At 39.7% G+C, this 72,089-nt stretch overlaps 1 protein-coding gene across 5 annotated transcripts; it reads left to right on the forward strand.

Moving 5' to 3' along the window:
- Nucleotides 1–9,761: 9,761 nt before the first annotated feature.
- Nucleotides 9,762–57,877, forward strand: GUCY1A1 (guanylate cyclase 1 soluble subunit alpha 1). 5 transcript variants are annotated; one of them, XM_045017472.1, is made up of 11 exons: nt 9,807–9,861; nt 14,926–14,994; nt 39,408–39,823; nt 44,583–44,644; nt 46,620–46,678; nt 48,297–49,006; nt 50,686–50,977; nt 51,065–51,171; nt 51,741–51,884; nt 54,228–54,382; nt 56,928–57,877. In XM_045017472.1, exons 3-11 carry the CDS (start codon nt 39,569–39,571, stop codon nt 57,127–57,129), a joined length of 1,986 nt encoding a protein of 661 aa, XP_044873407.1. In that variant the 5' UTR covers nt 9,807–9,861; nt 14,926–14,994; nt 39,408–39,568; the 3' UTR covers nt 57,130–57,877. The 5 variants fall into 5 exon arrangements, with proteins under 5 accessions (XP_044873405.1, XP_044873407.1, XP_044873403.1 ...); XM_045017468.1 differs by having other exon boundaries at nt 50,686–51,171; XM_045017470.1 differs by lacking the exon at nt 14,926–14,994 and having other exon boundaries at nt 9,762–9,861; nt 50,686–51,171.
- The last annotated feature ends 14,212 nt before the right edge of the window (nt 57,878–72,089 follow it).

Raw genomic sequence — 72,089 nt, forward strand, 5'->3', positions numbered from 1 at the left:
CAAGTGGGCATTGATGGGCATTGGTGGGCATCCCTGGGTCACAATGGTGCAGCTAAGTAGGCACAGAGGGGGAAGTAATCTGCAGCAGCAAAAGGACTGGCATAGATTACTTCCCCTCTGGAGCACAGAAAAGCAGAGCCCAGTCTGTGATCCTCGGTCCAGGGAATTATTACCCAATTAGCTTGTTGGACGTTGTCTTAAAAATTATACGAGATATCTTTTGGGGAGATTAGAGGATTGGGCAGAAAATAGAAAATTATTTACTAACGGACAAGCTGGTTTTCAAAATGGCTGCTCCACTACAGAGAATTTTTATTCTTTCTTATTTGATCTACAAATTTACCCCTCTGATGCAGTCTTTATTAGTCTAATATTGGCATTTGATTCCACTGATAGAAAGCATCTGTGGGGCCAAGTGGAGACCTCTGGAATAGATGCCTCCTGGTTACCTTTTCTTTTAAGAGCTCTTCACAGGCAGAGACCAAGATTAGGATAGGCTTGGATGGGGAACTAATTGATTCCACCCCAATTACAAAGGACTGGGCTGCCTTTTAGCCCTTTTCTTTTTAACTTTTATATTAATTATGTTGTTTTAGTATTAAAAGGGGATCAGTATTTTCCACCTAAAAAGTCTGTTTTACTATATGCAGACAATATGGTTCTATGACAAACATCATGGGACTGAAACATTTATTACATGCATTTGGTTCATACTGTCTGCGGGAGGGCCTTTCGATACATTACTCCAAAATCAAAGTAATTGTTTTTAGTTGAAGACAGAGCTTGCATAAATGGAGGATTGATGAGCAATATATTGAATAAGTTAGTTGTCTCTCCTACCCAGGCATTCGATTCCCACAAAATGAGTTGTGGGATAAACACATTCAGATGACAAAAGAAAAGACCTCAGATTCAATGCAAGCTGTGTTACATTTCACCTCGACTCATGGAGGCAACAACAGCCCTTACACTGATTGAGGCCCCGGGATGCCAAATTGTATATGGCACAGAAATATGGGGATGGAATGATGCCATGGGATTGGAAGTGATTCAAAACAAGTTTCTTAGGAAGATTCTTGATCTCCCAGATAATATCTTAGTTGCTCTTCTTAGAGCTGAGGCAGGCAAGAATTCTATTTTATCTAAAGTGCAATACTGTAATATCAAAATTTGGCTTCACATTCATAGTATGTGTCCACAACACTTCCCAAGGGTATGCTTAAAGGAACCGGTCAGTTGGGTTTTTGTATGTAAATGTCCATAGTTAGAGTATATTCAGAATTCTTTGCATTTTCTAGGCCTCTTAGAATAGGAAATGATTAGATTTAAGTTTAAAATGTGAAATCCCGAATCAAGTTTAGTTTAGACAATATTAATAAGCAAGTAGACATGGCAGTTGTTTCCATTACAAATGTGTCTCCTTGGTTCCCCCTGGTTATTTAGACATCTTGTCCAATAACGGGTTCAGAAGGGCCTTTATTGTTCTCTATTTTCAGTCTATGTAGTCAGCTCACTTAGAAGGCTGATATAGTGGCATTGAGAAATCTAACTGCCTCTGTTCATGTGGCTCTGAGTAGATGGAAGACCTACCATATTATTATTTGTATTGCTACTTGTGGTCAAAATGACGTTCCATGTTTCTGTTTTGGATGCCTTTTTCTATGACTTCTCAGAAAATAGAATATTTATTAGGAATTGACAATGTATCTGTGATCCAAGTGCTTGCATTATTTGCGTGGTCAGCTGCTAAAATAAAGAAAAGACAAGTGTCATGGTGATTATACAGGATTTAATTGGTTTTATGTTCTTTTAAATTTGTATTTATATATATTTTAATATTCTAAAATTTTAGATTTTGTTTAAAAAAAAATGTAAATAAAATTTAATTTTTGGCACATTAGCCTATGGCTAAGTCCCTGTTAATAAACTTGACTTGACTAGGCATAGAAGGATGGGTGTTATGCAAATCTGGTCTGGGGTCTCACACAGACCTCTACCTCCTCATTTGACAGGCCATCCTAACTACATTTTACATGTTGTCACTAGCCCGGGGACAAGCATCAAGTTCAAAGAGATGAGTCACCAATTTCAGCATACAATTTACAGTACAATAATTATTTCTTAATTTCAGTGCTTATTGAACAACACACTTTTCTTAAAAAAAGAGGCAGGTAAACATTCTTTTGGAACCATTTCTTCAGGATTCTGAAACATTTTTTCCATATTTGGTTATGTGCTGGAAAAGCCTATTAATAAGCCTGTGGACCAAGAGATCAAATCTAAGGAGACCAGAATAGACTATAATAATAAAATATTATAAGTGATTTTTTCCAATATAGAAGGATGAACTAAATGGTGAAATGGTTAATGAAAGGCATTCCTGATGTTAGGAAAGCATTTATAAATAAGAATACCACCTCAAAACAATACAAATTAAGCTAAAATTGTAACTATATAGAATTCCACCCACTTGAAAATTCATAGTGTTCAGCGTTGTTCAAACTGCTGAAAATGTCACCTACATGGTTGTGCAGCAGATGGCTTTCTTCAGTAGCAAGATTAGCCTGCTAAGTGACACCCAACTCCTCCTTACCCACCCAAAAACCTCACCAGAAGATCAACTCCAACACCCATTATGGATTGAACAGATCTGTATATGATAGCCAATGCTCAGGCCCCTGTATCCTCAACACCTACTTCCCTGTATAGCTTGAACAAAGGAGTCTTGAAAAGCAATTTCCAGGAAAGATTATTAATTAGTATTTGATGTAAGGGGTCTGTGGTTCTGTTACAAGCTGCTCCTGTGTGTCTAGTGGCCACATTTATATATTTTACTGTACTGGAGGGAAATATAAAATAGCATATGCTCCTTTGTTTCACTGTGTTCATGCTTCTAACTTTTTCTGGTTGACAATTTCCAGTGTGTTGCGTGTAATCAAAAAAGAAATAGAAAAGAAAATGTAACACAAACTGTCACGTACCTTACACTGCACCTACTTGTGATGTGTTTAGCCTGGAAATCTGCTTCTCTGGGATGCTTCCTAGGAAACCAAATTAAGCCTAATGGCATGTAATAGCAAGGACTGCTGTTAACAGTAAATCACTGAGGTGACTCAAATTACTGAGGGTTACCTGCAGGTGATTAAGTGCTATTCAGATAGGAATATCTTCTCTTTGTGATATTTAGAGGTTGAAGATGCTTTTCTTACCTTTAAAGATGCATGGCCAATGATGCAAAATTGCTGTAATAGCTTTCTCAGAACCTTCTCAGGACCTTTCTTCTCAAAGTTAATGCTCATCGGGTCGATAATGCAACATTGGGAGATTTCACCCCCTTTCCCTCCCCGAAAAAAAAGCGCCAGTGTATAGACAAGGCCTCAGTGGTGAAATACAGTATAATAGTAATGATTACTGTGTACTAATTTCATAGAAAGAATATGATCATAGGCATACTTGGGTAGTAGAATGGAAAGGTCTATAGAACAAAGGGGATGTCAGACTCATTATAGGACAACACATAATGCTAAAATGAGTTCTTTGTGATTAAATGAAATTGTAGAGAAAAGAGAAAAGACAAATGTTCCTGCTTAAAATGACAAAAGATGAAGTATTCTGGCAGTGGTATGATGTTTTAAAAACCACTTTAGATGTTTTTAGAATAGCTGCAATAAGTACAAATAACTATCCACATACATTAAAGCAAGCCACAGGTTAATGCATTAAATCCACAAAAGCCAAAAAACTTACAGATGATGTTCCCTCAGCCATCATCAGTCTTAGGCCAATTAAACATGTGGTTCTTTAGGGATCCACCTTACACATACACACTATCAATTACTGCTCAGGTGGGGCTCTGATCTGATGCGTAGGGATTCAAATAGCAGACTATAGTGGCTATTCCCCACTGCCACATTGCAAGGGTTGCTCTGTTGTTGCAGAGCACTCAGAGCTGGTACATTTGTTTGTGATTTCCTGGCTCCTCCACTTCTATACTGTATGTAATGTGTGTCAGGGGAAGAGAGGTTCTAGGAGGCAGTGCATAAAGAAAAGGATTCAGTTGACATTAATATTGCAAGAAAAGCAAGGAGGGAAAAAAAGAGAGATGAGTGAATCCAAGCAAATGAAAAAGGAGATGAGAGAGAAAAAGGCAGAGGGACTAACAAGGAGGAAAGGGAGAGAGAAAGGAAAGAAAAATAGGGTCTATGATGAAGAAAAGAAAAGCAGAAATAGATGAGAGCTTCTATCTAAAAATAAGTACTGAGTGGGGCTGATGCTGCAAACGGTTACTTATGAGAGTAGCCATCACTCACACGAGGAGTCCCACTGAAGAAAATTAGACTTCTTGCATATATAGGAGCTAGTCATGTGAGGAAAGGTTTTCAGGTTTGAGACTCTTGTATTTTTTTCTCTTAAGAATAATATAAAAGAATTTCAGTAACAACTAGTCACTAACTTTTCCACAACTGTGGACACTGAGCTGGGTTTTCAGTATTTGATGATAACTTTTCTGACTAAAAATGTGAGATTAATGAGGTTAATATAGCTCAAATGATTGTTACTAAGTGTGATGGGTTCGGTCACAGAGACCCCCTTGGGACTGTCACCTGACGTGCTGAAATTACCTCTGAGACTGTTTTCCCTGCCAGCTTGGGACTTCCAGAACCCTGTTTTGTTGAGCCAGACACACTAGCCTGCTGCAACACAGACCCAGGGTCCAGGCCACGCACCCGAAGCTGCAGGTTTTAAGTGAAAACAGCTCTGCAGGTTACCTGACTCCAGCATCTAGACACCCAGCTCCCAATGGGATCCAAACTCCAAATAAATCCATTTTACTCTGTATAAAACTTATATAGGATAAACTCATAAATTGTCCACCCTATATAACACTGATAGAGAGAGATGCACAGCTGTTTGCTCCCCCAGGTATTAATCAATTACTCTGGGTTCATTAATAAATAAAAGTGATTTTATTAAGTATAAAAAGTAGGATTTAAGTGGTTTCAAGTAATAACAGACAAAGTAAGTCACCAAGCAAAATAAAGCAAAAACAGGCAAGTCTAAGCCTAATATATTAAGAAACTGATTACAGGTAATATCTCACCCTCAGAGATGTTCCAATAAGCTTCTTTCATGGACTAGACTCCTTCCTAGTCTGGGCCCAATCCTTGTTAGTTCCAGCAGCCATCTCAGGTGGTAACTAGGGGTTTTCTCATGACTGGCAGCCCCCTTTGTCCTGTTCCACCCCCTTTTATAGCTTTGGCACAAGACAGGAATCTTTTGTCTCTCTGGGTCCCCACCCCCTATTCTAAATGGAAACGTACCAGATTTAAGATGGATTCCAGTATCATGTGACATGGTCACATGTCCTGTGAGGCCCCAGCCTCCATTCTTGCTGGTCTGGGCCACATGTACACAGGAAGGTTTGCAAGTAAACAGAGCCATTTACAGTTCATTGATTCTGAAGGACCCTCAATGGCTTCCACTTAATATGTTTACATCAGTAATACAAGATTATATTTTATTCTCCTAATTTCAGATATGGAAATAATACATGCAAACAAATAGGATGAACACACTCAGTAAATTATAAACTTTGTAATGATGCAAGAGACCTTTTGCATAAAGCATATTCCAGTTACATCATATTCACATTCATAAGCATATTTTCATAAAGAATATGGAAGGCAACATCACACAAGTACTTCTTAACATTGATTAAAACTAAACTACACACTTTGCTTGAGGGTTCTGCATGGTTTTTCTGCTCAGTTTCCAAGCAAAAAGCCTAATCAATTCCTTGCAGTCCTGCAGTATATATGAGAGTAGCTGCTGTACTCAGCCATTTCCAGCATTCACTAGTCTCTCTGAAGGGCCAGATTCTGTTAATGATCATGCCTTTGCTCACATTAAGAAGCATTTTACTCCACAAGCAGTCCCATTGGCTTTACCTCAGCATGAACCAGGATATCAGCACCCAGGCCTAAATGATCAGGCGATCTAGTCCAATAGCAAATGTTGAGAATACGAGATCCAATCCTCTTCACAGTGTTGTCAATGGGAATTTGCCATTGATTTTAATAGGGGTAGGACTGGAGCCTTTATTTGTATAAATCAGAGTGATTGCAAAGCTGAGGTCAATCTAATTTCATTCCAAATAATGCTGTAGTCCTCTGAATGGAAAAGGCTTAGTTCTGTGTTCCATTTTCTTTTGACGTGGAGAGATGTTTGGAATAGAGTCCATTTAACCACTCATAACATTTTCCCACACAATAAAGAGTGGATCCAGATGTTTGTAAAAGTGTCCAAAGGAGAATTTTCTTGACATTGTCCAAGAATGTTTTCATGAGTGGTTGTATTAGTAGGAAATTGAGAGATTGTGTATATAGGAAGTTGGATCTTATTATTACTATTTATTTGGCGTGAAACAAGATTACCTCCCCATTGTATTAGGCAGGGTACAAGCACTGAGTATCTGTGCCAAAGGGAAAATTAAATTGGTTACGTATAATTATGAGGTTTTATTTAAATTAGAAGATCAGAGAGCTGAGATATTCAATGAGACATCCAAAATTTGTTGTGCACAATCTTACCAGCGATCTCTAATTTTCAGTTATTCTAGACTGGCCTATAGATTGACCAACTAAGATACAAATGTCATATTGTGTGCAATTTCTTCATCCCAGATCAACAGATTTCATAACTGGATTCCATTAAAGTGATGTTGGGCATTTATATAGGAAGTGTATTAGTACAGTAGTGTGCTATTATACATCTGTCTCAATACTAAGGCATCTGGGAATAAATTAATTCTTCCTAAAATCAAATCCATTTTACAATATAAGTGAAAGGTCAAAAATGTAGAAATAACTATGGAAGGGTCATGCTGCCTAAATGCCAGCTTTCTCTCCAGTGTTTAATGTTATTTGTGTGTTTCCCTCTGAGTATAGGAAATATGTTAAAGGAATGAATGAATGATCTTGCATGTGTATAGCACCTTTCCTCCAAATAGATCCTTTACTATCTGACTGTACATATAGGAATCACTTTGTTCACCAGAGGGTGAAACACAGCAATGTTTAGAACAGGGTAACCAGATAGCAAGTGTGAAAAATCAGGACAATTTTTGGGGGTAGGAGAGGGGGCAGAAGATGTATAGTTGCATATATAATATAAAGCCCCCAATATTCGGATGGTCCAGATAATATCAGGACGTCTGGTCACCCTAGTTTAGAAACACAACAACATGACAAAGGTTTCTTAACAATTGGTTCGGGACAGGAAATAAAGAATGGCATAGCAACTGAAAAAACAGGATGAATTTTGATAAATAGCCAAACTTGCTCAGCAGTAGAAGCAGAGTGACAAAAAAGGCCCTAGGATTGGAAGAAACCACTGACTTGCTGGCTGAAAATGAGGGGGAAGAAAGAAATGTCTGGTAAAACCAGTGTGCTTCCTCCAATGCAAAAAGAAGGAATAGTCTTGCATATGTGCTGTTGCTGTTAGAGCTGCTGGAATATCATCCATGATTCATTGAGATATATTGCCATAAGACTTTTTCTTTACCAAAAAAAAAAAAAAGAGTATTCAACAGAGTATCTAGAGGTACCTTCAGATGGAACAAAGTAATTCTAGACAACCATACATAGACAATATTTTAACAAGGAACTCCTGCAAAAAAAATTCCCTTCAATTCTGATAAACCATGGGACCCAAGAATGTGCATGCTTGTAAATAAACTATATGAAGAATGGGGAGTTTATACATTTGTCTCCCATTTAAACAAAAATTCTCTTCAATAACCTTAACCAATGGGAAGGAAACTCACGTTGGAAAAATAATATTATAATGACAAGTTTAGGCTTTGTTCCTGAAAACTATACTAGGACTGATTTACTACTGCATTACTCCAGTACCAGCATAAAACTGGAGTAACACAGTGGTGAATCAGGCCCACTGACTAAACTGACAGTATAGACTTGTATAATTCAAAGATATCAACAGGGGTGAAAGCCTTAGAGAGGAATATGGAAAGGAAATACATTGCAGTGCATCCCCATGGTAATAAATGTGTTCTTCAGAAATATATTTTTGATCCTTAAGCTCTGGCAAATATGATTTAACAGTACTCAGAAAGGGGCAAATTCAACTGGAGGCATGTAAACCACCTAAACCTCTTTTGAATTTGATATAATTTTAATGACACATCAGGCACATCAGTATTTACCACAGTGCTTGCAGTTTCCTAGTTCAAAAACAAATGAAACAATAATAATATACCCAGGAGGCAAAGAAAGTTAATATGCATTTGTATGTATTTTAAAGTTAAATTACCCTCCACTTTGCAATACATCTTTTGGCTTTAAAGCTGGGCCGAAAGTGCTCTCCAAAAAACACAGGGTCTGCCATCACTTTTGTAGCCTCCTATATCTCCATCTCCCTCCATTTATTGTCACTCTTTGCTTAAAATTGTAATGCTTAATTTTAATTGTAAGCTCCTTGGTGCAGGCATCTGCCTTTTTCTTTCTCTATACAGTGCCATGAGCGCCTAGATGTCTAAATAATAATTAAATATATTAAAAGAATGTTAAGGTTGCAAAGCAAACCACTCAAAAGTAGGAAATGCAAGAATTAAGTTTGTCTGTGCATTGAGAAGAGACACATTCTTCCTGCTCACAGTTCTGGTGTCTGGTGCCATAAGCAGCTGGGAGCAATTGCAGGGAAAGTCCTGTTTAGTCCCTGCAACTCTGGACTGGAGCATGCTGGTTGCAGATGGAGTGTCTGGAGAATTTAGCCGCCAAACTTGAATGTCTTTAGTGAGAACTGTGAACCAAGATTTTTGTAACTTATAACTTGTCCAAATTCGGGTGGATTTTCATAGGAACAGGAAAAGGCACATCCTTGACACTAGGGTGACCCTGCCTGGAACCAAATAGTGTCAGGGTGACCCCTCCCATCAAATTCCAAGTCCCTGCTCCAAAACATTGGAGGTGCTAGAACATCTCAACAAGTTGTAAGACTTTATTTTTAACATGGGCAACACAATGTATTTTTTTTTCTAATTTCATTCTTGGGAATAGGTGAACCATTTTTTGTTGAAACTTTCCAGAAATGTTCAGCCTGAGGCACTCACTTGGTATGGGAAATTTCAGAGTTAAAGTTAGATGTTATTAGCAACTGAAAAGAGGGGTTTATAATGGAAGGTGTGGGCACCCTTAACTACAGATGGTCCTGTCAGCTCTGCCTATAATAAATGAATGTAAATACTAGTAACAAGACTCAAGGGATGGAATGTAATGAGTTGAAATCCGATTTTAGGACTCAGATTATTTGAATACATATAAGGCCTTTGAGCAGCACTGACCTAGCCTGGGCCCACAGATGCCAAGGCCAGAAGGGACCATTGTGATCATCTAGTAGGACCACTGCACAGAGGCCATAGAACATCCCCCAAAATAATTCCTGGAGCATCTCTGTAAGAAAAAAGATCCCATCCTGATTTAAAAATGACCAGAGACATATAGTCCACCGGGACCCTTGGTAAATTTAGACCTTCTTTCTATCTCAGCCTATTTCTCAGCTCTCTTCCCTCTCTCTTTGTCTCTGGTTCCCTCTCCCCCTCCCCGGCAGCCCTGCTTAGCACAGCCCTGATTGGGCCGGGGGGAGGCCCCACCTGCCGCGGAGTGGGTGGCTGGGGAGGGGACAGGAGGAGCGGTGCAGTCCGCTGGCCAAATACACGTTTCAAACATGAGTTTGCCGGAGCCAGAAGCTCTGGGAGCGGAGCGGCGCCTTCCCCAGCGGCTCTGAGCGGGCCGGGCCGCGGCACAGGGACAAAGCAGGGGGCAGCGCAGCGCTCGCGCTATGGTGAGCGAAGGCAATTTCGGGCAAGCGAGATGCGCGAGTCTCTCTCCTTTGGGGACAGACTCAAACTCCGGTCGCGCCCCAGAAGGGGGCGGGGGGTCAGCAGCGCTGTTTGGGGGGGGGGCGGTGCCCTGTTGTGCTGGGGAGAGTCCCGCCTGCAGAGCTGGGTTGCTCCCGTGCAGCGGCAGGTGAGGACGGGAAACAGGTGGCTCTGGGGTGTCTGTGTGTTACCCCCCATCCCCACCAGGAGCAGCGGGGACGCTGAGCAGCGCTGGGAAGGAGCTCAGCCCTCACCGCCCCCCGACTGTCCCTCACCGGGTTTCACCCCTTTCCCCTCCCCCTCGCTGTTCGCCCCTTGTCCGTAGTACGGATTCGTCAATCACGCCCTGGAGCTGCTGGTGATCCGGAATTACGGCCCGGAGGTTTGGGAGGACATCAAGTAAGTGCCGCCCCCGGCGCGCTGCGAGGGGCCCCGGCTCGCTCTGTCCGGGAGCCGCCTCCCCTCGGGGCAAGACGCCCCCCCGTTCCCCCCGCTGTTCGCCCCGATCCGCCCCTGGCCTGCCGCCGTGCGGATCGTGGCTCCCTTTCCCCGTAGGGATCCCCCCGCCCGGGCACTCTGCGCGGCAGCCGCGGCTGGTTCCCACGCTCCTGTCAGGGCGGGAGGGAGCGGAGGCAGCCGCAGCAGCCCGGGGGACACGGGTCAGGGCCGCGGGGCGAGAGGCAGCTCCCGGCTCGCTGGCGCTTGGTGAGCAGATCGCCCAGGTTCGTGGGAAGGAAGGAGCAAGGTCGGTTCCACCGACTCAGCCGCCTCCTGAATGGGCCGATCCGAGCTCAGTTGCTCGTGGGAATGTTGCAAACGCGCCAGCAGCCTCCAGCGCTGATCCCAGGCTGAGCTCCCGGGTGAGAGTCCAGGGGCTCCAGCGCATCCCCGCTCGCAGCCCGATCCCTTCTTCACACCGCGGCAGCTGAGCTAGGCTGAGTACAGTGAGGTACAGGATATTTATTAGTGCATATGGAGAAATGTATGTTGCGCGCATGCATTACGATTTAGGATTCCTCTCTCTGCATAGGAACGTGTAAGCAGTAACACTATGGCTTGAAATATGTACGGGACATGGGAAACTAGGTTAGCTGACAAAATAACGATTTGTAACGCTCACTTTGCTTAACCCAGGCCCATGACTGTCTACTGACAAATTTACAGTAAATCCAACAGGAGTCCACATATATGGTTTATGTATATTTCTATTTAATATTTGAAATAATCTCCAAACAAACTGGAATGTTAAGATAGGATGTGCACTTACTGGAGCTTTGTACATTGTGCTTTTATAAAAGACCTCACCAATTGATAGTAGATGTCAAGTTAGTGAAATCAGACTGGGTAGCTATCTCATTCTTTTTCTGGATGTTTTTCTGAATTTGTATATAAAATAAAATGTACAAACATGGATTTAGTCAACATAATTATTTTATACTGTATCTAATTTTACACTATTTCTTCAGTTTTATACTTTTTATTGCATATTTTCTGAGAAGAAATGGAACTCAAGAACTGTTTTATAAACATTTTTACTAAAAGTTTGCCTTTTTCTACTAATTTCCTCAGCCTCACTATTTTTAATTTAAAAAAGTTGTTTTTGTTTATGACTATATGCTTATAGTTTCTTTGTTGGGTTGATGGAGTTCTTTCTGCTTCAGTGGCACTAATTTAAGATTAACATATGGCTTAGTAGTTAACTTTTTAAAAATCAGATGAATGTATAAACACTTGAAAAAGCTTCTCTCCGATATAAAAGAGTAGTTTTATGCATCTTATGTACTCTGTCAAGCTGATCCAGTGCTGCTCCTAAAATGGCTGTATTTTCAGAAGTGTCTGTTTGGCCGAGTATGCACTGAGATGGTTTTCTTATGTTCTGTGGCTGAATTAACAGCAGGAAAACTCTTAACTAGAGATATAACATTAATAAAAAATGTATATTACGGTGCACATAGCTAGTCTCTGTCACAGTGTGGCGGCTTGTATTATACGCTTGTTGATATATGGGTTATTCTATACTGCATTAGTTAGTCTAGGCAAAATTAATAAGACTTCTGACAGACACTGTAATTTTTTGAGGAAAACAGCATATTTGCTCACTAAGACTTTCCATTCTGCAATTATAGAATAAGCTAACTGAGGAATTCTTCATCGGAAAATGTAAAGCAATAACAAAACAAAAGATGCTTGTGTTTGCTTATTCATTACATTAGTTAGGCAGTGAACAACGTGGGCTTTTAGTAACTCTGAATGGCCTAATCCAACAACCATTGCTCAGGCAAAACTCCCATAGACGTCATTAGGTGGTTTCCTTGAGTTAGGAATATGGGATCAGCCCCCAACTGCAGAAAATAGGGTGAGGGAACATGTAAATTAAACTAAGCAAGAGGTGATATTTCTAATTTTTCCAGCAATTATGATAGTACAAGACAAACATGGATTTCAGTTATGGAAATCTTCTCTGCTTGAAATTAACTGCAAAACGAGGTGAATATGCTGGGTTATGCCATTCAAATGTGATATAAATACACTTAATGGGAAATTCAGTTTACTTTATAATGGTACTTAAGACAGCTCGTGGCTCATCAGGGCTGTACGTATGGCTGTGGATTCTGTAGCTCTGATCAGTGTTCTCTTTACCAATCATAAGAGCATAAGATGAGCCACTAGATAAATGTGAGGTAGCATGTGGAGTATTGAGCAGCTGAACTGGTTATATGGAAGCCTTTACAGACAGCCAGGGAAGATGAGGAGGAATGAGAGAGGAAATATGTTTTTGATGTTTGTCTCATGGCATTATGTCAGTCTGCAGTGATTGTCATGAAGCAAATACCATCACAGAATGTCAGGATGTTGTGCAGTGAGTATCATCTTTTTGACTTTGCTGATAAAATGGCTCCCCATCTTTTCTACCATTGACTTAGCTATGTCTGCATATGCATTTAAAATAATGAAAAGTTTTCTGACAAAAAGAATAAAGGACATCACAGGATAATATTAATGGTTGTGTACAATTGGAAAAGAGGAAATACAAGAAGGAAAAAGTCCATAGATCTTTGTCTTACTCTGAGTAATGTTTGGTTAATTGTCTGTCCACATCCCAGAGAGATGTAGCGAGGCCAGCCTAACCGTGGTGTAGACGGTTCTAGGTCGATGGAACACATTGAAAGGCAATTGAAACCTTGTTATGTAATGGAGAGGAACATAAAATATCACAGACATTGTACATACATATGCTATTCACTTGAAATATTGTGATTAAAAACTGTAAAAACAAACCAACCAGAAACCAATAAAATGTTTCATTGTGTTACAAAAATTATATTTGTTTGTTTTGTTAAAAACTGGGCTGTGAAATGTTATAATTTTGGAAATTATTCTATAAAATATCAAGTATCTCAGAATTTTTGGAAATACTGGGAAACAAATAGAATGCTGTTCAAAATTAGGTACAAAGAAAGGTATTAAAGAAATGCATTTGTCTTCATAAGGCAGATATATTTTGACAGGATTTTGCAGCTTTTGTAGAGATTCAGAAAGACTGTATTCAGCATACACACAAACTTTTTATTTTTTTAAAACAGCTTCAGAATGGAAATTACAAGCCTTTAAAATATTTGTAAATGGTTTACTGGAAAGGTTTACTGGAAACTAAAGTAAGATATGTTTTATGTAATTTTGCAATGTTGACATCTAGAAATCTTTAGGTGCCATGTTGCATATTTTGTTAGCAATTCAAAACTGAGTTATGCAATGCTAACATTTTTTTGTTGCTAGTCATACATTCAGTTCTACAATCACTTTTCAAACCATTTTGTCCACATAGTTATGACAACATTACATTTATTCAATTGTTTAGCATTATATTGAAGTTTTGCACCAAATAAATTTTAAAGGACAAAAAAATTGAGCCATTTGATGTAACATTTGAAGATTCCTTCTAGCAGATATTCAATAACCTGACATGGTTTTAAAATGTAGAGTTCCAGTAGGTTTTAAATGGGCTATTTGTACCAATGGTACGGAATCATACTTATTAGATAAATGTGATACTTTAAAATAATATTTAGCGCTACAGCCTCAATTCAGGAAAGAATGCATCCTTTTGAATACAGAGCTTAAACACACACACAACTTTAAAATTCTATTGGAACTTAAGCACCTTCTTAAAATCAAGCGGGTGTGATGGATTTAAGCAGTTGCATCAGTGCTTTCCTGTACCAGGACCTAAACCCTGAAGTCAGTGGTTGTTTTCGTTTAATAAGGACTCCAGAATTTGCTGAATACAGCAGTTTGTAGTATTAATTTAAATTCTTGTTTATTGCTCTGCTGGTATGAAGCAATGGAAGAGACTGTTCTATCATCTCTAATGAAGCCTTTTATACATGTTGCACAGCTATTGATTACCACTGATTAAGTAATGTGCTGTTATCCAGTGTTGTTGTTTCTGCTAATGTCATTCCGAGATACACAGCTAATGTTCTTTAGACATTCTTGATTGCTCATTTATTTCACATAGTGTGTATCGTATACATCTTCATTCTTCCCTATGTGGAGTTTGGAGGAGCTTTTGTTTTGTTTTGAATTTTCTGGTAACAATTTCTAAATTGTAGACTGATCTGACATCCAGCCATGTGTGATGCAGTGGGATTTTTTCCCCTAGGGAAAACAAAGTGAAATGCTTTATTGCATGATAGTCTAAGTCAGAGCAGTACTATTCTCTAGGGGTAAATTTTAGCTTAGGGCATAGGGCCCACACAAGGTTCTGTGCACCATTTCAGCTCCATAAGATGACTTTTAGGCTTTAAAATGATTAGGGTCTTGCACAGGCCTTCTACCTTTAGATGAATTTCACGGTATAAAAATGTGTGGATTTTGAGGCAGGAGGGGATTATATTTAACAACTGAGCCTGCTGGCAGTTGCTCTAATAGGTTTTTCTTTAATAGTATGTTATGACCTTTATTTTATTTAAAGTAGCATCCATGCCACCTCTAAATTTTGTTTAATCTTTAACGTTTATCTTTAGGGCCTATCACAGGGTATGATGCCCCACACTCTGCCTCTCACTTTGCAAGCAGTCCTCACACACTCCTGGGTAAGTTCACCACAGTATGCTTTATTTACAAAGTCTTTATATAGTTTTGTGTCCCCACAGCATAAGACTTTCCTCAAGCTTCTACCTACTCCCTAAGTATGGGGAGAGGGGTAAAGAGATCTCACTTCTCTGAGATCATGGGCTTCTTTGCCTACTCTCCCTCCCAATCCCCTCTGTTTCCCTTCCTGTCTCTTATTTAACAGCCCTCAGCTGATGAGCTGAATCGCCTTATTAACTGGTTAATTACTCAGTCCTAATCAATTATCTCACAATTTGGCCTATGTGGAATGCTTACAAAGTGCACGGAATGTTCACCCAGCTCTGGGCTACTCCATTCTGTCAGAAGGCCTTTTTGACTGATCTCATTTTACTGGAAATCCCTCTTTCTAAAATTTACTGTTACTTTTTGGTACCTTACCTGACCATTGGATGTTGAACCTAATTATATTGTGATCCCTATTACTTAGTGACTCAGCTACTGTCACTTCTTGAATTAGCTTCTCTGTGTTACTTAAGACTTAGTCAAAAATAGCATCTCCTATTGTGTGTGCTCTAGATCTAGCTGTTTCAAGAAGCAATCACTTAAAATGTCATTAAATTGTTTCTCTGAACCTTGTCTTGTTGTGCCATTAGATCAGTTTATATGTGGGTTTTTTAATCATTATTATAATTTTGTTAGATTTTATTGCCCCTTTGATCTCTCTCTATGATGGTACTCAGTTGCTTTTACTTGATCTGAAGGTCAGTAGTATAGTCTTACTAATGTATTTACATTCTTACAGCTTGGGGAGTTGTCCATATAGGTTCATCTGTGTGGTCCCCTCCACTCACAAGTTTTGTCTTACTGGATTCTATGAAATTCTAGCCAATGTTGCTGGGCTGATTTCTTGTAGATGTCACAGCAGAGGTGAGCCTTGAGGATGAATGAAGAGCGGGTAGTGACTTTACATATTATTTCACAGAGGGCATTTCCTGTGTAAGGGACTTGGCTCCACCTCTCAGGCATTGTGCCTTGTCTGGGTGCATGGGGTGGCTATACTGTATCTTTTTAGGAGATGCAGCAACTTTCTCCCTCTCCAGCTGCAAAAAGGGAGCAACACCCTGAAGAATTGTTCCACAGAAGGTTATCTCTAAGGCACTGTGGTGCTTGGTGCTCTCCCTGGGGCTGTGTCATGTATGCATCAGTCTACTCACAGCTGTGTGTATTGGCACACTCTATTGAAAACTGGTCAATCCTATAGTGGAGGAACTTGGGGAGAGTGCATTAGCTGAGTACACAGTGATCCAGAAAGCAGGTGTATGTATGCCATCATGGCAGGTGTGAGCCAGTTCTAAAGACTTGATTAAAGGCGGCAGAGTCTGGCCTTTAGGGCTTCATTTGCACTGCTTATTCTCATGTAGAGCAACTCATGCGTGTAGTCTAGTAAGTTAGATGGGAGCAAAAACTAGTCAATGTGAGGAACAGGTTTGGAATCAGTACTCTAGTTATTTCCCCTCTGCAGTTGGTTCTATGTGTAAAGCTGAAATGAAAATTTAATTAAATGCACACTTATGAATGGAAATCTCCACCAACCAGAATATGGGAGATGGTCAGCACAAAAATAACTAATTATTTACAGTTTACTTTTTCCTCTCATAGAAATCCTCCTGGCTCTTTATTTCAGTGACATGCTGGGGTGTCACGGATTCCAGAGATTACAGCGAAACTTCTGGAATCTGTGATGTAATAACAAGAATAGGGGTTGCTACTAAAAAAAGCCAACATATAGCAATAGTTATAACATGGTGGTTATTGAGATACTAGGGTCAGGAAATAACTGCAGTATAGGGATATATTGTGTGATAGTGAGGGATATTTTAATTGTGACCTATTTAACTTAGTTAAATGTGACCTATTTAACTTAGTTTTCATTTTAGCCTTGTATTTCACTTTGGATTGATGCAGGTGGAAACGGTCACATCTTGTTCAGGGAAAGTTGATTTCTCTCTGCATCAAATGCAGAAACTATTTACACGTGGAAGAGCTTTATGATTGCAGAATATCTCAGCAAGATTTTCAGTTTATTACATGGAAAAATGGCTAGTTCTGCATTTTTGTGTAATTATTTCTGTGATTAAAAAACAAAACAATATACAATCATGTTCTCCTTTCTTGGCTATGGGAAGGGTTTTGTTGCATGCTCTCACTAACAGCTGTGCAGCTCCCTATTCATCATTGCATGGACTCCAAAGCCTAAAATATTTGTTGCAGGGCCAGTTTCTTTAACTCTCACTCCTGAAAATGGCCAGATTTCCATGTATTTGGAGAACATACATGTCAACGCAACTTTTGACTCCTCTCATTTTTCCTAAATTATTTTCCCATTGTCCGTTTAGTTTGCTGAAAGTACAAAATCACTCGATCTGTGTTCTGAAAGTGCTGCACTAATTGAAATGTGGTGGAATGAGACCCTGTTTGCTGTTTGGCACAGACATTCCTGTAAAACCCAGTCGGGAGAAATCACAAACATCATTGACATCTACAGTATGGTTTTCAAGATAGAATTTTGGTTTTCCCATACAGGAAGAATAGTCTGAAGGGAAGGACAGCCATGTGATAAAGCTACTCAGGAAATCTGGATTCAATTCCTGGCTCTGCCATAGATTTCTTGTGTAGGTTCCTCTGTGCTTCAGTTTCCCATCTGTAAAATGGGAAAAGTAGCACTTCCTTTTTCTTGATGTTTATCTGTTTTATTTATTTTAGACTGTAAGCTCTTCAGGGCAAGTATTGTCATTTACTATAATTATTTGTATAGAGCTGTAACCTCAGTCAGGGCTTCCTAAGTACTAATACCAAAAAAAAATAAAAAAAAATACAATCAGTGACAGATTTAGACAGAGCAGTTAAACTAACCATGTGCAAGGTAACATTGGTTCACTATCTCAATCAAAGAAGCACAGCTGAGGCTAGACAACAGGGTAATCAATAGCATTTCTTTCTAAGCAAAAGCTAGAAAAGAGTTTGCATTTGTTGACTAAATGCAAAACACATTGATTGCATGTAAGCCTAGCCAAAATTAAGAGAAAAGTAATTAAATCCAAGCCACAGACATTCTACTGACTAGAGCAGATTAACATAGTAGATCTTATTCCATTAGGAGAGCACAGACAGGCATTAGAAAATATGTCTGTGTTGCGTTAGCATTGGTCAGTACAATACAGCGGAACATGATTTTCCACAAACCTCTTCTGAGAACACTTTACAGTGTTAAGTAATACAATTATAATTGTAGATAAAAGATAAGAGAGGAATTAAAAAGTAAAGGGAAGCAATAAAAGGTGTCTTTTCAGATTGGACTTAAAGAGATGGTGAGTCACTGAGGCAGGCAGCGAGTTACGGGATTGCTGTTTCTAGGTGGCAGGAACCAGAAAGGAGAAGATTCCTCTTGTTCCAGTTGTGGCCAGAATTTGGTTATGAACAAAGTAAAGTGAAGCTGGATGAGATGAGGAACTGAGAAGAACAGTAAGCAGGAACAAAGCTCCATGTAGGAGGCTGGAGGAAGTCCATGGAGAGTTTTAATAGCAATGCAGGCAATTTTAACTGATTCTGAAGTGCCACTCATGTTCGATTCTGAAGTATGATGTGACTATTTGTATCTGTTAGGAAGCAGGTAGAAGTATTCTGCACATACTGGGAACTTACTTTTGGGGAAGTGAAAGAAAGCTGCATTAATAGTCTAGATGAGAGGAGATATATGCACTGAAGTAGATTTTATCTTTAGTAATTGGAGAAAGATATCTATCAAATGCCAGATTAAAAGACAAAACTGCACAATCTTCCAAAAGATAAAACGTAAAGGAATAAAAAGATATGCACATACTGATATAGGACATATCCCTTTACCATTTGCTTATTATAGTATACAGGGCTGCAGACTGGTACAGTTTGCATCATATACATGGGAAGTGAAGCTCTCCAGCACCTAAACCTGTCCAACGCCAAATCTGAAAACATTGCTCTCTCTGTTTGAAAGATGATGCTTAAAGTCAATACTTCTACCAATGTACAGGATTTACCACTTCTCCGAGCAGTCACTATGTGGCTCTTCCAGTATAGCAGGATGAGGCTGAAAATTCTTAACTGAGCAAGAACATTGAGATATATGCCTATTTTAATACTCTTGAACATGAGATTTATCTTTAAAAAATCAGTACCATTTTAAAATGGTGTATTCAGAATTTTATTGCTATTGCTGTAATTTATGTACTAGATGGCTAGTCTATCTGATGTTAGAAGAAAAATGTGATAGGCAAAGTTCTTATGCAAGTGTTTATATAACATATCACTACTATTTTATTTCAACAGTTACTGTACAACTAGTGGAAAACATTCATAATCTTAAGTCAAATATTAACAACTGCTTTCAGAGCTTCAATGCTAAACTTAGGTTTGGCTTTTAGCTACAGAGCTGCATTACTTTGGAATTCACTCCTGTTGTCAGTTTGATGTACTACTAGCAACGCAGGATTTAATCCTCTGTTATAAACAGAGTTGAAAACTCTGTGCAAAGATTTATAATATTAATGTGTTATAAAGATAGTTGTAATGCTGTGGCTATGCACCACTGTTTCATTTCTCTGTTGCCCTAAGACACTCTTGGAAATTAGATATTTTGTCTCGATAGAAATTTCCTGGTGCAAATATTTCAAATACATTACAAAAATTCCAGTCTAATCTGGGCTCAAAATAAAGAAATAGCCAGGTTGTGATTGTGGCTCCACCTGTGTGAGTGAACAAAGCTGGAGAGGATGCTGAAGACTTCTTTACTCCCTGTATTATGTACCTACATAGGGGACAGTCACAAATCCTAGAGCAAAAACACCACAAGATTCAGAATTCTGCCAGCAGAATTAGATACTCCAAAAGAGGTGGTGTTGGGCCCTCATCCTGCTCCACTTTGGTATCCATTGGGAATGGAGTGTGTGCCACCCTTCACATAAGAGATGTAAGAGTTGCTTCTTAGCATGCGTTTCCCCACAAGCACTCATGCAGTGCTCCTGCACACCAAGTTGCAGAGCTGCTTTGTCTTCTACAAGCATAGGTTGTCTCTAAGAGATTTTATAGAATCCCTGCTAGCAAGTATGTGTGTACAAGTCTGAATTTTGAATTTTTCATTGTGTCATTTCATATGTGTCTATAAACAGGTGGCTCCTTACACAACACACACAATAAGGTTTAACCATCCTTTATGGGGTTTCCAATGTAAACTTCCTCCCAGAGAAACTGGTTTAGTAAAACATTTCCTATTCGGTACAATACTCAATTACATGCTTAACTTTAAGTAGGTGCTGTCCTGAATAGGAATGGATTAAGCGGTTGTCTAAATGCTTTCCTGAAGCTGGGTCGGGGTTCTCTTGGGCTGTTTTTAGGGTTGCTCTCCTCAAGATTCCTCTATCCCTATTCCCTTCTGTCTCTGATTGAAATTCACATTGCTTTATATCATGGCTTGAAGCTAATTGTAAGAGTGCCAGTGTGAACCAGTAGAGGAGCTCTGCACCTACGCATAGATTCTTAAAACCGGTCATCCTGTCACAAGACCACCAAAGAGCCATCAGATTAAATCAGCTTTGATCATTTGGCTGGAATCTAACTGGTAACCTATGATGAGCATGGTAAAAAAATCTAGATAAATAGGTAGAAAGTTTGCATATCTCATTATGATTCCCAGAGCCATCTAGTCTCTTAATATCAGTGTCTTCAAGCAGTCATTATCTTATTACCCCAGTCTCCAGTGTAATGAGACTCCTGGAAATTCATTCTGTCTCTAAATGTAATGAAATAATAAGTGCCTCGGCAACAGATGACTTAACCAATTGATATGTTAAGAAAATAATGAGTAAGCACAGAAATTGCTCTTGCTTTTTTTTTTAAATGGTGAGTGGGAAATGGTGTTGAATGGCCTTAAGTCTGATAAAACTTACAATTATTTTTGATCTCTGTTCAGTACATCTATTATTACATTAGCTGTTGGGTCACTACAAAAAAAGGAGACTGCCAATTCTATGTCATGTCATAATACTCTTGTCACAGTCCCTGGGTATGCTGCCCCTTCTGGGACCCTCTTCCAGTCCTCCTTGCACTTCACTTCTCTTTGGGATGGGATCCCATAATCCAGCTGCTCTCTGAGGGGGTTTCCGGGTTACACCCCTGTTGTTGCCAACAGTGATACCTAGTGGGCCCAATGGATTTGGCACCTGCAAAATTTTCCTTTGGGAGCCTGTGGAAAGTAATAATATGCAGAGACACAGAAGCAGTTTCTTCAAAGCTAAGTGTGATTTACTTCCAAAATGTACATAATTGCTCAGAGAAATTGATTTAAAACAACAAAGAGACCTATATGCATGCTGTTTTACCTACACCTGACATTCTCCCCAAACTCTCTTATGTAGGTGGGATTTAGCTGTGGTGTTCCTCCCTGTTCCTCTTATGGATCAAGTGACAGCCATGCAGACCCTGACTCTACCTCAGTCTGTGTCAGCCTGCAGTGGCAGACAACTTCTGCCTCCATTTCTGCAGGCTAAAAGAATCAGGAGTACTTGTGGCACCTTAGAGACTAACAAATTTATTTGAGCATAAGCTTTCGTGGGCTACAGCCCACTTCATCAGACGCCACAGGCTAGTATCTTTGTAAGCTTTTAGTATCCTTTTTGACCTTAGATTTGGCCTGAGAAGAGGAGGCTTTGCCAGATTGGAGGGAGACAGGAACCCCCACTGTTTGCTTAAGGAGCCTTGGTATTCTCTATGACATTACTTTATCTTTGTAATTGTTTTGCCTTTCCTATTTGCTTCCTTTAACAACCTCTTTTTATCTCACCTATAACAAATAATCCATTGTACATAAACACACAGAACTATGCACAATATTAATAAGAAGTAATTCAGATACTTCTGAATCAATAGGACAACTCACAGAGTAAGGTATACACAATGTGAGTAATAGTGACAGAATCTGGCTCACATAGTATCCGGCAGAGCTGGGGTGTGAAATACAGAATACTACAGAATGTGTATTGCTGACTCTTGACTGCAGTACAGGAGTTTGCAAGTTTCACATGACTTCTTGGCAATGGAGGTTAGAATCTTTAAGGAAATCCCATATTCAGTGTTTCCTTCTCAGGATTTCAGATGCAGGAATAAATGTCATCCCAGTGCTAGTGGGAAAAGGAAATGTAGAGGAGGAAAAAGAGAGGATGAAGAAAGGAATGAAATTCTCTGTGGACATTTCATAAAGGTGAAATGAAATATTTAAAAAACTGAAATGCAAAGCTATACAATCTCAAATCAGTAACACTATATAGCCCTACGTTTAAATTGCAAATCAATGCAGTTTATAACAAAATAGTAGGAATTAATTTACTTCTTAACTTACCTGCCAAGACCAGAGTTCTGGGATTGCTGTTTTCCCTGCTACAACTAATGACCTCACTAATATTTACTGGAAGATAGTCTGTGAGACTGCAGCTCCCAGCTCCATGGTGTTGGTTAGTGAAACAACCATCTATTGAAGACAGAAGAAGAAACTTGAAGGCCTTGGCTCAGTTACCTTCACATTTTAACTTACTTGTATCTTGAAATAGATTAGTTAACAGAAGGAAACAAAACATTGCAGAGGTAGGAGAGCTGTTTGGTGTTTCACAGCTGTTTGGAGCTGTTTAAGCTTTGGTGTTTCACAGAATTCTCAGTAGAGAAAAATGTGAAATAACAAGAGTACCCCCACATTGTCTATGCCCTTTTGATTTTATTTTTCTCTGTTCCATATGTTTTCACCCTCTCCATTACCATATCTTTTTCTCCCTCTTTTTGCCATTTTGTCACTTTCTTCTCTCCTTTTTTCCATCCTTTCCCACCTGTTTCCCATTGTATCCTTTTCTGGCTGTTTTAATTTTTCTCCTTACTCTCCTTTATTTTTTCCCTTGTTTCCTCCCATTTTTTTCTCCCTTGTGAGGTAAGGAGCAGGAACTATTATCTAGCAGTAATAATTTACACTTGGCAAAAAGTTTAACTACATTAGAGAAACAACTAGGGCTCTGATCTGCATGTGGATTACACAATGCGAATAGTCCCATTGTACTTCAGTAGAACTACTCACAGTGTTGCATCAAGCCCCAGGACTGTGCAAGGACAATGCAGTTCTAGTAGATTTCCCCTTGCAGCTTGCTCCACGTGCCAAGTGCTTTTGGTCTTGAGTTCTGCTTTGGTTTCAGCTACTGACTGATTGTCTTAGACTTCTGGTGAGTTCCACGACAACACAGTGATATCAAAATGCCAATGATGTGTGGTGGGCCTGCCAAGCAGAAGCATTTCCGGAGTGGAGGCCCAGCAGGCTCTGTAGCTTAACTTCATTTATTTGAGCTACAAGACCGCACAATTATTTTAATAATTCATAATAAATATTGTTCCATCCTTTTGAAGGTTCAAAGCACCATGTAAACACTAGTGTATCAACATCACCTGCCTGAGTTATTGGAAATATCGTCCCCATTGTACACATGTAGAAACATACAGCAAAATTAAGAGGGCCAAGGTCACACAAGAAGTTTGTGGCAGTGCTAGAAATAGAACCCTGAGGAACTAATTTGATTTCAGTTGCCTTCCTATTCAAACTCGTACTTTGTGTCCAAATTTAGGGGTCCAACATTTTTGTACATCTAAATCTGTGATTCTCCAGTTTCTTGTCCTTCGGTCTTCCCTCATATTTCAATCCCACCAAATTCCTTAATCAGTTTTGTTCCACTTGTAGGCAAACTCTAGGGAGTGCTAATATTTGTCCAATTCAGGAAATCATCCCTGCTCAGGACAGTGCTTAATTACATACCTAAGTCCTGAATATGTGTTGCCCTGAAGCAAGGCCTTAAGATGCCCGGAACTGAATGTAGTAACTAAATTTTAAAGGCTGGATGATCAATTGTTCTGTGGGATACAGTATGCAAATTCAGTAGTTCTGTGAAATGCTGAATTTTTTACACTTACTTAAAGTGGTATTAGGTGTAGTTTGTAATATGCTAAATATTTTTAAACGTGTTAGTTGTTATAACTAGGACAGCAGCATAGATCAGTCATGTTAATCAGCATTTGACAGTATTTGGGGCAATGTTTGTGGGAATATTTGCAATGTTGAAGAGTTCTGAGGAGCTCAAAAGCTTGTCTCTTTCACCAACAGAATATGGTTCAATAAAATATACTACCTCACCCACTTTGTCTCTTAATTAATCTTTTGGCTATACTTTGGAAAATATGACAGTAATATATATGTCCCCTTTGACTGACTTTTTAGGGAACTGGTTTTCAGTGAAAGTGTTATTAAAACACTAAGCCATTTTTAGAAATGATTTAGCTATTTCTGATGTAATGGATCTCAGATTTTTAGACCTAGATAACTTGTATTTCTACTGCAGGCTGTTGCACAGGTTTTTTTTAAATACAGTTGTCACATAAGAATTACTATGATTATTTTCAGATTCTCACCTCAGTTTTTGCACAAAGCTCCTACTGATGTCAAAGAAAGTTGCAAATACAGAACAGGGGCAGAACATGGCAATTAGCACTGAGATGTTTGCCTGCCTGTTGCTGTTATTTGCATATGCTGACTTTTCCTGTGCAGAAGTCATTCTAGAAGCACACCGTGCCATTTGCCGATAACTCTTCCTTTCCACGGTGACGAGAAAGCAGAATATTTTTAATGGAAGGATCTCACAGAAGAGCAGATGAGATAACTGCAGAAGTCCCACTGAAAACAATGGCTGGCATAGCATAGATTAAATAGCCTAAGAAATACCAAGATTTCTGATTTATTTATTTTCCAATTTGTTGTATTCAACAAACAGGTTCAGTAAAGCCTGTTTTGCATACACCTTAGTACAAAGGCTGACAACAAAAGTGTTTGTTCATTCACTGCAGTCAACCAATCGTGCTGTTTCTCTTAACAATATGTGTGCAAGATAATAAGCTGGCGAGGTTCCAGAGTACTGGAGAAAGGCAAACATAATACCTATCTGTAAAAAGGTGAACAAAGAACACCTGAGGGATTATATATTGATACCTGGAAAGACATTAGAACAAATGATTAAACAATCAATTTTTAGCCCCCAGATGATAATAGGGGTATAAGTGATAGCCAGTATGAATTAATCAAGAAAAAATCATGCCAAACCAACCTAATTTCCTTCTTTGACAGTGCTACTGGCCTCGTGGTTGGGGGAAGCAGTAGAAATGATAAATTTTGATTTTAATAAGGTTTTTGACTCTCCCACATGATATTCTCATAAGCAAACTACAGAAATATGGTCTAGATGAAATTACTATAAGGTGGGTGCATAACTGGTTGAAAAACCTTAGTCAAAGAGTAGTTATCAATGGTTGGCAGTCAAACTCGGGGTGTCGGATGGACATATTGACTGGTGTCCCATAGGGGGTCCATTCTGAGTCTAGTACTATAAAATATTTTCATTAATTAGTCGAATAGTGGAATGGAGAGTATGCCTTTGTGCAACTGACACTAAGCTTGCGGGAGGGGGGCGATTGCCAGCTCTTTAGAGGACAGGATTAGAATTCAAAGCTACGTTGACAAATTGGAGAATTGGTCTGAAAACAAGATGAAGGTCAATAAAGACAAGTGCAAAGTACTACATGTAGAAAGGGAAAATCAAATACACAATTAAAAATGGGGAATAACTGGCTGAAAAGGATCTGGGGATGAAAATGGTTCACAAATTGAATACAAGTCAACAATGTGATGGAATTACAAAAAAGCTAATATCATCCAGGGAGGTATTAACAGGAGTGCCAGATAAAACCCTGGAGATAGCTGTCCTCTGCTTGGCACTGGTGAGAACTCAGATGGAGAACTGTGTCCAGTTCTGGGCACCACCACACTTTACAAAAGATGTGGACTAACTGAAGAGAGTACAGAGGAGAGCAACAAAAATAAAAGGTATAGAAAACCTGGCCGCCGAGAAAAGATTTAAAACAAACAAACAAAACCAGGCATGTTTAGTCTTGAGATAAGAAGATTGAGGGGGGACCTGATAACAGTTTTCAAATATGTTAAGGGCTCTTACAAAAAGGACTGTAATCAATTGTTCTCAATGTCCACTGAAGGAAGGACTAGACATAGTGTACTTAATCTGCAGCAAGGGAAAGTTGGGTTAGATAATAGAAAAAGAAACTTTCTAAGTATAAGGAAGCTAAGCAATGGAACAGGCTTCCAAGGGTGGTTGTGGAATCCCCATCATTGGAGGTTTTTAAAAATGTGATTTGACAAACACCTGCCAGAGATGGTCTAGAATACCTCTCGAGATCCCTTTCAGCCCTATGTTTCTGCGATAACTTTAATCCTGCCTCATCTGCACAAAAATGTTTCACTTTCTGTTTGCCCCATAAATTTGGGGAAAGAATAAAAACCATCCTGGTCTTTTTACATATTGTAGACATACATTTAATTATTAAGCTCTGTGAGAAGCATTGTCTGCTTAAAATAAGTGTCCCCTTGATTTTTCCAGGAGAGCATTAAAAACGCAATAAGATGAAAACGCAAACTATGAAATGTTATCTTAATGTATTCCTACCTGGTGCCATTTTGATGGCCTTTGTGTCTTTGGACTACAAATATAGGGCCTAATCCTGCAGTCCTTGCATACTCCAAATTCCTGTTGGTATGAATGGGAGTTTGAGGTGTGCAAGGACTGTAGGTCCTGCCCCAAATTGTCATATTATCAGTAATGTCAGGTTTGCATTATGGCGTATTATGTGAAAAGTCAGTCTGTCATTGAAACAAAAGACAAAAGTCACTGGTTTATAATATAAACTGCTGATTTTAAACAACATTGTACTACAAAAACAATTCAGAACTATGTAATAACAATGAAAAAGTCCCATTCTGGGGTCTGGCTCCCTCCTCTTCAGAGCTGCTTTCCTGCCTCAGGCTCTTCAAAAGCAGCAGCACAGCAGCTCTGAGAATACTTCTTAAACCAGCTACCGTAAAACCTCAGAGTTACGAACTGACTGGTCAACCACACACCTCATTTGGAACTGGAAGGATGCAATCAGGCAGCTGCATAGACAAAAGAAAAAGCAAATACAGTACAGAACTGTGTTAAACATAAACTACTAAAAAATAGGGGAAAAGTTTTAAAAAAGATTTGACAAGGTAAGGACACTGTTTCTGTGCTTGTTTCATTTAAGATGGTTAAAACAGCACTTTTCTTCTGCATAGTAAAGTTTCAATGCTGTATTAAGTCAATGTTCAGTTGTAAACTTTTGAAAGAACCACCATAACATTATGAATGTTTCAGAGTTTCAAACAACCTCCATTCCCGAGGTGTTTGTAATTCTGAGGTTCGAATGTATATAGCCTCAAATACCCCCAAACCAGAGAAATCATGGACCTCCCCACAGCGGCTTATTATCGGCTAGGCCTTGCACTCTCTGAAGTTTTTTAGTTGTTTTTTTTTTTTGCTTCAGCACTTCAGCCCTTCTCTGAGGTTTTTTTTTTGCTTCTGCACTACTCGGAGGTTTTTTTTTGTTTCGCTTAGGGACTTTCGATCTTGGGGCAGCAAAAAACTCTGGGCCTAGTGGTGGCAAAATCATGAATCCGCCACTGCCTCCCCACCCATATGACAAATCATCTTCCCTCATTAGGAAAGTTCCTACTCTTAAATAGCCTCCCATGCAGCCTACCTCTTAACTTATCAGCTCTCAAGGATCTCAGAAGATTTGGTTCAGTTGCTACTATCATGTCTACCACAACCACTTGCAAAAGTGCCAGAATGTCAAAAGTCATGGATGTGTTTTCTTTCAAATAGAAGAAAACATGCAAATCTCAGAATCTATTTCCATGACAACTGTGGCAAAACTCCTAGGATCTGATCCAACTACTGTTGGATCCTGAAAAACTGTTGTTGACTTCAATGGGAGTTGGCTTGGGCATTTAACTGCCTTTCATGTTTACTCATAGTTATTAGTGATTTTTCTGTGTGAAAGACACAGTAGTGCTACAGGTGGCAAACACTGAGTCAGAAAAATCTGTGGTTAGAATTTGTTTATAAAACACCGTTTGCCTCCAAAGGGCTTAGTTTTTGAACAAATACGTGGGATCTATAGATTTCAGGGAAACGTTTGGTAAACAATTGCTTTTTAAACTTTCTGTTCATTATAATTTAAAACAGTGAACACAACAGTAGGTACCAGGAAATATTTAGCCATTTAGTGTCTTAATATAATTGATGTTTTACACTGCCACGTAGCTAAAACAATGGCAATTACTGTACTTGTGCAAGTTTGTGTTTTAATATGGCAAATACATGTTTAACTTCACTGATATGAAAAAGAGTGGTTTTGTTTGTTTCAAGGGCTGTAGGATTTTGGAACCTCTTAATGGCTTGTTTTTAAATTCATCCACTGTTATAAAAAAGGAGCAACAAATCTGCTCGATCATGAATATCAAACAAAAATAATAGTTATAGCTACTGTCAGAAGAAGGCTATTAATTTTCATATTATAATAAATTATTCATGGTATGACTGCAAATCAAGGGTGTGATTTTGCAGACATGCACACAACTAACTTTATTCATGAGAGCAGTCCCATTGAAGTCATGGGACTACTTGGGTGAGTAAAGTTACTTGTGTGTGTATAAGCTTGTGGGATCAGGCTGTAAGTATGCAATTGGAGTGGAGGGAGCCAACAAGCTTGACTGTCACGGTTTTCTTTACAATAACTTCATGTTTTTGGACTTGCAATCTCTTTCTCATTTGTTGATTCTAACTTAAATTGTTTAAACTGTGGAAAAAATTCTGTTCTCAGTCATATCCGTATAACTCCCATTGATTACCTTGGGAGTTGTACCTGAGGACAGGATTTTGCACTATAAGATCAAGAAAAGATTGTGTTAAGGGACTATTCATAGATTTATTTCTTTGACTCCCCATTATTATTCATTACAGTTATTCAGTTAAAAGCTTTATTGCTTTTTGACAGATTGCAAATCCAGAGAATAAGAGGAAAATATTATATATAAGTCTATGTATTTCACTTAGAAGCATGAAAATACAATTTCCCTACCATTTTGGATATTTTCCATTAGACAAAAAAAAATTTTATTCTGTTTTCATTGCTGTAGCTTCTCTGTTTTGTTTACTTACTTATTTGTGCACCTGGGTCATTTACCATGTCATCAGTGATGTTAGCACAGCCCAAGAAGCAGGACTTCTCAGTAAAAAGTGAGCTGAAATGCCTCGTCAAATACATGAATCTGTTTAAGGTCCAAAATCGTTAAGGGGCTATCCTGTTCCTGCAGCTGCAAGCTCAGTGAACAGCCAAATGGTGAGATTTCACAGTGTCAGAGGGCTCAGGGTTCCATTCTACACATAGCTTGGCTCTGTGGTAGCTGACGGCACTGAGGAATGGGGATTGGACAAGGGTAGGCAAGAGGATTTGCCACCATGAGGTGCTGTAGAGCCTGCTCCAGATATTGGACTGCAATAACTTCACTGGAGTGGTTCCACAGCTATTTTGCCCTGGGAGAGAGAGGGTTCTTCCCATGCCACCGTCCCAGTATGGCAGTCTAACTACTTGGGCCAAGCTCTAGGAAAAGGATTTGCCCCTAAGAAAATACATGTGTAAATCTAAAATGACAAGTCTATTTTATACCAAACATTTGACAATCAGTCCTTCCTTTTAGCTACATGCTAAGAGCTGGGTGTGGAATTCTGGGCTCATGCTGTGCTTTTAATTACATCTAGGGATGGGTGTGTGTTGTAATGTTTAGAGCTAGAGTTTGGACCACCTCCACCATCCCTAAAAGTTTAGCAGTGTCGGATCCAGGGGTTTGTTTCAGCCCATTTTAGAGAGATGTGTCACTTATAAAATCAGAACTGACACCAATCACCCCCAAAGTTCAGTGGTGTTTTGAAACTTGGATTTGGGTTGGGTCGATCTCTGGGAATACTGACTGTTAAATCATGATATTCATTTTTTTCTCTTATATTAATAGATATAACTATTCACGCCGCAGAAACGTAAGTCACATGTTAGGTACTAAGCCTTTCACTTTATCTTTAAAATGTACACATCTGTGATCTTTAAAGTCTACTCATGTATTTTATGGAGCCCTCATTTTCCACTGATTGCAATGGAGCCATTGAGGACTAAGGTGCTACTCAGCATGAGGAACAGTGGAAGAATTTGATTTAGGAAACTCCCTATCCCCAAAGCCTCCCTCCACCTCCAATGTTTTTTCTTCCCCTTATGGTCTGTCTCTTGGCTGGACAGCTGGCTAATTTTGCAGTAGCAGAATTATTATTATTGGTCCTGTTTTCTCTGACATATTTTTAAAAAGAATAAAATATTAAGAATTAGGAGGAACTATCACACTAGACTGAGAGAAGGTCTTTCTTGTGGCTCAGGGTGAGATATCAAGCAGGGGAGTAACTGGGGTGATGTTTAGTATTTAATTTGGATTTCATAATATCCTTTCATCCTTTCAGGAAGTCATTAAGACTTTTAAAGTAATGGTGATCCCATGAATGTTAAATTTCACTAATGATGTTTTGAAATATTAGTCTGTAATCACTGCAATATTTCAATAATTATTATGACTGCTTAGTACTGTGGCACACCAACCTCTTAAGCTATTCAGTAGCACCAGATGTACCATGCCTTGGAGGCAAGCCTTGAAAGTGCTCCAGCTGTTAGGTCCTCTAGTCGCCAGCCCTGGTGGATCTCAATAACTACTCAGACGTGACTAAAATGAAGGGATATTTTATTAGGCAAGAAATGCCAAGGGATATTTTACTAGGACTTGCTAGGTTACAAATACCTTGCAGACCAATAGAAGATTTGGGAGGCTTGGGCTTAGTACCTGAGGTGCCGTCTCCAGTCCAGTGCTCTGCTAACAGCAGGTAGCAAACTTGCAGGTTTCCTGGATAAAATCAGTCCATCCGTCTCATTGGGGGCCCCTTTACATTGTTCACAGCTACTATGGCAGCATTTTCTGCACAGCTTCTAATAAGGGAATCTCCAACAACAATGGCAGCTACGTTATATACCTCCCATCCCCTCCCCGCACATACTCCGTGGCTGTACAAGGTCAGTAAGCCCTTCTTACGTATCCAACACCTGGTCACAAAACACTGACCACTTCACAGACCAATCCCCAGTGTCTAAGGCACTTTGTCTGCAATAGTCTTTTTCAGGAGCCTGTCCATTTAAGAGCCTGAGCTAGCCACCAGGCCCCCTCCTTGCTCAGTCATCTGGCTACAGGTCCCATACCTAGTCTCTGTTGTTACGCTGCAAATTCTGCAGAACCCTGAATCTGGTAGCAGAGTCTGCCCATCACAGTCTGCTCTGCACTTGGTTCTGCAGCTTCTGCTGTGGTCTGTTCCCTGCTTGCCATGTGGCTCCTCAGCAACTTCTTTCCTGTAGTCAGCATCTTTATTTTGCTCTTGGCTCATCATGCAGCAAGTTTCTTCCTCGAGAGAGAGGTTATTTCTTGGGTCAGAGTCTTTTATAGAGTTTCTGTCCCTTCCCATATTTGTCAAGACAGGAGGCCTGCATCCCTGTGTCCATTCTGGAGGGTCACAGGGCAGCAAGGAGAGAGATAGCAGTTTTCTGCTTAGCGGTTTCATCACATTTCTTTACATTTAATAAAACAATACAGTCCCAGTCCTTGTGCAGTATAGTGCCAGTATGGACGCTGGCCAGAATCTAGCCCTCTGTGTATTCACTTGTATTGAGTACTACACATGGAATAGAAGAGATATTATGCTTTTTAAAGGCTATATTCTGCCCTTCATCTATGAACCATCATTATGTTATATATACACATTAAAGGCCTGTATGCTAAACTCTTCTTGATGCTAATGAGAGTTCTGTGCAAGGAATGAGGACACTCAAGGATAGATTCTCAACTCTGTCCAAGTTCTGCACAAGCAAATTTAATTGTTTCATTTCCTAGCTTTTGAGTGCTTAACTGTGCAATCTTTTAATATTGTTTTCTTTTGTATGTTATAGACATATAAAAATAGGGTTATATAGTGTTGCCAGTGTTAAATTAGATATCCATTTTATAGTGTGAGTATGAAGAAGTATCTGGGCCAGATTCTTAGCTGATATAAACTTGTGTAGCTCCTTTGGGATCTGATGTTTATGAAGTATATTTTATTGGCCTATTTTTAATTTTTTTTATTGTTTTTCATGATTTCTAGGTACTAATGCAATTGCCTCCAGGCAGGTTGGCTGATGTGTTTGCTCTGCTAAAATTAGGACCAGATTATCAGCAGGAGGCAAGGTGTGGTGTCATCGAACACCTCAGTGGGAGAGTTAATCTCGTACTGAAAAGATGCAAAAAGGTTTCACAAACATGTCATTGAGGAGATGGGCAGGTTTGAGATCACATGAGTCACACTCTTCCCCAAGGTCTGCAGTACCTAATACAGCAACTGGCAGCTGTCCACCTGAAACCAACTGGTTTTACTAACACTGAGAATCCTGTATGCAGATGTGAATATGCAAAGCCCACAGGTAAGTTGAGAACATGGAGACCTGGGAGATGGATCGGAAATAGGAGGAAGCGTGGGCTATAATGGCAGAGAGAAAGAAGGATCAGGGAAAAACTGGGAGGCAAGATCAAATCAATATCTTAGATGCCTATATACAAATGCAAGAAGTATGGGTAATAAGCAGGAAGAACTTGAAGTGCTAATAAATAAATACAACTATGACATTTTTGGCATCACCGAAACTTGGTGGGATAATACACATGATTGGAATGTTGGTATAGATGGGTACAGCTTGCTCAGGAAGGATAGACAAGGGAAAAAGGGAGGAGGTGTTGCCTTATATATTAATAATGTACACACTTGGATGAGGTGGAGATGGACATAGGAGATGGAAATAGTGAGAGTCTTGGGTTAGGCTAAAAGGGGTAAAAAACAAGGGTGATGTCATGCTAGGAGTCTACCTACAGGCCACCTACCTAGGTGGAAGAGGTGAATGAGGCTTTTTTTAAACAACTAACAAAATCATCCAAAGCCCAAGATTTGGTGGTGATGGGGGACATCAACTATCCAGATATATGTTGGGAAAATAACACAGCAGGGCACAGATTATCCAGTAAGTTCTTGGACTGCATTGCAGACAACTTTTTATTTCAGAAGGTTGAAAAAGCTACTGGGGGGAAGCTGTTCTAGATTTGATTTTAATAAATTGGGAGGAACTGGTTGAGAATTTGAAAGTGGAAGGCAGCTTGGGTGAAAGTGATCATGAAATCATAGAGTTCACAATTCTAAGGAAGAGTAGAAGGGAGTACAGCAAAATAGAGACAGTAGATTTCAGGAAGGCGGATTTTGGTGAGCTCAGAGAGCTGATAGGTAAGGTCCCATGGGAATCAAGACTGAGGGGAAAAACAACTAGGAGAGTTGGCAGTTCTTCAAAGGGACACTATTAGGGGCCCAAAAGCAAGCTATTCTGCTGGGTAGGAAAGATAGAAAATGTGGCAAAAGACCAGCTTGGCTTAACAACGAGATCTTGCATGATCTAAAAAATAAAAAAGAATCATATAAAAATGGAAACTAGGACAGATTACAAAGGATGAATATAGGCAAACAACACAGGAATGCAGAGCCAAGATTAGAAAGGCAAAGGCACAAAATGAGCTCAAACTAGCTACAGGAATAAAGGGAAACAAGAAGACTTTTTATCAATAGATTAGAAGCAAGAGGAAGACCAAGGACAGGGTAGGCCCACTGCTTAGTGAAGAGGGAGAAACAGTAACAGGAAACTTGGAAATGGCAGAGATGCTCAATGACTTATTTGTTTCGGTCTTCACCAAGAACTCTGAAGGAATGCCTAACATAGTGAATGCTAATAGGAAGGTTTGGAAGATAAAATAAAAAAAGAACAAGTTAAAAATCACTTAGAAAACTTAGATGCCCGCAAGTCACCAGGGCCTAATGAAATGCATCCGAGAATACTCAAGGAGCTAATAGAGGAGGTATCTGAGCCTCTAGCTATTATCTTTGGAAAATCATGGGAGACAGGAGCGATTCCATAAGACTGGAAAAGGGCAAATATAGTGCCCATCTATAAAAAGGGAAATAAAAACAACCCAGGGAACTACAGACCAGTTAGTTTAACTTCTGTGCCAGGGAAGATAATGGAGCAAGTAATTAAGGAAATCATCTGCAAACACTTGGAAGGTGGTAAGGTGATAGGGAATAGCCAGCATTTGTAAAGAACAAATCATGTCAAACCTATCTGATAGCTTTCTTTGATAGGATAACGAGTCTTGTGGATAAGGGAGAAGCGGTGGATGTGGTCAACAATGTGATGCTGTTGCAAAAAAAGCAAACATGATTCTGGGATGCATTAACAGGTGTGTTGTGAGCAAGACATGATAAGTCATTCTTCCGCTCTACTCTGTGCTGGTTAGGCCTCAACTGGAATATTGTGTCCAGTTCTGGGCACCGCATTTCAAAAAAGATGTGGAGAAATTGGAGAGGGTCCAGAAAAGAGCAACAAGAATGATTAAAGGTCTAGAGAACATGACCTATGAAGGAAGGCTGAAAGAACTGGGCTTGTTTAGTTTGGAAAAGAGAAGCCTGAAAGGGGACTGATAGCAGTTTTCAGGTATCTAAAAGGATGTCATAAGGAGGAAGGAGAAAAATCTAAGGCTAGAACAAGAAGCAATGGGCTTAAACTGCAGGAAGGGAGTGTAACGATGTGGTTCTGGCGGGACCCAGCTGAGAGTGCCAATTCAGGACAAATTGCTTAAAACAGGGCAGTTACAGCCCAAGGATGGGGTTTTTCCACCTCTAAGGCAAACCAAACCAGCCAGACAAAGGAGACTTTGGTCTCACCCCACTGGCTAACCACAAGTCACACAAGCAATCCCCTTAGACACTCCAGTTTCCCAGTGTCACCACCAGTGCCACTCATCATGGGGATGAATGGTTATGAAAACCAACACCCCCGTAAAAGAAAAAAGGTTCTCTCAATCCCAAAGAACCAAGCCCCAGACCCAGGTCAATATACAGATCAGATCTTACCCACAAATCACACTGTTGCCAATCTTTTAGAATCTAAAATCGAAAGGTTTATTCATAAAAGGAAAAAGATATAGATGAGAGCTAGAATTGGTTAATGGAATCAAGTACATACAGTAATGGCAAAGTTCTTGGTTCAGGCTTGTAACAGTGATGAAATAAACTGCAGGTTTAAATCAAGTCTCTGGTGTACATACACAGCTGGGATGGGTCATTCAGTCCTTTGTTCAGAGCTTCTGTTTATAGCAAAGTCCCTCCAGAGGTAAGAAGCAGGATTGAAGACAAGATGGAGATGAGGCATCAGCCTTTTATAGTCTTTTCCAGGTGTAAGAACACCTCTTTACTGTGGAAAATTATAGCAAAATGGAGTCTGGAATCATATAGGCAAGTTCCTGCATACTTTGCTGAGTTATAAGGTGTATCTGCCTTCTCTCAATGGGTCAGTTGTATAGCTGATGGTCCTTAATGGGCCATCAAGCAGGCTAGGCAGAGCTAACACCAACTTGTCTGGGATGTCACCCAGAAGCAGAGCATAAGTTTGAAGTATGGACAGTACAGAGCCAATATTCATAACTTCAATTACAAAAATGATACATGCATACAGACAGCATAATCATAACCAGCAACCTATAACCTGGTCTTAGACACCTCATTTGACCCCTTTTATACAAGATTTGGTGCCACTACAGGACTTTGGTTGCAACCATGTACTATATGGTTCCAGATTATGTCAATAACATCACAGGGAGTTTTAGGTTGGACATTAGGAAAAAGTTCCTAACTGTCAGGGTGGTTAAACACGAATAAACTGCCTAGGGAGGTTGCAGAATTTCCATCTCTGGAGATATTTAAGAGTAGGTTAGATAAATGGCTATCAGGGTGGTCTAGACAGTATTTGGTCCTGCCATGAGGGCAGAGGACTGGACTCGATGACCTCTCGAGGTCCCTTCCAGCCCTACAGTGTATGAATCTATGAATATATCCTCCAATTGTTGAGCTGCTGTGCACTCCAAAGCAGCCACCACACCAAAACAAATGAATGTTTCCCTGGCATGTGAAGTCTGCATCTGTTTCATAAGGTAACTTATCAACAAAGCAGATGAAGAAAGACAATTAACCTTTTTATACATATGTGATTTAATGAGATTAAATGAGACTAAACAAATACTTTAAAGTTCTTAAAAGATGAACATGTTTTTTTCTTGTGGGTTTGGGGGATCTTCTCTGTGTGTATTTTAACAGAAGCCTTGTTAAGATGCTTGGTACTAGACAAAGTAGTCTCACTTAATTTCAAATCACTGAGGATAAGAGATGATATAAATCCCCATACTTCACTGTATGTCTGTACTCTACATAAGTATAAAATAAATCTTTTAGGTTTATAAACTAATTTGCTTATGATTTTTGTCCTATTTCCATGAAATAAAATTATTAAACAGTGCTTGTTAAATGCTAGTTAACAAGTAGTCATGCATCTGCTCTTCATGGAAATTTTAATATTAGCCTGTTTTTGAAAGGTATGATCCATTGCACTGTACTTAAAATTATTGTCATGGACATTTATTACTAGAGTAAAGAATTCACAGGTAAATAATATAGGTGACCATAGACGAAGGCACTTCACCTGTTATACAGGCAAGTATATATGGAAGTATACTGAAAAGTATTAAAAACAAAAGATTTTGAGCAATGCAGTAAATATCCTGTATAATTCATCAGCATTTTTTCTGATGGTATGGTATAATTTTGGACAGAGTCAAATGATCAACACATTTACTGTTCATTGTTTGATCCTGGGAGCTGTGATTTTTTTTTATTTTAAACTTCCTTTCAAAGGTAAATCTCATGACAATTAATATGAGACAGAGGGAGAACATGAATTAACACTAGAAGTTGTCCTGGGGTAGACTCTGTAAGAGCATGATTTGGGCAGCAAGGACAGGGCTAGAAACTTTCCAAGTTTCCTCATATCTCTTTAAATTATAATTTGTTGTCAGTGGGTGTGTTCAAGTGTTGTGAGCAACCATCAATCTTCAAACAAGTATTGGGACTGTCTGATTCAGGCTGTGATGTATTCCATGTCTCATATTTCTCATACTTTTTTAAGGCCCATTATAACTGATGATATTTCCCCAGTAAACAGTAGCATGATAATGCATTGTCTTGCTACTGTCAATATGTTTCTGTATATGACTCTGACAAGACACTGTAGAATTATGTTTCCTACTTTGTTTTCATTAAAGGTTTGATTCTGTGTAAGGCCATGTAAAGGTTCATGGTTTGACCCTACTTTGTTAGTTTATTGTTAGTATTTGTTAGTGAATTCAGTGCATTGTGGTTTTGAATGGAGATATCGTGTACCAAAGGGCCATCCAGTTTCTTTTTGTAAAAAAAATAATGTACTTAGTGATAGTAATAACAAATAGTTGTTAGGAAAACCTTTGTTAGGAGTAAGCTTCAGCCTTTTCTAAAACTGTGTTGAAATTTAAATATTAGTACAGTAATAATATTTTTATTAATATTATTGGAATCATCAAGGCCCTAATTCTTCTCACTTGAAAATGTATGCGGGTTTTGACATAGACTTCAATTGTAAGACGATCAAGCTTGTGTTTCGAATAACTAGACTTACTGGAGTCATAGGTTCAAATGCTACCAGGGTTAATGCAACCCTTCATTCTTCAAAAGCTGAGAATTTGAAATTTTCATACAGTTCATTTCTAATCAGAGGCAGTGTGTGTAAATGAAGAATTTCATTCATCGGGAGCCATTTTCCAGTGGTCACTGTATTTCAATGCTACATTGTTTTACAAAAGATCTTTTCAAAAAGAAACTTTTTTCTTAAATCCTAGTGTATTTGGTACAGTGTTTATACAAAGTGCTTCAGTAATGATATTAAACTGAATCAGCATTGTTCTTAAAAAGTAAGGTCCCGATTCAGCAAAGCACTGAAGCATTTGCTTAAGGATAATCAAAGACCTAAAGAACATTTTTAACAATGTAGCATATACATTATTATCACGCTGGAAGGATTAGATTTTTATGGATAAATGTTGGTAAATGTTGATTTCACCATACATATAGAATCTGATGAAAAAATGTTTCCATTGATGATAATCAGAGTTTACAGATAGGCAAAGAAAGAAGAATGCTGCTTGAGACCTTTTTAGAGTCAAAATCCTGTGATTTAGACTTTTGAATTAGGTTTATTAAAAATGGACTAAAACGCATAGTAAAAACTGGCAAATTTGTTGATTTCTGGATATTTACTTTCTATATTTTGACATGTGATGTTGAAAATTTGTGTTTTAATGGTTTATAAAGCTTTAACTTTTTGAATTTTGTCTATCGCATTCCATAATTGTCCCTGCCCCCAGTCTGGAGGTTAAATCAAGATATCGCAATTTAGGAGGTAACAGGTGTGGCATATACTTGTTACAAAGAGGATATAGTTGACTGAGGAAGTAGCTTTAAGGAAGCTGGGAAAAGGAGGGTTGGAGCTTCTAAAATCTGGTTCCATGGGAGACAAATCCACCCTTTTCCCACCCCCCTTAATCCTCAGATGAGGGGTGGATGGTGGGGTCCCAGCAACAGGCTTGGACCAGAATGGAAATAGGGAGAACTGATGGCATCCCACCCAAATCATTAAGGAAAGAAAGATGACCAGCAATGTACAATTTATTGCTGTCTATTCCCAGATGAGTTAAGTGAATAGAGTTGCAACCTAATTAAACCACATCTATTGCAGCTTGCCTTTCTATCTGCATGGCCAGGACAACAGCCCTGAGCTGAGGGGCTGGATCTTGACATCCATGGTCTTACATTCCAGAAGTGCAAGTAGATCCAACTCAGTCATACTTGCACCGACTATGAATGTGATACTGTGAGTATCAAGAGCACCGAGGCTTAAATTCCCACGTTAGTAAAAACAAATCCCATTGTTTCACTTCAGGTAGGTTTTTTTTAACAGGAATGAAATATGTTTTCTGACTGTTGTCAGTGTGTCTTCGTTTGTTTTTTTCAACAGAGATCTAATCCTTCAACATGATCACAGTTACAGTTCAGATAAAATATGTTTCTGCATTAGCTACCAGGGCCCCAATCCAACATGCACATAACTTTAAGTACATGAGTAGTTGAAGTCAATGAGATTATTCATGTGCTTAAAGTTAGGCATGTGCTTAAGTTCTTTCTTGGGTCAGAGCCTCCAGGTTATGGTAAGGCTGACCTTACCATAACTTGACATTTCCATAGCCATAAGGCAAACTAAATTAGTGTACACTATCATTCTTTCATGTTTTGATTCTCTTTTTTTCTTTCCTCTTGTTTTGTAGGGTTATAAAGCTACATCTGTTCCTGCGGTGATTTATAACGACAAATCTTCCACAGAAATTGCCTTCATCTACTGTTCTGGCTTCTACTTTTAGTCAGCAGAAGAGAATTAAGCACAAAGCAAAGTAATCTTATCTCAGTAGACAGAGAGACTTTGTACAGTATGTTCTGTACCAAACTGAAAGACTTGAAGATCACTGGGGAATGTCCTTTCTCCTTACTGACCCAAAGTCGTATATCTGATGAACATGAGGAGGAATGTGCAGAAGTGCCAAATAGTTCTAGAGCAGCTTTGCCCATCTGCAAAGAAGTCAGTGAAAAAGACACTCATGGGACCCTTCCACAAAGGAAAACCAGTAGAAGCAGAGTGTATCTGCACACGTTAGCTGAAAGCATCTGTAAATTGCTCTTTCCTGAGGTATATGATTACAGTGTACTGATAATGATATTTTATTAGAGCATTAGGGATAAACATTCAAAGAATGCATTTTAAATAAGCATTAAAGTATATGTAAGTCTTTGAATCAAGTTCAAGCTCCTTGTTCTTCCTTCAAGGCCTTGCATAGCTCTGCCCTTGCCTACATCTCTGCTCTCATTTCTTCATTCTCCCACTACTGCTGGATATAATTGTGCCAAAATCCATCTGAAATCATTGTGCCTCTTTCGCTTCATCCCTTCTTCCATGCTGCCCAGTACTCTTCAAAGGCCTCCCTTCTCCGTTTACATTAATCATCCTCCATCACTTCATTTAAATCACTCCTTAAAAATAAATTTCTTCTGCAAATCCTTACACATAATCCACTACAGATAGGTAAATCCTTTTAATAAAAATGCAAAATAGCTATTTCCATAATGCTTCTATACTGAAGGCCCTTCTGGCATATTGCTTGTTTAAACTGTATTGTTTGTGTTTGATTTAGGGCCCAAACCTGTAATGCTTACTCATACAAGTAGTCCTTCTGAAGTCAACAGGATGCCTACGTGCAGTATTGAAGCCAGGGCCTACTCACCTCATTAAGGGTTACCACACCTAGCTTCCAACTGCTTGAAGCATTTCCTACTGAATTGCACTGAACAGAATGTCTGCGCTAAATTAATAATACAAATAACAGTGACATGCAGAAATAGCAAAGACATATTTTCACAGGTGCAACTTAAGGCCTAGTGCAAAAGGAAATAGAGGATTCACATGCCCTGCTCAAACTAGCTGAGCAGTTAGGTGCCACATTCTGCATGCACAATATCAGTTTCAAAAAGTATTGATAGTAGTTGTTTTAAATACTAAAAATAAACAATTAAACATTGCCCAAATAGTGAGGTCCATGCATAGGCAAACTCCACTGATTTCAACAGTAGTGATAACTGGATTAAGTCCTGAGGGTTTGACTCAATGAAAGGAGCTAAGTGAACCTGCACCAAACAGATTTTAGAAGCATCTGCTTGACCTGCAAGGGTATATGTACACTGCAGATGGGAGGGAGACTGCCAGTCCATATAGACAGGCTTGTGCTAGCTTGCGTAGGTGTTGCAGCATAGGTGTCAGCTTGTGCTAGTCACCCAAGATTGGACCCAGGGTGTTGGGTGAGTGTGGACTCAAGTGGCTATCCTGAGCCACCATCCATGCCACAGCATCCACACTTCTATTTTTAGCATGCTAGCTCGAGGAGAGCTAGAGCAATCTGTCTACTCAGGCTGGGAGATGCACTGCCAGCTGCAGCATAAACATAGTCCAATTGTCTGGCTTAGACTGAGTTCCATGATAGGTGTGATGTCATGTGTATAGTGCATGCTGGGACCTTCTAGTGGATGAGAAGTTGGTGATCAGTGGTCAAGTTGGTTGTCATGAATTCTTAATGGGGGGAAATAAGTTTTCAACTGTTGATGTGCTGAGTGTCTATGTTAGCTTGGCTGGTGACATTCAGCACACATTTCTGCCGGCAATGGAATGTTGTTCATTCTATTTGCATGTCTGTTTTCACAATACTTCCGTTTCTTATACTCAGCCTATCAATTTTTAATAGACTCTCTTTTTTTACCTTCTGCCTGGTGCAGTGACATGAAAGACAGCCATCACTTAAAACAGTCAGTTGTAAATTCAGAGGAAATTAAATTCTGTAGGCAAATGTATTGGCCACAGTGCCTTCTTGCAGTGGTCCCACCACACTCATTTGTTAAAATACTGTCTGTGACCCAAGCATATTTTGTTTGGCTAATTTTATTTTTAATTTGTTGCTGCTAATTCTCTCTCTCTCTCTCTCTCTCTCTCTTATTTGCTATTTGGAGAATGATGTAAGTGTACACAGCTCTTCCATATAGAAAAACCATAGTCCAGATCCTCATCAGGTATAAAACGATGCAACTCCACTGATGCTGTGACCATGTGCACCAGCAAAGGACCTAGCCCAAGGTCACTACAACATGAGTTAGCAGTCATTGAAATCAGTGGAGCTCTGTGCAGTCACAGCAGTCTGTTTTCATCCTATCAGCAATTTGAAAACTTCAAAGCATAGTGCCAGATTGTGTCCCTGATCAGAGCGTGTCGCTTCCATTGACATCAGTGAGACTTATGCGTAGGAATCAAGGGCACAATATGGCCTCAAATAACTTTTCATTCGGCTCAAAATACAAGAGAATGCATGTGGGTTTTTTGTTTCCTTGCTGGTTTGGATTTTTTTTTTTTTTGGAATGATAGAGTACAATACTTGGAGTTGAGTGAGGAGTTGGATGGCCCTCCACAATCTGTTCCTGTTGATATGTTCGTGTGAATTACATCTTGATTAAATGAGGTAGAACAGTTGTTCACTTTTGGGTTTATTTGAAAAACCAAACTATTTGCCTTTCTTATGATATTTGTTTTTCTGGCAGAGTATCCTTCCTTCCTGGCCTGTCTTCTGGAAGCATACAAAGTAGAAATTACAGTGGAACTGATACATTTCTATTGGGGGTAGACAGGCCAGACCAAAGAGAGTCTGCATACAGGGACCCTGAAATGAGAGTATAGCATGCTCCCTGGTGGTTTTCTATGCTGGACCATAGAGGTGTGGGTTTTGAGTGGTGCTGGGGCATGGTCAATAGATCCAGTCACAGGGCAGATTCACTGGTCCAGAGCCGTATATAAGGTAGGTGCAGAGAGCTGTGGCCAGAGGCTGGAGTAGGAACTGCAGAGTGGATGTGCAAGTGTGAGCTGGAGTGGGGGTTGGATTATATTCTCCAGGTACCCTAGTCAGCCATTCTCACCAAGTCTTTTTACCTGGCTCTTTAAGTAACCAGAATTTCACCCTTAGGATGCCTTTTTTAGATGGGCAAAGTCACGCTGGGGTTATGGGAATTCCTATATTCAAAACTATTCTCTTTTCTCATGTATTTTATCATCACAAAAATGGGTGTAGTGGTTACTTGAGGCACTGGTTGGTGCTTATTTTGGAAACTATATTTTATGACTTTTCATCTTGACCCCTTCAACATTACTTCCTAAAATTGCCAGGAAAAAAATTACAGCACTTAATGCCCGTAGAAATGTTATTGCTTAAGAGAAGCATTATCTGTTGTCCTTCAATGTGGGATGTATAACAAATATAATTAGTTTTTTAGGAGAAAGTTAACTGCAATATGAAAACATTGCATTAGTAGGAGCATTGTCAGCAGATCAAGGGAAATGATTATTCCCCTCTATTCGACACTGGTGAGGCCACATCTGGAGTACTGCGTCCAGTTTTCCCCCCTCCCGCCCCCCCCCCCCCAAAGGATGTGGACAAATTGGAGAGAGTCCAGCGGAGGGCAACAAAAATGATTAGGAGGCTGGGGCACATGACTTGAGGAGAGGAGAGGACTATGAGGAGAGGCTGAGGGAACAGGGCTTATTTAGTCAGCAGAAGAGAAGAGTGAGCAGGGATTTGACAGCAGCCTTCAGTTACCTGAAGGTGGGTTCCAAAGAGGATGGAGCTCGGCTGTTCTCAGTGGTGGCAGATGACAGAACAAGGAGCAATGGTCTCAAGTTGCAGTGTGGGAGGTCTAGGTTGGATATTTCACTAGGAGGGTGATGAAGCACTGGAACGGGTTACCTAGGGAGGTGGTGGAATCTCCATCCTTAGAGGTTTTTAAGGCCCAGCTTGACAAAGCCCTGGCTGGGATGATTTAGTTAGGGATTGGTCCTGCTTTGAGCAGGGGGTTGGACTAGGTCCTGAGGTCCTTTCCAACCCTGATATTCTATGATTCTGTAATTATTTTTCTTATTCTTACAGACACATGTCTTATGGCAGTTTTGCTCTATTGTGTTTAGTCTTTTTCATTTTTAATTTATGGCAATAGAAAGTAGAGCTGATTATGTCAAAAGCTACATTTTAGAAACGGTGTTTTCCTTATCAGCATCTAGCAACGTGGAAGTAAAGCCACATCGCCATATTTAGAATACAACACCATAGTGGCACATTGACACAGAACTTGATTAGACTGTTACTGGAACTCAAGATACCAACATAAACTAATCTCTAAAAATTGATATTTTATGGTTTTCTAATGACTTTCACTCTTTGAAAGGGAATATTAATTCTTAAAAAGCAAATAAAGCCTTTTTATAATAATATAACTCTCTTTATTACATTTTTGTTGGATTCCTCTGAGACCTTTTCCACTCAGCTTATCCAGAACACTTCATCCAGTTCTCTGGGATCCAGAAATTCAGTTCAACTCCAGATTTTGTCACCGAGGTGCCTTTGTTTGGCATACAGCAACACTACGCTCAGTTGATCCAACTCAAACCTGGGGGTGGATGCAGAGTAAATCAAAGCTCCAAAGTTATATAGAAACTCTCTCCCTTTACATACATTTACACATCTCACTACATTTACTATACCTTACATCACACATTTTTGGATTGGCTTGATTACTTTGAAAGAAAAATTCCCAGTGTAGCATGCTCTGTCCCTGAATTGTACATGCTCGACCTATTCCTTACCTCATGTCTACATTCCTAGTGAATGGTTCTCTGAGTGTTCTCCCTCTTGTCTTAGCTGACTCAGACATTCTATGGTTTTCAACCTAATGGTCTGTTCATCTCCCATTCTGTCTTCCAAGAAATGAAACCTCCAGCCAAATGTTAATTGCTCATGTCAGGCCAGGACTCAGCTACAATTTTAAGCAACTGACATTTTAATAAACTTATCTCTTTTCATTTCCAGTTTGAAAGGTTACATCTTGCACTTCAGAGAACATTAGCAAAGAACAAAATAAAAGAAAACAGGTACGTTTAATGTGTTTGTGAAAATAACACTTGGTAAAGGAAAGCGGAAAGGAGTGGTTAGTGAAGGTGACTGGGAATCAGGATTCCTGAGATCTGTTTTCAGTTCCACCACTGATTTGATATGTGGCCTTGTTCATGTCACTTAATTTCTCTGTGCAACAGTTTATTTAAAAATACTTACAGAGGTGTTGTCTGACTTAAATAACTATCTGGCTAATTCTGGGATCGACAACCTTTGGCATGCGGCCCGTCAGGGAAATCCGCTGGTGGGCCAGGATGGTTTGTTTACCTGCAGTGTCCTCAGGTTTGGCTGATCGCAGCTCCCACTGGCCGTGGTTTGCCATTCCAGGCCAATGGGGGCTGCGGAAAGCGGCGTGGGCCAAGGGATGTGCTGGCCACCCTTCCTGCAGCCCCCGTTGGCCTGAAATGGTGAACTGCGGCCAGTTGGAGCTACAATCGGCCAAACCTGCAGATGCTGCAGATAAACAAACCATCCTGGCCCGCCAGCGGATTTCTCTGATGGGCTGTGTGCCAAAGGTTGCCGATCCCTAGGCTAATTCAACAACATTGGTGCAGGGACCACCCCTTGGGTAGGTAGCCAGGAGTGTTTATAGGAGTCCAACTAACAGTGGCGGCAGCAGGTATGTGCACTGTAGATGTTTAATTGCAGTGTAGATGTTTGGGTTCTGGCTAGAGGCAGAGTGTACCAGAATCTGGGCTTTAGCATGAGCCTAAATGCCTATACTGCAATTAAACAGCCCCTAGCCCAAGTCAGCTGACATGAGTCAGCTGCAGGTGTTTAACTGCAGCGTAGACATACCCTCAGTCAAAGTCAATGAGAGCTAACTGTGCTCAGCATCTCTAAAAGATGAGGCCAATCAAGGTATCTCAAATTGGGCATTCAAAAAATAATGCCTCCTGAATTAGTGGATATTTTTGAAAATGTTGGCCTAAGTGTTTATTGTTTGTATCTGCAGGAGAAAAACAATACTAAATTAGGGGGAAACGTTTCTACTAAAAACAACAATATACAATTCCTATGTAGCACATAAATAATATTTTACATTTTAAAAGTACTTTACAAATACTGACTAATCCAAAATTAACTAATCGGATAGTATATGTTAATTGCTGCTTCCTGAATGGTTCATCAATGGAGATTATTTTTTTTGTGATCTTTAATTTTATATTCCTTTTAGAATGTTAGTCTGAAAGAGAAAAAAAATAAGCTATTGAAAATCCGGATGATAATGAAGAATGTAGACACTTACAGTACTATGGTGATATGTATTTTTCCAGGTATTTCAGATTCAGAATGTAGGGAACACTTTATGTACAATGTCTTCAAGATGTATTGATTAAATCAAGGTAAGGATAATCCTTAGTTTAGCTCAAAATTTGTCAGTGAATTCTGATTACCTCGAGAGAATTCAGTGGGCCTAATTTTTGTCTTGTGCAAATCTGGAGCAACTCCACTGAACTAATTAATTTTGAGATCAGTGGGGTTACCCCTGATATTTATCAGTAAAATAGAAATATTTTCTGACATGCATTTTTAATGTAAATTAAGTCAGAGAAATGCATAATTTCAATAAATGCCTGATTATAGAATATAAGTACAGGTAAGTAGGAAATATCACCATAAGCCCAAATGCTGAAGTCAATGAGAATTTCAATCAGTTAAGGTCCATAGCATTTGATCTATATTTCTTACCATTTAATTCAAGATCACACCACTTAAAACATTAATGTATCACAAGTTTACAGGATGATGTAATATTGTACCAAGGCCCATTTCTGACTAAATGAAAGTTTGCATATTTATCAACAGAGCAAATCTGTACACAGCATGCATGGGGAAGATATTTTATGTTACTTCCCTAGTCTTTTTTTCATTGCAATGTGATCTTTATTAAGTTTTATTGTTGAGTTTGCAGATAATTTTTTTAAACGTACATTTTTATCGTCTTTGCAGGAAATACGGGGAGAGAGAAGATTTTGAAAAAATAGTCACTGATCATGCAAATGCAGCAGGTAATATGATACCATTAAATAATATTAAGTAATCACCAATCTTGGCTGACACATCTGGGATTGAACTAGGGACTAAATGCTAAAAGAGCTAAAAGCATGAGTTGTACAACTTGAGATAAAGAGCCAAAGCTCTTTATGTAGGGCTGTAACAGACTCATATCAGAGTGGGACATGTTACACATACTCACCAGTGGGTTACAGATATGGCTGGTCAAGCATTTTCAATTGAAATTGAAATCCAGATTTGTTTGAACCTGTACTACCCTCTAAATAACTAGCAGCCTGAGGAAAACAGATCAAGTTTGATCTAAAACATGAAACTCATAAGAACAGCTATATTGGGTCAGACTAATGGTCCTTCTAGCTCAGTATCCTGTCTTTAGACCAGGGGTAGGCAACCTATGGCATGCGTGCTGATTTTCAATGGCACTCATACTGCCCAGGTTCTGGCCACTGGTCCAGGGGGCTCTGCATTTTAATTTAATTTTAAATGAAGCTTCTTAAACATTTAAAAAACCTTATTTACTTTACATACAACAATAGTTTAGTTATATATTAGACTTATAGAAACAGACCTTCGAAAACCATTAAAATGTATTACTGGCACGCAAAACTTTAAATTAGAGTGAATAAATGAAGGCTCGGCACACCACTTCTGAAAGGTTGCCGACCCCTGCTTTAGACTGTGGCCAGTGCCAGATGCTTCAGAGGGAATAAACAGAACAGGGTAATTTAATTCCTGTTATCCAGTCCCAGCTTCTAGCCCTCACAGGTTTAGGGACACTCAGAACATTGGGTTGCTTCTCTGGCCATCTTGAAAAATAGCCATTGATGGACCTATCCACCATGAATTTATCTAATTCTTTTTTTAACCCAGTTATACTTTTGGCCTTCACAACATCCTTTGGCAATGAGTTCCACAGATTGGCTATGGGTTGTGTGAAGAAGTACTTCTGTATATTTGCCAGCCTATTCATTTCATCGGGTGACCCCTGGTTCTTGTGTTATGTTAAAGGGTAAATAACACTCCCATATTCACTTTCTCCATGCCATTCATGATTTTATAGACCTCTGTCATATCCCCTTTAGTCATCTCTTTTCTAACATGAACAGTCCCTGTCTTATTTTTAGCTGTTCTGTATATAGGACTAGCTTACTGACCTAGAGGTAAGTGCTGTGCCAAAGTATGCTTTAATTCCTGAAGCCAAGAGTGCTCCCACCGAGAGTGGCTCTTTCTGCATCTCTGGAGGGAAGGTGGAGTCTTGTGTCCTTCAATAGCAAGACCTACTAACTGATTAGGAATGGCACTGGCAAAGTTTTGAGGAGCCCAATTCAGCATTCCTGGGCAGAAGATGTTTAGCTGAGACAAATCTTGTATTTGGTAAGGGAGATTATATAAAGAGAAAACAAGAGGTTAGGGTGCAAGTTCTACCCAGACTCTGTGTTTCCCAGTCACTGGATATTATGACTTAATTAAGTTACTTCTAACCCAGAGTCTCTTTTGAAGGCTGTGCTGGGATGGGGAAGTGTAATGCTAGACGGGTATGAGTTAGTGCTGGGGCGAAAAAAAGGATTGAAACTCAAAGTGATTGACTGAAATGTGGGTCTACATTTGTAGGTGTTCCAGTTGAAACTGTAAAGGAATATCTTGGTGAAGAGCTATTCAAAATATGTTATGAAGAGGATGAACACATCTTAGGAGTTGTCGGAGGAACCCTTAAGGACTTCTTGAACAGTTTCAATACCCTTCTGAAGCAGAGTGGCCATTGCCAAGAAGCAGACAAAAAGAGCAAACTTGAGGAAGCATCCATATTATGCCTGGAAAAAGATCAAGACTTCTTAAATGTGTACTGTTTCTTTCCTAAGAAAATAACTAGTCTCATTCTGCCTGGCATTATTAAGGCAGCAGCTCATATTTTGTATGAAACCGAAGTGGAAGTGATGCTGATGCCCCCCTGCTTTCGTAATGACTGCACGGAGTTTATTAACCAGCCATATTTGTTGTACTCTGTACTAGTCAAAAGCACAAGACCTTCCTTATCTCCATGTAAACCACAGTCCTCTCTTGTGATTTCCGCCTCTCTGTTCTGTAAGACTTTCCCATTTCATTTCATGTTTGACAAGGATATGGCTGTTCTACAAGTTGGCAATGGGATAAGGAGACTTTTGAACAGGAGAGAATTTTTAGCAAATCCTAACTTTGAGGAATATTTTGAAATTCTTACCCCTAGAATAAACTGCACATTTAGTGGGATCATGACAATGCTCAATATGCAGTTTACCGTACGAGTGAAGAGATGGGACAATGCTGTTAAGAAATCATCTAGGGTAAGAACTGATGCATAAGCATTATTTCTGTGAAGCATTTATTTGCTTTGCTTTTCTTTATTGGAGGCAGGGTTATAAATCAATAGCCACTATAAAGAAGGCACAGTCTGTAATCTTAGATTTTCTGCCTCCCAATAGCTAATACTACAAAATAATGATTATAATAACAATATTTTCGAAACTTGAGTATCTCCAGGAAACAGGAGACTAGACTTTCACCTCTAGTCAGATGCAGAAGGTTGTGTAACAAAATGTAGGCCAAATCTTGAAGCTTTTACTCACTCAAAACTCTTTGACTTCCCTAGGAATTTAATCTGAATAAGGACTGCAAGATTTGGCCCTATATTTGTTTGTTAAGAAAATGTAACAGTTGATTGTTGAGATGAAAAGTAAAGCCAAGGAAGCACTGTCCCTTTGGAGACAGTTGCATTCGCTTAGTGACAGAGTGGCTGCAGAACAGAGGCAGAGGAAGTGGCAGTGAAAGCTTTACCACAGTGCCCTGCTAGTCTGCCTTATCCCTGATCTGGAGAGGGCGAGAGGATAGTTCACTCTCCAGGTTCATTCAGCCTTTGATACCTTTGCTGACAGTGTCATCATGGATGCCAAATAGTGATATATTTATTTATTTAGTGCTGTGAACATTGCGTCACTGGCAAACAGGCTGAGATACTGTAGCTCAGACAGCAGCTTTTGGCCTGTGCTCAGTTCAAACTTATGACTTATATGTGATGGGCTCCAAACCCCATTAATGAGTAGCTGAGCCATTCAGACCCACCATCTCAAGAACCCTATGTATTAAAGGTTTTAGTCAACTTTTACCTTAAAGCGAGGGAAATGACAATGCTGCTTTAGTGACTTTATCTAAGGTTTGTTTCTCTTACCGGTGGCTCAAATACAGTAATAGGCAGTATCTCAAAGACTCCAAGAGATGACAGATTCCAAAAGTGTGTGTATTCGTTTGTGCCTGCAAAAGATACATTTGCCTTTGCAGGTATATACACATGCAAATGTCCATTTGCAAACAGCATAGGGTGTCTGGTCTTTGAAAATTTGCCCTATAAAAGCAATGTTATTGAAAGCTATGCAATACCTTCACATACTATATGATTAGGTGTGAAAGGGAACAAAAGAAAATAGTTAATGCAAAACGTTTTGCTTTCTTTAGTGGATAATTAAAACATGATGCTCATGTTACTTATGCCTATTCATTTTTAAATTGTGCTAGTTTGTAAAGTTCCTCTATTGAAATAGAAGCGGATTCCCTCCCCTCTTTCTTCAGACACACAGACAAACATTAATAAGTTGGTGAATGAAACAGATAATGTAATTGTTACCTCAAAATCTATAGGTTTCTGATCAACAAATGCACACCAAAAATGCACAAAATTATGTTCTTGGCTGTTGGTTTCTCCCCAGTATACACCAACACTTACTGATGCCATATCAGAAATAGGCATTTATCAGTAAGTACTGCTTTACCCTGGCACCTACGAGGCCAACAGTAGTTCTGATAATTGACAGCACCATATGTTTCCCTTTAATTATTTTTTAAAAAAAATACAAGGCCATAGGACCAAACTGTTCCTTGTGTGATACAGCCTAACTGTCTGCCCTGATTCTTCCCCTTCCTGAAATATTGCCATAGCTGTGGATGACTCTTCTTTCTTTTATTGTTTCAGGTAATGGATCTTAAAGGCCAAATGATCTATATTTTTGAATCCAGTGCCATCTTGTTCTTGGGATCTCCCTGTGTGGACAGATTAGAAGATTTTACAGGACGTGGATTATACCTTTCTGATATTCCAATTCATAATGCACTGAGGGATGTTGTTTTGATAGGAGAACAAGCCAGAGCTCAAGATGGACTAAAGAAGAGATTAGGAAAGCTTAAAGCTACTCTTGAGATGGCCCACCAAGCTCTGGAAGAGGAGAAGAAGAAGACAGTAGATCTTTTGTGCTCAATTTTTCCTGGTGAGGTTGCTCAGCAGCTGTGGCAGGGACAAGTTGTGCAAGCCAAGAAATTTAATAATGTCACAATGCTTTTCTCTGACATTGTAGGATTCACTGCCATCTGTGCCCAGTGCTCACCTATGCAGGTTATCACCATGCTTAATGAGCTCTATACTCGCTTTGATTACCAGTGCGGAGAGCTAGATGTCTACAAGGTAGAGAATTTATTGCATTTCTATGGCAATCTTGGGGGTCGGAGGAGGAGGGGGGAAGGAAGGAAAGGGAGACTAAGCTGGTATAGAGAATAATAGGATTTGAAAAATTATTTTGACACAGACCTTAACTATAATAGTTTGACAGGTCACAAAATGAAACAGAGATTGTCTACAAAGTCAGCTGATTGTGCAACCATGTGGGAAATTTGCTGAAAGTTAGAGGCCTTAGGTTAAAATTCTGCTCTCATGTACACTGGTGTGAATCTGGGGTAATCGTTTGATCAAAGCAGGTGCCAGAGTCCCACAGCATGGGGGAAAGTATTTTAGCATAATAAAAGCAATTGCCATCACCAGTGCAAGGCAGTCTTTGCAACTGCTCTTTGCAGGACTTGGTCCAATTATCTTTTAGGACTCAGTCTTTCCTCAGATAAAACTTCAATTGAATCCAGTGGCAGTTTTGTCTGAGTAAGAACTGCAGGGTGTGGCCTATTGAGAGCATTTAAAACCATGCCATATGTTTTCTTCATCTCAGACTGCATAGACAGTAAGAGACAAATGTATATGTTTAGGTGGAGACCATTGGAGATGCTTATTGCGTGGCTGGAGGTTTACACAAAGAAAGCGAGACACACGCTGTTCAAATAGCATTGATGGCACTGAAGATGATGGAGCTGTCAGATGAGGTGATGTCTCCCCATGGAGAGCCTATCAAGGTCAGGCAAATATATTAGAAACATATTCATGGATAGATTTTTTTGCTGGGGTGGAAATGTTTATTATTTTGTCATCAATGAAATGACACCTACGTAATGTTTAATAACTTGTAACAAACAGGGAGAGTGTGGGAATGGTCTGAAAAGAGGACCAGAGTTTTAATTCTTTTAGAGATTAGGGTTCTGTAAGGAAGGGAAAGATTAAACCAAAGATCTAAAAATCCATTAGGAGGACTGAAATTCTCTGAAATCATTCTCAGAACATTACTGTACTGTTGTTCAATGTTTCCATAGCAATAAAGTTGCCATGGATGGGCAATATTCTGCTATGGTACTTTAATTAGGAGACCAAGCCTCTCTCTCTCAAATGAAATCCTTGAGAAAATTACATTTGGAAGCGTCTGTTTTGAGGCAGTGGGTGAATATGAATCACCAAAAGGACAACAATAATCCTTATTGCAAGAGTGTATAAAACATGACAGTTTTTTCCATCCCAGTTTTGTGTTAAACCATTAATATCAACTTGGGCAAAACATCAGTCAGCTATGGTGGGGTTACAATACGTAAGGCCCCAGTTTAACAAAGCATGTACTTAATTTTAGGCATGGGTTTACATCTCATTAAAAAAATGGGACTAGTATGAACGAATTTACTCCTGTGCATGTTTGCATTAAAGGGAATGGTCAACTAAACATTTTATCAGTTTCACCAGGAGGTACTAAATATGGCACTAATCCAAAATACATATGTCAAGAGAAGTCTTTCTATTGAATTCAGTGGCCTTTGGATTGGATTGGTTTTTATTAAGTCTATAGGCCTCTGAGACTCTAAGTATTATTTTTTTTTCTTTTTGAGTACATTTCCTTGCATCTTTATTCATTTGTTTTTAAATCCAGTCCCTCTTTTTGGGGTTAAAATAATTTTTGTGGCTCAGATAGAAATCCAAGAAAATGTATTTTGAGATGGGTACGTACTCTACATTTTATCAGCAAGAATATCACCCTTCTGTTATAAACATGTCCCATTATTTATTATAAGTCACAACAAATTTAAAAAATATAAAATACAGTTAGAAAGATCCTGGAAACATTTTAACAATATTTAATGAAGAAGTTTACAATTTCCATCACAATTGCTGATGTCAGTTTTGAAAGACAGATACTATTAAACTTATAAAATTCATTTAAGAGATGCAGAAAATAATGTGTACTGCATAAGAAGTTACAAGCATCAAATGGAAGCTTTTTATAAATGAAAGTGACGCTTCCTCCATTTTTGAGCTCTTGATGGAAATATTGGCTGTTTTGTGCACTGTTTCTCAGCTTTGTTATTCTATTTTTTTAAATAAATTTTCTGAAAAAAGATGCCTGACTGCAAATTTCTTATTTTAAGCTAGACCGCTATATTAGTGTCCATACTTCAGACATCTGTGAGCTCTGCTGTATGGGCGGATGTTGTTTTTGTTTCAGGGTACTCTGCTATTCTATTTAAAACTATACAGAACATCAGTTCAGCTCTTGTTAAAGGTGTGGAATTGAGAGTTGTAGGGATGCAAAAGAATGGGTATAGCACAGGTAGTAGCAGTGCAAGCTTCTCTACAGTGTTCCACCACTGAGCCAAAACACTGTTCTGGAGAGACCCTCTCTAAATGTGAGAGAATACGTCATATAAGAGGTCCTTTAACGGGAGAACAAATAAAACAGAAGGAACACAAAAAACAATATCAAATAAGCAAACTATGCAAACCCTAATACTAATTACAGAAAAAGAGACTCCTGCGTACTCCAACCGACCTATTCATTCGGTAGCCTGCTTGTTTGCTCAATTACTCAATTCCCATACCTTAGAACCAGGCTTTATTCTAGGTATGCCCACCTCTACCACTGGAACTATGGTGTACGTGTCATAATTTTCCTTCTTTAGAGCTCAGACTCTGACCTTAAGACAAAACCCAATGCTTCTTACATTTATTTAACCATATCACCAGCCCATCTTTCCACTGTATAACTCCCCTTCCCTCTAAATACCCAGGAAGGTAAACTGAGAGTTACTGTGTCTCCTGATGTCATTTCTAGATCAGTTTAGGGCTGTAGAGACCAACTTTATCACAGTTATGTAAGCAAATGAATATCTGTTTAATATTTATGGGCAGTAAAATTAAGCAGTTTAGTCTTTCCCTGAGCAGGTTTACTTCCCGCTACTGAAAATGGAATACGTGCATCTAAAGGAGATGACCCCCACCTCATGATCATTCTAGTTAAGGAGGAACCAATAAAATGAACTGATTTCAACAGATTAAACTATTTTAGCTAACAAATATTGTTTTATATATTTTATTTAAAGATGCGTATTGGCCTCCATTCTGGGTCCGTCTTTGCTGGAGTTGTTGGGGTTAAAATGCCACGTTATTGTCTCTTTGGAAACAATGTAACCCTTGCCAACAAGTTTGAGTCTTGCAGTATACCTAGGAAAATAAATGTCAGTCCAACAACTTACAGGTACAGTAATTTACAGTGTATAATTACCAAAAAAAAAAAATCTAGAACTAGTGATTGTTTCTTCAGTACTTTCACAATTGTTTCCCGCATTTTCTTTTCAAAATATTGTTTGCTTTCGTATTTTATCCATTGATTTTACTGCTCATGATTGTACCTTGATTACTTTTAGTCAGGAGCCGGACAGCAGCAAGCAAAGTGTGGAGTGAGGCTGAGTAGCTAATACGTATTTTCTCCCCATCCTATTTAGAACAATAAAAAGTCCCGATAACTGAAATACATTTTGCTACTAACCTTGAAGCTTTGTATCTTTTGCTTTTTCTTCATCTCCTGGTATCTGGTGTTCATTGAGCTAAATGATTTTCAATGGGAGCTAGGAACCTAACTCACTTAAACACCTTTGAAAATAACAACCTAACTAAACAGTTGGTAGGCTCCTCCTTAAGAAAACATCTCTAGACATTGACAAGCTTGGCAACTATCATCAGATCTTGAATTTTCCTTGTTTAAGGAAGATAACTGAGAAGATTGTAGTGAAGCAACTCTAGTGATATCTGATTTATACAAATTTTGTTGACCCCAGTTCAATCTAATTTTAGACAGTATGAAACCCAGACTATTCAGTTCACCCTAATTAATGATCTTCTAGTGGTGGACAAATATGAGGGGCCCATACTGATTCTTTTAGATCTGTCGGTAGTCCTTGATGCCATTGACCACAAGGCATTGTTGCCAGTTCTGTGGACACTGCTGGAGAGACACAGAGTTGAAGTTAAGTTGCTCTGCTGTTTTCTCACAGGGAGGACCCAGAAAACAGGGTTAGGAGATTATTCAATCAATCAGCTAGAGGGCTCTCCCTTGTGAGATACAGAAGGATCCTGTTCTGTCACGGCTCCTTTTGAATGTGTATTTGAGGCCTCAAGGGGAAATAATGAGGTTTGTTTGAATTTGCTGATGATACACAGCTCTAAGTCTTTATTTCACATCCCCAGGTCAATATAATCTGTTGGGTTTTCCAGCATCTGGCCAAGATCACAGCTTGAATAAGAGTGGGCTGGTTGAAAAATGAATTCAGATAACGTCTGAGGTGATGATGTGGGTGGGGGAAGAAACCAGAGACAATGGGGAAGTGATTTTTGTTCCTTCTATTAAGGAGGTACCTGCCTTTTGTTCCTCTAGCTCACAGTGGAGGTCTATTAGAGCCCTAGCTTCTTCAGAGTGTCAAGCTAACCTTGGTGGCCAAGAATGCTTTTTTTTCTATATGCACATGGCAAAGAAGTTGTGAGGATGTAGTCACATATCAGATGTAGTCTTCAACACCATTAGTCATGTCTGTGACACTTCTAGATTGGATTATTGCAATATACTTTACTTAGGGTTACACCTGAAGACCACTTGGAAACTTTGCTTGCTTTCTTAGCAGTGTTTTGCACATAGACTATATTTTATTTGTGTTTCAGAGACTGTACTGGCTTCCACTTCATTTCTGGGTTCAATTCAAGGTGCCAGTTTTGATCTATAGAGTCCTTATGAGTTGGACCTAGGTATCCAAGTCCATTTTTGTCATGTATTACCTGGCAGTTGAGAGCAACTGGAATGTTTGAGCTGATTTATACTTCAAGGGGAAGTATGCAGTGTTGTTGTATATGTGTTAGTCCCAGGATATTAGAGAGCCAAAGTAGGTGAGGTAATATCGTTTATAGGACCAACTTCACAAGCTGGTTAAATAAAAGATATTACCTCACCCACCTCATCTCTCCAACTTAATTGGGAAGGACATTCTCAATGTGGGGCACTTGATTATGGAATTTGCTACCTCCCTTGGTGTGAAGGAGCCCAAATCTGTTGACCTTCAATAAGACCTTCAGTCAGGCTTGTTGTGATGGCAGGGATTTGGCTGAGATGGAGAATTCCTTTCCCTATCAGTTCAGCACTATTGTAAGGTGATGGTTGCATGTCTTCTTGCAGCCTTTTAATAGTTTACACACAAAGGTGTCTTAGAACTTCACATATGTAGTTCAATAATTATCTCTAAAGTGTAGAAGCAAACTTTTTGTTTGTAATTCAGATGCCAGAGGAGATGACTGGCTTCAGTGGAAGTTTGTGTAAAATAGTATAAAGGTTATATTTAATATTAGGTCTAAATATTTTACTTGACAAATCCTTCAGCATCTCATTGGTTGAAAGATGAATTCTGGTGCTAGGTTTATATAATAATTTGATTTATTATTTAATGCTAAATAGTCTCTTGAAATGTTAACAACAAATCTATCATGTACATTTAGAACAAGGAGAAATACAAACATGCCTTGTATGGACAAAAAAGGAGAGACTATCATCCTGTTTGAATATCTCATGTACCAGCAATCAATGAGCAAAGGTTATGCTAAATAAGCAAGACAATATATCCTCTTTTAAAATAACATATAGATACTGGAACAAGTTCTGCTCCAATTTACAAGACATGTAAAAAGAAGAATGTTGTCACTAGCAGTAGCAGTTAATGTTTGATTTCATATTTAATCAAGTCATTTTAATTGTCTCATAGGCTGCTAAAAGAATATCCAGATTTTGTGTTCACACCTCGCTCAAGAGAAGAACTTCCTCCAGACTTTCCCAGTGATATTCCTGGTATTTGTTACTTTCTGGATGCTTATCTTCAAGGAACAAATTCAAAGCCTTGGTTTCAAAAGAGAGATTTTGAAGATGGCAATGCAAATTTCTTGGGCAAGGCAACAGGGGTAGACTAAATTGTACATTCACACATTTACAAAAGAATTTTATAAAATATTTTAATTTTGTATAAATTGAGAATTTAAAAAGGTATGAAACATGAAAGCACTTTAGATTGTTAATACCTGAAAGCCAGTATTAAAATTTCAGGAAGTATGTCAGATACTACTTTTTATTTTTACTTTCCAGATGATATATAGTCACTAAAATAATATTTCAACGTCACTATTTAAAACACTGTTTAAGAGTACTTTTTTTTCCTGTGGCAATCTGTGCTACATAACGACCATTTCAACTCTACCTGTACTGAAAATTCTAAACATGTTGTACATACAGTGTATCAAAAAATGTTGTGTACAAGTGATGCAGTCATATGCAGTTTGGTGTGCTGGTGCATAACAGTGACTATTAAAATGCAGTTTTCTTAGTTGCTCCATAAGAAAAAGGAAACACCCGTTACTGTAATAACTCCTTCCATTGCATCTTTGGGCCTAGTCCTGTGAGGTGCTGCCCATCTCCTAGCGGGAGCTGAAGTTAACAGTAATTGAAGGCACTTAGCACCTTGATGGATCAGGTTGCTAGTTGTAACTAATACCAGTATATACAGCAGAGTATGGATGCTTACTGTTCCCTGAACTTTGTTTTCTTTGTGCATAAAATAAATATTTATAGAATATTCAAATATTGTATAATCACACACTAAAGCCTCTGTAATCAAATAAGACTTTAGTTTTTGGAGTTTTCAAACCCTATTTTAAAAATTATTTCCCTCTGATACTATGTATCATAGCAATAAATGTTTTCCGTTTGTTGTCATTTAATTTGTAACTCTTTTGAAGGAACTAATAGTACATAATGTAGAGTGTTTACATAGAAAGGAAATTCCAAGCGGACTGTACAGTGTGTAGGACACAAAAATATTGCTTTGAACATATGATCTTATACTTCAGCTAGAAATAATGTAGAGGTGAGATGGACTCTGAAATATGTACGGTTCACTCACTTTAACACTTGTCACTGAGAACTAAAGGTGAAGACAAATGCTTTAAAATATATGAGTACACATCTAATACATACATTTTACAACAGAGGTTTCCTTAGTTATTGAGACTTGACTTCAGGATTCCATTTCTACTTCAAGTTAATAACCTTGCACAGACACTCTCCTGAGACACACAACTTGGCCCCTATAGCAGATTGGGATTGGCATACCTTGCACTGACTTAGGCCTGGTCTACACTGGGGGGGGTGAAGGTGGGAGGATCAATCTAAGTTATGCAACTTCAGCTACGTGAATAACATAGCTCAAGTCAATGTACTTAGACCTACTCAGCACGGTGTCTTCACTGCGGTGAGTCGACTGCTGCCACTCCCCTGTCAACTCTGCTTGCACCTCTCATGGCGGTGAAGTCCAGGAGTTGACAGGAGAGCATTTGGGGGTTGATTTATTGCATCTAGACTAGACGTGCTAAATCGACCCCCACTGGATCGATCACTGCCCGCCAATCAGTTGGGTAGTATAGACATACCCTTAGGATATTTGTGACAACATCAGTTCCTTGCAAGAGAGACACTGATATCTGAACTCTTCAACATTCTTTTGTATTTACGTACTGATTTTAAAAGCATTTCTGTTGTCCTCTAGGGCTGATCCAACAGAAAATATCAGTGGGCTTCTAGTCTGCCCAGGTACTAGAAATCCTGCCCTAGAAACCAACATGGTTAATCACTGTAGAGCTATCCAGGATGTTGACAGATATCATAAAGTAACTTCTTTACTTTCTGACTCCCCTTCTGATTTTTGGAAAAGAGTTGTGTGTGGTTATTTCTGAGACCATATGTGTATGCTAAATGACACCATTAAGATTCTGCACCTGTATAGTCCTGCTGGTTTTAAAAGTGACACCAAGGATGTCTCCACATGTAGGGGGCAGAGGAAGGTTAATCCACAGCTTTTTGAGTTAATCTGCTTTGAAAACACTTGCGTATACATGATGCAGTTCATTTTTAGCACACTGACTCTAAATTTATTGCAAACTCTGGAGTGCTTAAAGTGAACTAATTTTGCTGCGAAGCAAGTTAGTCCAGCCTATTGTTCATGTGCACACAATCCTGCTGCAAACTACTACCACAGTCTGCAAAGGCTATCCCACACTCCTCTATGTGTGACCATTACTGATCTGTCTGTTTACCTTTGTGCCCTCCCCTGGTCTGGGGTCAAGTTGACCAGATGTCCCCACCCTCGTTTATAAACTGGCACACAGCCAGATTTTCTCCATTCACCCCTGGATTCCAGTTTACTACTAAAGACCTACAACATGCCTTGAGCAGCTTCACCAATATCCTGTCTCTCCACCATCTGGGGAGGTGTCAGTGCAGGGACCTCTTGTGGCAGCCACTGGAATAAAGACCATTTTGTGGCCATTGCTAGGCAGCTGTCCATGAGGGACCATGACCAGAATGCGGAACAGTGCTGGATCAAGAGCAAGCTGCTCCAGAGCACCTCCGTTGAAATGACAGAGAACTGAGAAATTCCAGCAGGGAACATGTAACCTGTCCATTTTTGAGGAACTGGAGAGGATTTTATAACACTACAAGACCACCTAACCTAGGCAGCTTATGGAGTCTGCTGGCTGCCTTTTCCCCCATAGGATGACCAGCAAGACTCATTGAGGAGTGAACATGAGGAGGCCAATTAAGAGATCTCCCCAGAAAGCCAGGATCTGTGCAGGACCCAGGACCCTGATGATAGCCCAGTAGAACTGAGCTCAGTTTCTGCTCTGAAGCAACCATCCCTGATTGCCAGGCAGTAACCCAGATCAGGACTGAGGGGGCTGATCCCATGGAGGGAACCTCAGCATGTAAGTTTATTCTTTTTTTTTAAATAATTTACATTTGTATTTATTATGCTATCCTGCCATGCCATCTTCTGTTCTGGGTGCACCATGGCCACAGCCATTGTAGGCAGACATGAGCTAGAAGCTTTCCTGAATCTGAGGTCCTGCTTCCCTCCCTCTACCCACACTGTCCATTCACCGCCCCCCCATCCCCACATCATACATCTTTCCAAAACAACAGCTGCTCTGGGGCAATTAGCCTGGGTCTCATCCTAATGCCATGGCTACCGACTGTTTTCAGAAGGCACATATACTATGTCCCCTATTTTCCTTTCCCTCAGCTGTCCTGCCTGGAGAATGCTGCCACCACTCCCCCACCCTGTTAGCCACTTCCAGAAGCAGGGCAGGGAGCATGGTGCAGCCTTCACGTAAGGAAAACATTCTTTTGTGTGAAATACAAAAGTTTATTCAGACAGTGGTTACAGGAAGAGAAGTTTGGTTCATGGTCTCACTTTTCATGAGATAGATATGAGCATTGCATGCCCATAAAGCCGCAAAGAATGGCTGCCCACTAAATGCCCTGCAACACTCATTTTTACTGATGGGTAACAGTTCCTGAAGCATTCAGTCATTGCAGAAGCCTATCTATTTTTCTTTATACTTTCAACTTGTCTGCAGGGGAGATTAAGCAAAAATGTCAAGCTGAGAAGTTGCTCAGTTTTTGTTCAGAGATTGAGAAATAATTACACGACCATTCCTACTGGCTTAGCTTGTGACTCCTTTCCACTCCTGTAATACTTCTGGGGGGAGCATCTTGGTGAATAACTTCACTGTATCACCCTGATCTACCCTTTGCCTTTTGAATAAGGCCATTATTTGCCTCTTAGTCACCTAGTATTAAAAAAAAATGCTATCACAGCCTCCCTAGAACATGAACAATAATTATTTGGCATTTTTAATACCCCCACAGCATTGGCCAGACCTTCAAAAGACAGGCCTTTGTGAAGGGGGCCTGCTTCCCACAGATGCTGCCTAGTGGCTAGGCAAGGGCATGACAGGACCTCTTCTGTCTTTGTGCTTCCTGTTGACAGCTGCTCTGGCCATGCTGCAGTCTCTCCCTTTCTGTGACTCAGCTCTCTGGCTGGGCCATAAGTTGTGTCCAACCCTTCTGGGATATGTAAAGAGTCCAACAAATGCTTGTTCTGCTGCCCAGCAAGGGGCTTCAGGCTTCACCCAGCGAAAGTCTCAAAGTTGGGACTCTCAAGATATGGGCTCTTCCTAGTACTAAGTCTCTAGTATCAGAGATAGTCTTGTTGCCTCCAGTCCCATGACGGGTTTGGTAGATGAACCCAGATGCACCCTTTCCACCAGCTTCCAATCCAGGACCCAAAGATAGACAGTTTAGTCCTATAACCTGGAGTGCTATGTGGTTGCCACCCTGGTAACTTCCTACCAGCCTAGCCACACAAGAGGGAACAGCAGAGACATGTAAGCAAAATAAAGAAGAAGTCTCCAACCTTTCACACATCCAGCACCCTTTGCCCTCAGCTGGTCAGGTAGGCCATCCCTAGCTACTCTGCTCCCATTTAAAGCTCCTCTTCCAGCCTGTTCATACATTGCAGGTGTGGCAGGGCAGAGCTGCCTGGGTCCAGAGTGGCTCTTAACCCTTCCTCTCCAGTGTGGAGTTTATACACCCCATCCCAGGCCCTTATCAATGGCTGAACAGCTGGCAAACCTGAGGGGTGGGGGGCAAATGGAAAGCTTGTGATGAAACAGAAAGAACAAATAGAAAAATGTAGAGAGATGGAGCCAGTATCTGAGGATTGAGAGAGGGAATCTGATAAGGAGCTTTCCACAGAGATCATTGCAGTGGCAAAGGACAGCATGAGAGTTGCTAGGGAAAATGTTGCCATGGCCAAAGACAGTATGGAAAAAGGGAGATGCAGAGGCAGCTCCTGGAGGCTATATAAAGCCAAAATGCCCTGTTGCAGCACATGTTGCTGTTAGGGTGGCAGGCAATGCAGGACTGCAAGCCTGCATGCAGCCATGTTATGCAACCCTTGGACAATACAGGCTGCTGGAAACAACAGCATCTCCTCCTTGCTGTACCCCTGCAGCACTGCTCCTAGAGGTGATCAGCGCAGCGAGAACAGTGGCACCTAGGATCCGAGCTCTTTTGAGCCCTCTGTCACCCTTGGTAAATTCAAGTCTCTGCACTCCATGCCAGAAGGCCATACACCAGAAGAGGTATACGTGCCTGTTATTATAAGCTCTCCTGCATCTTGTGTTGTGCCTTGTATTGTACTGTTGCACTTTACTGTTTTGTTTCACTGCTGGTGTAATAAAATGATTCTTCATAGATAATAGATAGCTTTTAATTAAGAAACAAAACAGTTCTCATTTTCATGTCAGTTGATGGTTCATTTCTGTTTGTCACATAATAGTTTAATAAAAACCTTTAAAATTGCATACGTAAGGAGTCGACAGTTCATTTTACACAGAAAATAATTAAATTTGCGCTATTTCATAAAGTTTTACAAACATGGGTAGGCAAAGAGACAAGGTACAATAGGGATCGCTGCAACGTTGCTCTTCATTGCCAATAAACACTGAACTACACAAACAACTTCTACCACTCTCCAGGGTTAACAGTTGGATGTACAGCCACCAGTTTCAGGCCCAAGACTCAAAATAAGAGCAATAGGAATACCTGACAATACTGCCCCAGCTGTTTGCATCTTATATTAAACACATTGCTGGCTGCTCAAACCGCTGAGTGAGTTTCTGTACCTCAGCCTGCACCTGTCATTAAGGTTCTCCCCCTTAGTCTCACAAATGTTGTGCAAAATACAACATGTTGCTATAATCTTTGGGAATTTTTTTTCTGCTGCTTCCAACCTATTCCACAAACGCCATCTCCCTTTCAAAATGCCAAATGCACACTGTCATTCTGCAGCTAGTGAGGCGGTAGTTCCTTCTGTCCAAGCGGCCCGTGAATGGCTTCATTATCAAGGAAATGGAGGGTAAGCTGGGTCTCCCAGGATAACCAGGCAATGTTCACACAATTAATGTCCACAGTGATCCAGTCCTTTCTCCATTAATTTAAAATAGAGCTGAACTCCAAAAGATCCTAGTATGAACTCCACACAGTCTTTAATATATTTATTCTCAACACACTCTGTGAGGTACACAAATATTATCCCCATTTTACAGATGGGGAAATGAGGCACAGAGACTAGCCCAAGCTTAGAGAGGAAGTCTGTGGCAGATGAGGGACTCAAATCCAGGTCATCCAAGGTCTAGGCTAGTACACAAGCCACTGGAACATCCTTTCCGTCTGAGTACATACAGGACGCAGATATGTTTGTGTAAAGTGCCATTTTTATATAGTCAATCTGACCATAACTGTGAGTATGAACTTTTAAAGCATATTGCTTTTCATCCTTTAGTTTTGTGATGAGAACTAGTGGTTGAGGCCAGCTGAACAGAGCAAGCACCTACAGAGCCTTGAAAAATGTACTTGCAAAATGCATAAATTAAGAACTGAGTTTGCAAAAGTATATATTAATACAGATTTTCCATAAGCACCATCTTGAACAGCACTGCTCGTGGTCAAAGTGAGACAGCTCCATTCAAGAGATTTAGAAATCACTCTGTTACAAAACAAGAAAGATAAGAGAATGAAAACAGCAATGCTGCAGGAACCCAAGAACTTTGGACATCCTAGTGGGTAGTGAAGGTCACAACGGTATTGTTTTTATATACAGATTTTATCCTCTTGACCTAAAGTAATGTCCAGCAAAGACTTAGGAGTCCTATGAGGATATCTCTAAGTCTTGAGGATCAATAGTTCTGACTCTTTGGGAGGCCCACGATAGGCGACTGATCAATGAATAGTGAAGACAGTAGGAATCTGTCCATTCCTAGGATAATGTGAATGGTAAAACATAATGTTGCTTTTTTTTTTTTAAATAAACGTTGTTTTTTTCCAAATCTGAGTTCTTTTCCACAGTGTGGAAAGGACAGGAGTCAGCAGCAACTACAAATACCTTTACAGGGAATGAGTTCCTTTTTGGTCATGGGAGAAAAGAAATACTGTGTTTGGAGGATGGTCATTCTCAAGGCCAGATTTAGTACAAGTCTGTAACTCCATAGAATGTACAGCATGGAGTTTCCTGACTGCTTTCACCCCTTCCCAAGGGTATTATGGCAAGTGGGTATAATTTTGCCTTAAAACAAAGATGATATATTAAATTAAATGAAATTTTTTTTACTTCTGACTATTTCATCATTCATTTTAAACATTTTGAACCAGATCGTCAGCAGTGGTGTAAACTACTGACTTCAATGACCTTTCATCTCAAAATGCCAAAGCTTTCCTGTACCCAGTAATGCCCCAGTTCAGAGGAGTGTCCCTGTTCAGGAAAAATGCTTAGGCTTATGCTTCACTTTAAGCAATATGTGTGAATCTCACTGAAGTCAACTGGATTGCAACACATGCATAAAGTTAAGTGCTTAAATGCTTTCCTGATTCCAGGCCTTAAGCATGTGCTGAAGTCCCATTGAAATTAAGTACTTAAGTTCTTCATTGAATCAGCACCCAAGTACAAATGCAAAATTGTATATTTTAAAACTAATCTTTAGTTAAATTAGATCTGACAGGAAAATGAGAAAGCCAATAAGCACCTTCTTTGCATTTACAAAAGCAAGATACCGCTTAACTACCATAACATTTTTTGCAAGCAAATAAATGAAATGCAATTGTTTCCAGGCTGATGACTTCTGTGCCATTGTATATGCTCAGATACAATGGCATGCTCAGATACCATGTGATGACAGCAATATAAATACATAATAGATTAGAATGTTGACAAGAACCTTTTACATTAGATAGGTGAATTAACTTTTTATTAGATCCAGAAGATTTTATGGGATTGATTCTCATTTAAACTAAGGCCCCTTTATACTGATCAGGTGTAATTCACATTTATGCTCACTGTAAGGCCCTTTTGCTCTGCCTGAGCAGTATAAAGGGAAGTTAGTGTAAATGAGAATTAGACCCTAGGAATCTAACAATGCCATTTTAAATATGTAATGGAAAAGGTGAGTCAAAATAGTTCCATTAATAACTATTCATTCCATCAAGGCCTGATATGATGTCAGTGAGATAGTTGGAGGAATTTCTCACTATTTGTGCCAAAGGAAGTGCAATTAGTCTTTTCTTTCTTTCTTTCCCAAACTATTGTGTAAAAACAAAATGAACAAAAAACATGCGGAAACTGAGAAAACAATGAAATGCAGAGATAGTTCAATCCCTGAGCCAGATCTGCTTCCTCCTATGTAAATCACACATAAGGGGCATTCATACCTCTATAGAACCACCGTCATTTTCCACATCCCTTTCCACTGCATTATCTTAAATGGCAGCAGCAGCATGGAGGCCCTGATTCAGGACCAAGGCACAGCTTGCAAGGGCAGCATTTCCCACCGAAAGAAGAGAACCATCGGAATGAAAGGGCACATTACTCTTGAACGTTGACCTGCGTGTACTTCTACTACCCCCTCCACCCCATCGAATGGCCATTTACCATGTTGTGCTGTTGTTTTTCCATGCCTGCTCATTGTTGTGTAAAAGCTGTGGAAGGGGAGTTGTTCTGGGAGTAGCAGTAACTCCTGTGTGACTAGCCAGTCATAGTATGTAAGCATGCTAATCTCAAGCTCTGTTTTGTCAGGACACACCCTCTCAGCCACTTAGTCAAGCTGCTTGAAATTATGTAGAGTTGGCCTTAGTATTAATAAGGCGTAATTGTCCAAATGACTGGCTAACCCTAGACCCAGCTACTTGGGCATTAGGTGTGCACTCTAGTGAATTTTCACACATTTAGCACTTTTACAGACATTAACTACCTGTCACAGTTCCCTTTTGATTAAGGTAAGTATTATTTTTATAGCTAGGAATAGTGACGGCAGAAAGTTTAAGTGACATGATGAGGCCATGAAGTGAGTTGGTATCATAGCCAAGTTTAGAGTCCTTGTTCTCAGCACTGCCTTGTCTGCTCATCCCTGCGTCATATTATTGAGCTGCCTCTGCCTGAGGCTAAATGACTTGCTGATAGGGCAGCAAAGAAATTTGCTCAGGTGCTGAAGACACCTAGTTGGGATGAAGCTCATGCTATCCCTGGCACCTTGGGCAGCACTGTCTATCTCAGTCTGAGGTCCATCCAAAAGATGGACATGTGGTAGTAGAGTTCATTGGTAAGAATAAATGGCCAGTTTTCACAGTGGAGAGAGGGAAAGAGTGAGATTCCCCCAAGGATTTGCACTGGGACCACTACTGTTCAACATATTCATAAATGACCTGGTGTAAAGGTGTGAATTCACTCCTGCAGCACCTCCTGCTGGTCTCTCAGGGAATTAGCTCATCCAGCCTCCAGAGCACCCTCTGCAGCCCAGTGTCCTGCTTGCTGCCAGCCCCCATGTCCCTCCCAGACCCCAGTGCCCTTTTATCTGGGGTACTGCCCCCTGGCAATACCCCCACTCTCTGCCTCTGGGTCACCCCTTTCTGGGGAACCCCCAACCCTCTAATCCCCACCTCAGTATTTGGCTACTGCCAATCATTGTCTAGCCCCCACACCCTGGGGCAGCCTTCAGTATCAGCCTACTCATCACGGGCAAGGTTGGGTTTGGACCTGCTGCCTTTGCCTACCCCGGGCTTCCCTCTGCAACCTCCAGTACCCATTGGCCTTCTGCTAGGCCACAGCCTGGGGCTTTCCAGGCTGTAGCCTCCCCAGCTCCCTTGGCCTTCCCCCAGCCCTGCTCCACTCCAGGAACTTCTCTCAGCTCCCTGCAGCCAGGTCCCACCCTCTCAAAGCTAGAGAGAGTCTATCTGTGTGCCTGGCTCAAAGCCTTTTTATAGGGGCCGGCTATGGTCTGTTTGGGGCATGGCTCCCAGCTGTGCCTATTTCCCCAGTCAGCCTGGGAGCTGCTTGCCCCAGCCACAGCCGTCTGCTGGGCTGTTCTAAGCCCCTCAGGGCAGGAGCAGGTGACCACCCCGCTACACCTGAGAAAAGAGATGAACAGTGAGGTAACTACATTTGCAGAGGATACAAAATTACTCAAGATAGGTAAATCTAAAGTTAACTGCAGATGAAATTCAATGTTGATAAGTGCAAAGTAATGCACAATTGGGGGGAAAATCCCAACGATACATACACAATGATGGGGTCTCAATGAATTGTTGCCACTCAAGAAAGAGATCTTGGAGTCATTGTGGACAGTTCTCTGAAAACGTCCACTGAATGTGCAGCGGCAGTCAAAAAAACAAACCAAAACCAAAGCAAACAAACAAACAAAAAACAACCAACCTAACGGAATGTTAGAAACCAGAGCAGAGGGGAGAATATGACCCACTATTTTTAGTTACTCAGCAGTGCAGGAATGTTGAAGCTGAATATATGGGAGATAATCCGTTCTGAAACTCCTGCAATTCACAGACACAACAGTTAAAGATGTGTATTCTTCTGAGCACAAATTCCTGATCTGAATGTTACATATGCAGTTATGTGGGAACATGAGGCTAGACATCCACTCAAAGAAATAATAAGCTATGAAGGAATCTAAACCAAAGTAAACAACCTTTTAAAGCTGTGAGTCCCATGTGCCTTAGAAGTTTTTGATGCTGACAGTAAAGCAGCTCTTCTAATTAAGACAGCAATTACCTATTCTAAGTAGAAATGACCTCATCGTTTCGCTGCTGTCTTCATTGTGCTGCTGTCTTTAGAAACTTCTACTGGAATTGTTTGGTCATTTTCTGATTGTTGTGAGGTTACATTTCCCAGTCAGTGTTACTATACAAGCAAGCAAACATTTGTTCAGTAATTTTTTCAAACTTAAGTATTCCAGTGATTTTACAAACACTTAGGTGAAAATGCTCCCTCTCCACATGGAGCATGGGATAGAAAATGCCCCTTAGCCATGGGGAATATCCTCAATAAAATTCAGCCTCTGCAGGGGAGGAGGTGGCAGGTTAAATACAGGGGACTAGCCACTGGCTACCAAATTCTCTCTGCCCAACCAAAGCTGCAAGGGAATGTAGTGCAAGTTCATGGAGGATAGATCCATCAGTGGCTATTAACCAAGATTGCTAAGCCTCCAATTGCCAGACAGTGGATAGAACTGGACAACAGTGGGTGGATCACTCAGTAATTGTCCTGTTCGGCCCATTCCTTCTGAAGTATTTGGCAGTGGCCACTGTCAGAAGACAGGATTCTGGGCTAGATAGACCATTGGTCTGACCCAGTATGGCCATTCTTATGTTCCTAAGTTAGTGCCCACTGAGAGCCTGATCCAAAGCCCATAGAAGTCAACAAGAGTCTTTCCATTGACTTTAGTGGGCTGTGGATTGGACTCTGAGTTATCACTTCTCTTCTTTGGGCTGTCAAAATAACACTGGACAAGTCCTCAAAAGTATTTAAGTGCATAACTCCCATGGATTTCAACGGGAGATAGGCACCTAAATACAGTTGTGGATCTGCGACACTCCCCCTTGAGGGAAGATTTAAAATAAAGCTCACAGTTTCCCATCTTTTGCATAACTGGGTTATTTCAGTACAAGGAAGCATGGGATCTTAAACTTTTCTTAATCATCAAATTCATCTTTGGCTGCAGCTTGTCAATAACAATATTAAAACCAGAATTTAAATGGCATCTTGCTGCAGTTCAAATGCTGAGCCTTTCTAAGCCAATCTTAACTAAATTAATGTATATTTGCATGCCCTTAGAAATATGTTATGATAATCCAAATGTCAGGGCTCAGACCATTGTGATTTGGAAACAGCTAAAAGCAGGTTTGCTGTTAGTAAAGTAACACAACCCTCAACAAACTAACTCCAACAGTACCATATAAGGCTGAATTTTTATTGAAGTTTTTAGTAACAATATAAACCATAAGAGAAAAGTCCAGAATAAACATATAGCTTATTAAAATTTGCTGCATTTTATAATGCTTTTTGTAGCAACAAAAACACATTGAAATGCATGTAGATGTTATGGGCCAGCTAGTGTCTTCCATTCACATCCCCTCACACCACTGCACAGAGGCCATACATTATTTCTTGCCCTCCAGAAATTCAAGGACTACTCCCAAAGGGGTATGCAAAGTGTGGGAAAGAGCTCACGCTGTACGGTTTCATGAGGTGTAGTGGCAGCAGCTGTGCGCCCTCTGCATTCCCATGCTGTATGGCTGGTCCTTGAAAACTCAACCTAGCTTTTAGCCTGGAAGTCTGGCAATACCAAAGGTCTGGGGGAAGGGGATGACAATAATTCAGAGACACTTCCCACTTCCACTAACTCTAGGCCAGAAGTTTAAGCTCCTCCCACTGTGATGTGAAGGTGAAGGGAATAGTCCTACCCCAAGTTTGTTGCTTTTTCAGTATATAAACATTTTGTGTCTCCTTTACATTGCCCACAGGTATATTTTATTTCTTTATTAGCCACGTGCATTATCCATTGCCTGACTGGCATGAAAAAATTATATAAATAAGATGATTTATTTGACCATGGATTTTTGTCTATTTCTAGTCACGTATATATGTCTGGAATTAGGTATTTGTATGGTTAATGTGAACATCCACAGAAGAATAAACATTTATTTTAGAAAACAGATCAACCCTCATTTTTTTGTCCACAAACCAACTTCAAACTCCCTGGGTTTCAGAAGAAGCTTCCCCTAGGGGCAGATCATTCCATAACTACAGGGTATCTTGTACTTTTTCTGAGGCACCTGTTGCTGAGGACTGACCGCGAAAAGATACTGGGCTAGACAGGCCACTGATCTGATTCTATATGCCCATCTTTATATTCCAGTGGGCCAAATTTTCAAAAAGGCCTCAACCTACCCTTCAATAATTTCCTTGGTTTTAGCTTTTTTTATATACACTTTGCCTATATATTACAGCAGCTCCCTTGCATACATAATAAACATAGGTGACTTCAGAAGGCATCCTCTCATGAATAAAGTTACTAATATATATGTCTGCAGGACTGCATCCTTTATATACTCACCTAAATCTAGTATTTAAGGACCAACACGCTAATTTGTGTGTAGAAATGTGATTTGCTCTCCCATGTCTGTTTCTGTGTACGCAGCAATTTAGAGGTAAAAAAAATCGTGTAAAAATGTTTTTGATCCAGAAAATTAAGATTTCAGTTTTAAAGATTGCTTTTGAAAAACTGACCCTGTGAGCTGAGTTCACTACCAGGAGTGGCAAAACTTCATTTGCATAAGTGGAGTTGTTCCCACTTAAGGAAGCAACAAATTTGACCCTGTATATTTAAGACAATATTATTTTCAAATAAAAATAGCATATTATAAAATACTTGAACTTTTTAAAAATCACTAAAATTATTTCAGCAGTATGATAACACACAGTTAGTAATAACCTATAATTTGTCACAACAGCACTGCTTCACCAGTCACAATAATGGAATAGAGTCGTCTAGTATCAGATCTGTTCTTCTAATGTCCAAAGAAAAATGATGCTTTACAATTTGTGAATTCCTCTCAGAAATGGAAACCTGTCTTGAGCAATAACATTTTGTTAGCATCTTATATTGCTTTTGATGCACTTGATGGATCCAGCAAATAGAATGTAAAATTGCCTTGATAATTTAAATATTTTGTATTTCAAGAACAAATTTTGAGTACTACACCAAGTTTGGCGTTATAACAAGCAAAGATCCTATGCTGTTTTGCTCTTTCTTTAATCTTCAGATCAATAAACCAGTCATTTATATTATTCATTATAGTATACATTTGATTCCAAAACTTAAAGCACACATATGTCTCTGAGTGTAAACGTCATTGCGTTTTGCCCTTATTAAATTTTACTGACTTTGAACTTTGACCATATTACTTACATAGAAAAAGACAAGGGGTGAAATCTTGGCTCAACTGAAGTTAATGGCAAAACTCCTATAGCCTTCAATGGGCCAGGATTTCACCCAAGAAGTTCAACCTGAGGGCTCTTTGTTGGAGTGGGTCAGCATGTATACAGTATAATATTGGTATAGAATAACACCTACAATAAGCCTGCTATATCTTAGGTGTATTTATACTGCATTATTTAAAAAAAAAACAGAAGCAAACTCCCCAGATTCTCTGTTTTGAGCAGAAAGGGCCAGATCTTTAGCTGACGTAGGACACTTAAAGTTAACAGAACTACGAAGAATTACATTATCTTATGATTTGTCCCCAGAGTTCTTTTATTAGCCTAGTGATGGCTGAAATGAGGAAGGAATAGATTTGTAAATTTCATCCTTGATTTTTTTTTCTTCTCTTCCATATCAACCATCAGAGATTTTACTCCGTTAGCTTTTCAGTCTGGGTCTCTATGATTGTTTTTAGCAATCTTGCTCCCATGACTGGTTGTTTGGATCCTCTCCCAACTGGTATCCTTCTGCCAAGAGGAGAGTCTATTTAACCTTAATTTGACTGTAATCATAAAAGCCTCCAGGGCTTGTGGGTAAGTAGTATAAGAAAACAGCAATTATTCCTTTTGCTGAAGAAGCATTCCTTGATTAAGGAGCATCCTGTTTTTCATTGTCTCATTTCCATTATTTTAACTTCCTTGAGATAGATGGTTTAAAAAGTCTTTTCAAAGAATAAGTTATTTTATATTTCTATAAATTACATTTATAAGAAGTCTCATTTTGGAATTTGGTCTGGCTATTGTCCCAAAACTTCACAGGTGTTTAATTATCTTCTTTGTCAGATAGACTCTGGCATTGCATTAATGTCTCTTCTAGATCTTCCTGTACTTTTTTGTTTCATGCTGCTGTTTAATTTTGTACCTTACAGTAAAGGTTAAAGATATAAGAGGTGTTTAAATCTAAGTGAGCCTTTTAACCTAGTTTGAATTTTTCTGACTTTTCCAAGTGCTGCATTATCTTCGCTTTTTTGTTTTGTATTTGTACAGTGCCTACCACAGTGGGGTCCTAATCCATGACTGGGCTTCTGGGCTCTACAATCAGTCATCACTATCAACTCATGCCTTCATGTTGTCCTCTGTCATGTATCCAAAACTCCATCTGGAGAAGCATGCTTCACTTGGTTGTCCCTCTGTGAATAACATTTATTCAGT

This window comes from Mauremys mutica, chromosome 5 (assembly GCF_020497125.1).
Source record: "Mauremys mutica isolate MM-2020 ecotype Southern chromosome 5, ASM2049712v1, whole genome shotgun sequence".
Classification (NCBI taxonomy): Eukaryota; Metazoa; Chordata; order Testudines; family Geoemydidae; genus Mauremys; species Mauremys mutica.

Bases quoted from the DNA above. Each gene is read 5' to 3' on its own strand.
- GUCY1A1 (XM_045017470.1), top strand. From the start codon at position 39,569: ATGTTCTGTACCAAACTGAAAGACTTGAAGATCACTGGGGAATGTCCT. The intron at 49,007-50,685 runs GTAAGAACTGAT...TTATTGTTTCAG, and splicing joins CTGTTAAGAAATCATCTAGG to GTAATGGATCTTAAAGGCCA. The intron at 51,172-51,740 runs GTAGAGAATTTA...GTATATGTTTAG, and splicing joins GAGAGCTAGATGTCTACAAG to GTGGAGACCATTGGAGATGC.